We start from the raw sequence: 60948 nt of genomic DNA, 5'->3' as shown, positions 1-60948 counted from the left end.
AACGTGGCCAAAAAGGCGAGGCGATACTTCACACCGGGACAGTTGCTTCAGCTGTACCAAGCACAAGTCCGATCGTGTATGGAGTACTGCTGCCACTTATGGGATGGCTCTGCTAAATACCAACTAGCCACCTTGGATTCAATAGACAAGTGTGCTAAGAGACTTATAGGTGACTCGGAACTAGTAGAGGCGAAGCTACAGAGTCTTGAACACCGCCGTAGTGTTGCTAGTTTATCGGTATTCTACAGGATATATCACCGCTTTCCCCTTTCCATCATTGGGAGACTAGACGTGGGCGGCGGTTCCACCCCTATGTTGTGGATATTCCACGAACGCGCACGAAGCGTTTCGTTTCCACATTTGTGTGGCGAGCAGTTAGGGAGTGGAATTCCCTGCCTGCAGACTTGTTCCCCGAACGCTATAACTTGGACCATTTCAAGAAGAGAGTGAATAGGCATTATTTAGGTTATATGGAGGTTAAATGCGCACTTATTTTTTATAAAAAAAAAAACCAGTAGACCGTTTTGATAAGTGGGGGTCAAACACTAAATTAATGTTTACTTTGAACAAGGAATTTTAAATTTTGAGTGAATAATAACAATGATTGCAATTCAACTTTTAACATGTATTTCTTATTACATACATACGTCTTCTCTTATTAAATTTTAACATTTATATTAATTTCTGGGCCTTTTCATGGAACTCCTGCAAAAGCATTTTCATGTCACTGTAACCTGCTATTTCTTGTGCCTGTTGTAATGGCAACCACTTCAAGTCTTGATGTTCTTCAGATAAATAAACTTTATGGTCTGGGTTTTTCAGCTTAGCTAACCAGTAGACCACAGTTTTGGGTTTTCCATTTACTTCATAGTTAAGGGTTTTTGATATATCTTTGTATATCTGCAAAACAAAATAATATAATAAATATAGTAGTAGAAATTGATACCGTCACTGAACAAACGCTATTGGTGAATGGCCATTAAACTAAAATTAAGTTTATAATTGAAAACCGAGTTTCGTCTAGAGACGGTTAAAATGGGACAGTTAAAAATAATCTTAATGAAATGGAATTTAATAATTATTACAACCTCCATTTCGTGTTCTGATAAACCTGCCTCTTCTTGGGTTTCTCTTAACGCTGTAACCCAATCTGATTCACCAGGGTCAACATGGCCTGAAAAAAATTGGTGCTTCAAAAAGGGTTGGAATAGTAATATGCACTTTGATTTAGGTTGGGTTTAAACATCAGTTAAGTCCCTGAATTCAAAAAACAAATTATATTGGAGGTACATGTTACCTTTGGGAGGAGTCCAGTGGTTTTCACCATATGATGTTTGAAGCATAAGAAACTGTACCACTTGATTTACGTTTCTGAATATTACTAAGCCGGCTGCTCGAGTTGGTGACATATTATTATAGTGAAATTCACAAAATAACAGAGACCAGTAATGGTCATTAAAATGTTCTATCGTTCTATCAAATAACAATATATAATACAATAAAAATTAATATGAAATTAAATTAGATTAGATTCAGAAATATTATGATAAACGTCAAAATCTCAAGATGATCTTTAAGTTTATAAAATGTCAAACTGTCGAAGTCATGAAGAAGTAATATGTCATATTTCAAATCATTCATTTGATTCATGTCATCGCCATTCATTCAATCTCAAACGAAAAAGCTGCGAGTTTTTATGGTATCTAAAGTGAGTGACATTTGTGATCGTTGAAAAAAAAAGTTAAGAATTCAAACAGCAACGGCGAATAACAACGTTTTGTCTTTTACAAAAATTGTTTGTTTTCAGTACTAATGACTAGGATTCATTTACAATAAAATAGTAGCCGAGGGATCCGCGAGTGTGGACATTGCTTATACTTACAAACATGTTACAGAAATGGAAACTCATATTAACAAACTGGGTAAGTGTAAATCGCATTTTGTAGGACAAAACTATTACCTACCGAAGTAACCGTTTTCTTACCATAACGTATAATTAACACATCTTTATACAATGTTTGTAAGTACTTTCAGAAGCAATTCTTTACTGAATCAAGGTAAAATTATCATAATTGTATTGTGTTTTTGTTTGCACTGTCACTTGTTTGTTTTCAAAAAACTGTCTTTGTGATTGAAAAGCGCGTAAATTACGTCACAACTGTATACGTCGTACCTGGTATGTAACTTAATATGTACCAAACTGCAATCACTTATTCATATCGCACATCTACAAATAGCCAGACCCTTCGCTTGCCTATTTTCCATGTACGCAGCTGTACAGTCAGCGCCAAAATTATGTGGCATACAGTCAATACTTTTAATTTTCTATAAACTTGGTGTATAACTGATGGCAATAGTTTCTCGTGTTTTAATTCCATAGCATTGTGGGGTCACACCCCACATCTCCTTTACAACAAACACTAAGGGACTATTTTTACAGAAATGATTTAATTACATGTTATATCTCTACATGGATCATAAAATCTAAACTATGTAAAGTGTTTGAACTTGCATCCATTACCGCCAAAGTGGACAATATGTCTGAATGTTACAATGACATTTATACATGCAGTTTAAACTGGGTGTATTTTTACATTTAAAAAATTAAAATATAAGTTCTCTGTGGATTAAAACTTGTCTGATACAAAATGATTTTATGTGGTAAATTGAGTATATATACAAGACGGTGTTGTAGCTTCCTGTATTGAAAATACAAAGTAAATTACCATTAAACTGGCACCAATGTTCTGTGTAAGTTAATTTTTAAAAAAAAGTTATTTTTGTAATAGTCTGTGTATGTATTCTGTAGCTGTAGATTCTCTCCTCAGTGAACTTTTTCGGAATTTGCCGGTCATTCTTTGAGTTAAAAATGCGTGCGTTCCTCAACTTGGCATTGGCGGGTTTACCGATATGGTATCAATGGTGTTGTAACATTATAAGTAGAAGTACCGCACATAGTCATTTTTACTTGACATTGGTGAAATCATTGTTTTGATGGAGCCATAGCATTTAAAAGAAAAAGAAACTGGCACCACAAAAATATTTGAAATACCAATTAATAATAATTATAATGATGCCCACACTCAACATAGCCCCACACTAAGAATACCTTGTGTTGCGGGTGCCATGGATACATACATAGACAACCACAAATTACACGCAAACTTATGAGAGAAATAAATGTAGGCTGTACACCTATTTCTCCCGGCCCGGGAATGTACCTGGGACTTCTGAGTGGCAGTCTGATATGATAACGGATCGGCCACCGAGGCAGTTAGTTCGTACTTACAACACGTTGTAAGCGTTACTTTACTTTATTTCTACATTAATAACTACCAGTTCATTGTAATTTTAACGGCCACGGAGGCAGTTAAAATTACAATTTACATTTTTAATTGAAAAACTAAATATATTTCTGTATGTCAAATACTTACCTTCGTTTTTTATTTACAATTAATTCATGTAATAATATTGTCTAGCCCAGGCTGTACCTAACAGTTTTTTCATTTGTAATGATCAAGCAATAGCAATGTTTACATCTGATGGAATTATACTGTTTGTCATATTCCAATTAGAACATTATGTGTAATGTTTGAAGAAATACATTAATAAGTCTGTGAAATTAAATGCACGTAACTAGTTTGTTTCTATTATACACAATGTTTTTTTTTATCACTAGCCAAATTTTAATATGATCGTAGATGAAAATATAACATACGTGTTTTTTTTTTATTTTAGTATCACCCAGTACTAAAATGTTGAGACATGACTTCACAACTTATCCAAAATACGGCCACGATTTTACGCACACTACACTCCGGCCGATGCAATTGTAATATTTCCGCGCGACTCAGCTACGCCAATCACCCGCCGGTCACTCGCTATCTTACTCAAGTCAGTGCGGCGATGGATCAGTGGCGCGGGCTAAGTAGGCTTAATTAAAAACCTTTATCGTAAAATAACACCCATAATTGTTTAAATAAAAAAATACATAAATAACATCTGCATTACGTATTTGTTTTTCTCGACCTAGGAAAGAAACGAAAATAACCAATTTGACTTATTGTAATTTCTACACCACAGCAATGAGAACTTATTTTGGACCTTTAATTAGTAAGTAGTTATGTACCGCTCGCCGCCGCATACCGTTATTGACAAGAAACATAAGTTGCAAATTTTCCCTTCATACTTTTACGAGCTTAGGTCCGTCATATAGTTTTGAATATGACGACTAACAGAACAGGACAGGGACAGGCTTGTGCTTTTCTTTTGGAATGTAACCCATTATTAACCGAGTATAAGTCAAGGATGGACAAGTTACCTGGTTTTGAGCGTGTGAAGGTGTTATAAATTGGGTATAGCCTAGTCATTGAACGACATTTAAAATCGTTTGAAGGTTAGATGTCCTTGCGTTTTCGACTCCCAAATTGCGACGGCGTGGAACACTTTCTACTCGGCTCTGGACTCCCCGTAGACTTCACCACTTAAGAAATATCTCCTCACCATTTCGTAGCACTCGCGGTTTGAGTAGGTACATTGAACACGTGAGACGGTCGGTAGTAGGAGAGAGGATGCGTGACATCTTTTCGAGACGAACGTGCGCTAGCGACTGAAAATGAATGCGGTTCCGCCGTGCGGGAATCTCTCCCTGGTGAAACGGGGGGGTGTATTTCCATTCATGGACCTGACTAGCGTGTTGTATTGACATTATCGATTATTATTTTGGACAAATAATTTTAATATGACAACTTTACCTATCAATTTTTAAAAACGGAGACTTTGATACTTAATGCGTATAAAAAATTTGGCTACTGATAAAAATTTCACCCTGTTTGTCAGACATAAAGAAGACATGATAAAAACTAATAAAAATTGTGTATTGATATCGAGTTCTTAGGTTTTCGCGATTGTTACACATAGGAAATGAAACTATTTTTCCGGATTTAAATCGCGTATATTTGTTTTTCAACCACCAAGTCGACCGTTACCATGGGACCTGTAAAGGGCCCGAAACGTCGGTTTGTTTGAAAAAACAAATATACGCGATTTAAATCCGGAAATATAGTTTCATTTCCTATTGTGTACTGAATTGTGTATTTTCACTAATTGAAGGGAAGATTTGAAAATAACGCCTGTATCCTATTGATAGAGTCACAAATAGACTAAAGTTTGTATTAAGATCTTTGTATTAATAATTATAACAAACTAGTGGAGTAATTTCACAAAAAATAATTGAATATCAATTCAATAAAAAATTGATTACCATTAGCTTTTTAGTGAAAGAGAACATCGAACTAAACACATCTCTTATTCACTTTGGAAGAATGAGCCTTAGATTGAGTTTACCATGTTTGAATTTTATTATTTTCTGGATTCTTGGTATACCAACCATACGGGAATAGACCATTAATCTCCTTTTTTTCTCCAGGTTATTTAAATTCATTCCAAGGTTGTTTTCCAAAAATAAATTTCCAATTAATTTACAGATAAATTGTTATTTCAATGAAAGCACTGAAAAGGAAGAAAATGTGACTTTAGAGGCTATTGTCACAATAATATCTCATTTACGAGAAAATTTAAATCTTGACGAGTCCAAATCGTCTTTACTAGAAGCCCATACCATTGAAGAGTTCATTACAGAGAAATATCCGGAATTCAAATTCGAAAATGAAACAGTTGAAGCTGTCACTGATGAGAACCTGTACATCGCTGCTTCGTTGCTCCTTTTCTTTGTTTGTGTTATTTCTAAAGATGTAGATATAAAGACCGCTATGTGTAGTAAACTGAGTGCCGAGGACCAGGAAACCATTTTGAAGTTCAGCAAGAGTCTGATGGAGTGTTCTCCTGTTACTTTAACAGATGTGCAGGCAGCTATTACAGGTAAATAATAAAATGTATGAAATATTTGATTTCCAAAGAACTTTTGGTCATCCTAAACTTATTTACGTTCCTAAATATAATTATGCCCATTAAAAATATTAAGCAATAAAATGTTCAAGAGTGAAAACAAAGTCAATAATATGTATTTAATTTTTCAACTTGGCACCTGGTAACAGTTCCTAAATCCATTAACACAAAGGTCCATACAATTAAAGGTCATGAAAAGGTCTCTTATTATACTTATCCTTTAAGTTGAATGCGTACTTGTAAGCATTATAAGTATGCACTGTATTAAATCGTATCCTACTTTTTTTGCATACTTACCATTGGAAAAACCTTCAATATAATTTTATTTTAATAAATGAATGGTAAGTAATGAATTATTATAGAATATTTCAATTCCTCCTACGTAATCTATCGTAAGTAACAAAATTGAGTACAGTAAGTCACTTTCTTTTTATGCAGGTCTATTATATTCAGCAGTAAAATTGGAAAACATGAAAATAATGGATCTGTTCCCAATTTTATTACAATACTTCGAAAATAGCAGGTATGCTCATTTTAACCTTTTTGATACATTAAAACATTCCTCTGTAAATTCTTACATTTGGGCTTACGATTCTTTGGGTAGGAGGATTTGATTTATTACTACAGAAAAATGTATAAGTACTTAGATTGCTACACCCTAACATGGTTCATATTTGCTTGAAATGCCTTTCTCTGTACTATTCATAATGCCGCAAATAAATAATTGTAAAATACTGGTGCTATTTGTTTTCTTTTTGATAACATTAAGTGACGGGACCAACAACTGACCATAACAGTTGCAGTGCCACTCAGAGCTTTGAAAGATCTGAGGGGCACCGCTACTGCGTCCGACACCCTGAGACATAAGTTGACAAGTCTCATGTGCCTGTAATTTCGCCAGAACACGTACCCTTCAAAACCGGAACGCAATAATGCTCACATTACTGCTTGGCGGCAGAAATAGGTAAGGTGGCAGTACTTTCCTGGATGAACTCTGACAAGGCTGTGAAGTAAACTGAACTATTAACGGAAATAGTTTAGAATAAATCTTATTGTTTTATTTGTTACTTATTTCGCAGAGGCATGTGGCCAAGAAATCGTAGCAACAGATGGGAAGCCAGAGACTATGGAGGTGGCAGAAACTCCACCTCCATTACGTTCGTTGCATGGCGAAGTGCGGCGATTGCAGGCTGCGCTGGATGCTGAGCGATTCGATCGCAATTACTTGCAAGAGGAGCTTTCACGCACTAATTTAGGGATGAATAAGCTATGTAAGTTGCATAGTATAAAGAGACGACACCAGCTCCTTGTATCGAGGTATACTATAGAAGCATACTGATATCGTAAATCCTTAGACTCTCACTGTCGTCCCTGGGCAGGACGTTTTGAAAAACATTTCTGTACCTTTTAAACACATTATTCTTTCTCTCGTCTCATATAATTTTCATTACTATATTATGTTGACGAATTTTAATTCTCATGCAGTAAAAGACCAAGAACAATACAAGTTGGAGATAGTGAATCTGAAGGCTAAGATATCCATGTGCTGTGGTGAAGACGCGGAAGTGCGGGCCACGGAAGGTGTTGATGAAAATACTGCTAAGCTGACTCGGCAGCTGCAAGACATGGAGGAGCGACTAGTTGCTACACAGGAGAAGTTAGACGACTTACAGTATGAGAGAGACACATATAAAGCAAAGGTATACCATGATGCCTCTTTACCGATTTTTGGATTCGCATTTACGGTGATTCACCTCTCCCAATAGTTAACGGAGCGTGCGCATTTTATTATACAGTCTTACGCGCGTGACGTGGATCGTTCTTGAATCGCTGCATAAAACTACTGGTTCACCATAGCACCACCTCTTATTTTTGGTACAACTGTATAGGGAATGCGAAATAAAGTATTACTTAATTTATATTGTGCTTTTTGCTTTCATAGTTCGACGAACTTAAACAAGAACGTGATAAATGGCTCTCTGTCAATCAAGAAGAGGCAATTAGGTCAGCTCAACTGGCTGAAGAGTTGGAATCAGAGAAACGTAACATCCAGTCTCTAAAAGATCTTTTAACTGAGCTTCAACAGCACAATCGTAAGAACAATGGGTTGGATTCCAGTCAATTGGAGTGCGATGATCCTGATGCCAGCATGTCGCTTCACAATATTTGTAAGTACTTGAGTAGCACCTAAAGATCTGTGTGATTATCTCCAAGTCAATAAAATTGTAACTGCATTTTTTTGTTTTAGCTGTCTGCAGCGAAGCATGCGCCAATGTTATCGAAGTTCAATTAGTGGAGGAAAGAGCTAAAATTGTTATCCTCAATCAAGAAATCCAAACTTTACAGGTGTCTTATAAGTTTTCAACAATAACAGCTATTCCTTGTTTTCTCGCTTTTAAATCCATCTAGTTAGTTTAAATACTAATTCTAACTCTTCACTTTCAGAAGCGAATGACTGAGTTTGACCAGACCACCAAAAATGAGAAGCTCACATATGAGGCGCTTATATCAGAAAAAGACGAAGAAATATCTACTTTGAAACATCGTGTAAATGAGGAGATTGAGGAGAAAAACAAACTAAATACACTGTATAATGACCTACTCACTAAGTTTAACAATGATCTTAATGAATTAGACCAACAATTTAAAGACCACAAACAGACATCGGCAGCTACAATAGAAGAAAAGATTCGAGAAATTCAAATACTCCAGGAACATAAATTGTCCTTAATGCAAAGCCTATCGGACGAAACTACAAAACTAGAAAACATTATTAAAGACCTAAAAATAGATATTGATAAAGAGAAGTGTCTAAAGATAAAAATGGAAGAGGATTACGAAAATCAACTAATGAAGTTGAGCGAAAAAGTGTTAAACAGAAACAATGAATTAGTAGAGCTGCAAAACAATGTGTTTGAAAAAAGTGAATTTATAGAAAAGTTGCATTTGGAGATTCGTAATGACAAAGAAGAAATTGGAAAATTAAAAGAAAAAATAAGTGTTCTTGAGACAAATTTGCAACAAAAAACTGATGAAGCGAAAGCATTACAAAGGCGCTTGGTGCAAAATGTGGAAGTTTTTGCAGAATTGAACAGAGAAATTGACGAATTGAAGGATGCAAATGTTGGTCTTTATGAGAGCAATAGGTCTCTGGAAGATGCTAAAGGGTATCTCATGGCGGAGTTAGAATCTCGAGACAATTATAATGTAGAAATTCGAAAAGAAATTGAGAATATCACAAACATATTTAGCGAAGAGAAGGCTAGACTGACGCGCAATATTGATGAACGTAATTCCGTGATTTCGTCACTTGAAACGCAGGTACAAGTTGAAGTCCAATCTAAAGCTGACTTAGAAAGTAAGATTGAAACTTTGAATCAGGCAAAATCGGCTTTATCCGAGGAAGTAAGTAAATTAAAGGCAGAGTTAGCCAGTTTGAAAATAGAATTTCAAGAGAAAGTAAGAATGATATACGCTTTGAACCTATACTTGAAGGATGAGAGATACACGAATAATCATTTGAAAACTGAATATGACGCCCTAAGCCAAGAATATAACAAACTTGTGACGCTGAATGGTGAAAAAGATGATCAAATCAAAACTCTACAAAATGATAAAAAAATGTATGAAGAAGAGGTACGGAATAAAACTGACGAGGTACAGAAGAAAATCGGGGAAGTACAGGCCATAACTGAAGAAATACAGATGATAAAGGAAGAATTACAAATAATGGACGAGAAGTTACAAATGAAGAATGAAGAATTAGAGAAAATACATGAAGAATTAGTGAAATGTGATCAGGAATTGTTAGAAAAAGAAGCGGAATTGCTGAAAAAAGATGAAGAATTATTGCAAAAAGATGGTGAAGTTATGTCCTTGAATGATAAGATTTTCGCAGACGGTGAAGAGCGGCGTGCTCTACTACAAAATTTAGCCTTTTTGAATGATGATAAGAATAATTTGGAGAGACAAGTAATGGAACGATATGATGAAATGTTACGTTTGCAGCAGGATCATGAAAAATTATGTAAAAACACAGAGAATAATAATATTAGTAAGTACACTTTGCACACTGCCATTTTCAGTTTCACACGTTATTATAAAAATTAGGTAATGGAAATAAAGTTTGGTAAACTCCGCAATACGTTTGGCTTGTTTTCTCTAGTGCTATTTAAATAGTTTTATGAATAGAACAGATTTTTTTATTTCACATTTGTCGAAAAGAAAATATTTTTCTTGTTCCGATAAAAACTTTTTAATTTACGAGTATATTTAAACAAAAACTTGTCTTCTATTATCTACATTTTATTACTCCTATACTACTACCAATCGTCATATTAATATTATCGTGCTAAGAAATCTATTCTCTACACTCACGAACGAGTTGCAGTTATGTTCTTGTATTATTTATGCGTTAGCATTAAAAAAAATCAAAATGGGGTTTTGTTATAGTGATCGAAATGCTAGAGAAAAAGGTCGAAGTCGAAAACCGAAAATATGTTGAACTAGAAAGAGATTTCGACGTACAAACTACGAACCTTCTTTCAAAACTGAAAGACACCGAGAAATCAATAAGTGAACACACAATGAAATCTAAACACGCCATTCAAGAAAAAGAACTAAGAATACAAATAATGCAACATGAAGTAGAAAAGTTGCAAAAGACCTTAGACAAGGAAAGAGAAAATGTGAGTAAAGTTATTAAAGAAAGGGAGGCATTAATTCAAAAACTCAGCGGTGAGACCTCGTATAGAAACAAATTACAAGAAGAGTATCAAAATTTGTGTCTGTCTTTGGACAAAGTAACTAAGGAGCTGTCTAATAAGATTGTCGCAAAAAATGAAGAAATAGGTGCTTTGAAAGCTCAACAACAGGTTGAATTAGAATGTTTGACTAAGACAGCGGAAGAAAAAGATGAAGGTAAGTAGTGTCAGTGTGAAACTTACACTAAATATTGGACAATTACAGTTGTCAGTTATGTGTTACAAATAGAAACTTTCCAGGTTGCACAGGATAGTGATAACCTAACAATCCGGGATTGCAATACTTTTACATTGACAAGAATGTATTGCTTTATGCGTTTTTATTTCATTTTATTAATTTTGTTTAACAGAAATCAAAATGCTAGAAGCTAAATTAACTCAGGAATTGGAATCTGCTCGGGTTTTAAAAAATCGAAAGGATCAGGAAATCAAAGCAATGAAGAACAAAATTGGGGAGTTAAACTCTCTGAATGATGAATTGGAAATTGAATTAAAAAAAGAGACGAATAGCAAGGCACAAGCGATTGAAGCATTGCAAAGAGAAAATGAACAATTGCATTTTGCTATTGAAGAAGATAATAGCAATCATGAGGTTCTGGTTAAAGAAAAAGATACCATGATAGAAAGATTAGAGGAGCATCTTAAAGTTACAACAATACAGTTGGAATCCATTAGAAAAGATTATGAAGATGGCATTTTAATGTGGGAAAAATCAAAGATAGAAATGCGCGAAAACCTTGAGGTAAAAGAAAATGAAATAGCAAAATTGACGCAACACATTACTGAGCTGACTCAAACTTTAGACTTGAGAGTTTATGAATCGGCAGAAACCATGATTGCTGCAGAGAAAGCTAAAGAAGATCTTAAACGTCAAATCGATGCAATTGTTAAAGAGAGCAACGAAAACGATTTAAAAAGAAAAAACGAAATTATTGGTTACGTAAAAGAGGTTGGGGATCTGGAAACCTATCTGCGCAACGCCGAACGCGAAATCTGTACAATGAAAGAACAGCTAGATTGCGAGAAATCTGCCCGAGATATTCTTGAATCTGAAAAGGCGAAACTTTTGAAAGAAAACGAAGGAGTAATTGAGGATTTATTTAGTGAACGAATGTTACGCAAAGCTCTTCAGGAGGAACATGCGGGAGTATTACGTGAGAAGAATTTGTTAAACCAAAAAGTAATGGAAGCGAATTCGATAATGCAAATTGTAGAAGAAGAAAAAAAAAGATTGTTGGTCGACAAAGAGCGATTGGAACGAATCCTAAAGGTTGAGATCAAATGTAAGGATGAGTTGAAGGAAGAAAATGAGAATCTTACACGAAAATTATGCGATGAGATGAAATCTTTAAAAGTGACATTGGAGAAAGAGAAAGATGTATTGCAAGATGACAAAAAAGCACTTGAAGAGAAAATGATGGAACTATACAATATAAAACAAAATCTTGAACAAGAAAAAGAGTGTTTGTTGCTCGAAAAAGAAGAATTAACCATGGAAGTAGAACATTTACAGGCGATGTTTGAGCAAAACGCTGCTCAAACTCTCACTATGAATGAAATTAAGCAGATTCTTGAGCTTTTGGACTCGGAGGAAAACATGAAACAAATATTTCACAAAGAAAAATTAAGTTTCATGAAACAAAACAACAACCTTCTAAAGAATATCGAAGAACTTACGTCAGTTCAAGAACGGCTTGTGCGTGATAAGGAAATTTTGATGGTTGAAAAAGACGATTTGGCTATGCGTTTGAGCAAGAAAACAGCTCTTGATGAAGTTGAATTTGAAAAATCTGCAGTGTCTGTCAGTTTAAGCGCAATGAACGACAAGTTAGCTGCCGAATTGCATAGCAATCAAGAAGAATTGAACTCTTTGTGTGCAGAGTTAAAAACTTTAAAAACTGATTATGAGAGTATGTTTTAATTTTTTGTTCCTTTAGGATTTGGGTTGTATATAGCTAATTGTTTGTTATAATATTCATTTCAGAACATGAAGATTTAATTGTACATATGGCTTCGTTGCTAAGTAGTGGTTTAGATAAACTTTTCCTGAGTATTAAGAATGGAGATATATCTAACGAGGTGTTATTGAAGCTTACAAATTGCGACAGAGGTGGTATGCAAGTATTAGAGCAGTGTGATCTTTTGATTAACATTGCTGACACGATGACAGTCGATTTGTCCTTGAAGGGGAAATTGATGGAAACATTAGAACATGAAAATCATACGGTTAGTGAATTGAAAGAGATGTTCAATCAGAAGGAACTTCAGGTTTTGGAGTTGCAAAGTGAAGTAAAGAGACTACAGCAAGTTAATTATGAAAACAAAATTGGTAAGTGTGTATATAAAATTTCTAATAAGCTTTTTTATTTTTACAATGTTTCATATAGTTTTATAGCCAACATTTTAACACGTGGCTTCTAAAGTTCTTAGGCGCAAGTTAAGCATTTTTTGACCAACTGTGGTTGAACTTTTTTTGTAAAGGAATATTTGCTTACAGAACTATCAAAGCAATATGAATCATGCTATACACAAGGGCGGGACATTCAGAAACTACAACTGGAAAACAAAACTTTGATGAATGAACTGAATGATGTTAAAGTTCAATTGGAAGTAAAGGTCCATTCTTTGAAAGAAAAGTTAGTCGACAACGAAAATCTGACTGATAAACTAAAAAAAACCTATGAGTGTCAAATAGAGAATTTGAACGTAATGATAAATAAATTAACAAGCTATTTGAAGGATAAAACTGTTGAATTAGAGACCGTTAGGAAGGAAAGGGATAGACTGCAGCAAATTATTGATGAAAAGAATAAAGGTAATGTAGAGTTTACATTGAAACATGACGCCTAGCTTAATATAGAACACAAGAATGATTCGTTAACATAAATGCCAAGCATGCTTTACAGCCTATGCCAATTACAAAAATATTTAAATACGGCAGGCTTTGGTTTCACTTGGGGTTACTTAACACCTGATTCTGATGTTGAATTGATTTAACATAGAATTTGATGCATGAGACCGCTCGCATGATGCAATGGCATATTCTGTAACGTTCTCAAAGTATTTGATTGTGTGCACCATGTTGCATTGGTCAGGCAACTTCACCATTATTACGAGGTCGTCAGAGTTTGCAGTAATCGTTGTTGTTCCTCCATGTTAAATTTTAGGTCCATTTCTGTTTATTAGCTCATATTAATGATTTATGTATTTTGTTATAGAGATATGATGTATTATTGTTCACTGGTAGTATTTCCTTATTATATAATGTTGCACCAATGTCTTACAGTCAATGGCCTGTTTCTTAAAGAGAAAAAAAAACAAGTTGTATAAAGCTTGAATTATCCTAATCTGTTTTACAGTAATAAAGACGTTAGACGATGAAGTTAGGACTCAGAAGTTGAACCAAGAGAAACTGATTAGTGATTTTGAATCCGAACGTCTCGTGCTTAAGAACATGGTGACTGTTACGGAATCTGTTATGGAAGACACTAAAATTGGACTAAATAAAGTTATTTCTGACCATGTCAAAGCTAATGAGGCATTCCAAGAAGAAATAAAGGTTATGCAAGAGAAATTAGAGAACGACAAACGAGACGCCGAAGTAAAGCTCCTAGACAAAGAAGTTACTCTCGAGGCAGCATTAAAAGAACTATTTGAATTGAAGTCGCAGAAAGAATTATTAGACATTGAAATTGAAGGTCTAAAGGAGCATTCTAATAAAGAAATCGCGATTATCACACGTGAATTATCGACTGCAAGGTCGTATATAGAAGGATTGGAAAGCCAGAATAAGGTTTTGAACGATATCCAAGATCAGCTGAAGAAGGATATGGATGCCCAGAAAGAGAACTGGGAAAAAGAGATTGCTGCATTGACTGAAGAAATCGCGCAAAAGGTGTCTTTGATTGAGGCCTTGCAGTCACGAAATAAAGACTTGGACGACACTTTGCAGATAATGAAAAATGGTAAATATTACTTTTGCTTCAAACTGCTGCTTAAGGCTGACAAGTTGCTTGTGGGCCATGAATTGGAGCGATATCGGTATTGACTTTTAACATTAATATTCGTAATTTTTAATTTAATTGAATGTTACGATATTTTACTACCGTCATATTCAATTATTTTTTGTGAAATTACTCCATTAGTTTGTTATATTTGTTGATATACGAGTTGTTAGCCTCGCACTAGGGAAAACCCTGTGTCGCGGGTCCCATGGACCATGGACACATAGACAACCACAAATTACACGTTCGGCCACAGAGGCAGTTTTTATCTTCGGAAGAAGCCTATGTTCAGCGGTGGACGTCTTCCGGCTGGTGATGATGATGATGAATCTTAGGAACAATTTGTGCAATACCGAGCTGATTTTTTCTATATACCCTGATAACTTATATTCTTGTGTAGTCTTGGGTACTTATGAAGTTGATTGATTCAGGGAAAAAAACTAGGATATTTTTTCTTGTATGAAAAATACACATTTATTTTTTTATCTCGAAATGCATGAAAGTGTATGTGTGTGTGCGTGTGCGTCTGCTTGTGCGTGTGCTTGTGTGTGTGTGTGTGTGTAAGAAATCTGACTTGCACATTTACGAGTAAAGAAGCGCAAATATTTCTGCTTTTTGATGTGTATTATTTTTAACATAATATACTACTTTTACTGAATTTTTTTTGTGGCTATTACAAAGTTTAATTTATACTTAAATTAATATTTTTTATGTGGATTATTTAACATTATCATTCAGAACTCTATGGTATCCTTGTGTTAGTGCTTAAGTGGTCACTTAAGACAATGTCTTACTCAAATTTCAAGGTTCAAATTTTCGTAATAAAATTCAATTAAATTGCGTTACTGCAACTATGTAAACAAAATACAGGTATAGTCAAACGTAATAGAAATAACATAAAGTAAGTATTTTTCGCAGACTTAACATCTTTAGAGGAACAGGACAATAAATTGAAAACCAACAAGGATTCCCTTGAAATCGAATTGCTAGCTCAAATAGACCGCCTGACCAACGTTATTAACGGTGACACAGATAAGAATGACAAATTCAAATCAACGCTTAAAGAAAAACTGCAAATGAAAGCTGAAATATTGGATAAAGTAAAAATTTTAAGTGAGGAAATAATTTATTTGATTAAAGAAAAAAACCAATACATTTCTAAATTAGACGAGGTAAAGGCAGAATTTGAGACAAATGAATTGAGGGCTAAGGAAGAATTGGAGTATTTGAAACAACAGAATTCCGAGTTGCTTAACACCATTGAACAGACCCAGAAACGTAAGTACTGAGTATTACAATAAGTGACAATACAAAAATAGTCAAGTAAAATGCGTAATTGTTTTCATTTAATATATTTCACTATCTATTGTAATCTAGGACTTTGTCGCATCTTCCATTGAAATACGTTCAAACTTTATGATAGTTTAATGCAGCATGAAACATCCAAACTTTCGCCTATTCGAGTTAAGAGACAAGTTGAGTTACTACGATCAACATTTTTTGCAGGAATTTTGGAGTTAGAACATATTATAAAAGAGCACGATTCTGTTAAAAAGCTCCAAGAAGATGCAATAAGTGACAAATTAAACCTAGATAACAAATACTCCCTGTTACAAGAGTGTCAAGCAAATGCTGAAAAATATCTTGAAGAACGTGAAATTGAAATATGTGCATTAAGAGATAAGCTGGAACGTCTGAGATCTAATTTCAACAGTGAACAGTCAAGAGCATTATGTTTGGAAGATAAAATTAAGGAGTATAAAACCAAATTGCATAAATACGAGCAGGATTTGTATAACAAGGATAAAATTATAACCAATATGGCTCAAGAGAAAGATACAGTGATAAGTACGATCAGTAAAGAATTGGTGGAAGAGCGTGTGGCAAGAGAAAGGTGTCAGAAGGAATTACAAGTAAAAGCCACAAGTTTATACGAGTTACGGCAAAAATTAGAAGAGATTAGGAGTGAAACTAAAGTGCTTGACAGATTAAATACTGAGAATGATAAGATCATCAAAGAGAGTGCACAAAAGGAGACATGTAAGTTAATTCGGGAACTTTATTCTTTGATATTGTGGGTTTCGAAGTTCAAGGTGTAATTGTACTTTTAAAGTAAATTATGTTGCAAAAAACGAGCACTTGATACATTGTAATATCAATTAAATTATTTCTTAATTATTCATTTTTTGTCCTGAGTGTTGTTCCATGTTCTATATTAGGAATGCTCAATATTAGCGGCCAGCAAGCGTAATTGAACTTGGAACAACATTCATAAGAAAATATGGATAAATAAGAAATAATTAAATTGATATTACAATTATCTTAAAGTGCTTGTTTTTTTTTGCACCACAGTGTATTAGTATTTTAACCAAACTTGGAGTCAATGCAATGTAAAATTTAACGCGTTCAGTCTTTTGTATGTTTCTATCCGATAATAATTTTATGAAATGGACTGACTTTTCGAATTTGAGAGTCTAACTAATAAATAAAGTCTAAATAAAAACCGTATATTCAAGATAGTCGATAATAAGACCATGGGTAGGTGGAGGGTTAATTAAAATCCAAACAATAAGAAGCCTAAGAAACCTCGACACTTTTTTTCTTTTACGTTTCATGAGAAAAATTGTAATATTATTTAACATTAATGCAATATTCTCTTGGTATTTAATATTTTTTTGCAGTCGCTATGGCCAACCACGAAAAGGCATCGAGCAAAATGTCGGCCCACGACGAGCGCGAGCGCGATAGACACCAGGTTAGCACACCAACATCCGATCTCACACACTCCTCCTTGGAGAGCACCAAAACCATCAACGATTTAGAAAAGATAATACATGATAAGAACAGAACAATCACCACATTACAAACCGATATTACCTACATGAAATCACTTATGGCCGAGTCGGAAAACAAACTACTGGACGTCACCAAGGAGTTGGAAATTTCAAAGGAGAATTACCAACATATATCCAGCCAGTTAAAGAAGATAGTCCAACAAAAGAACGAAGAGATTGGCGAACTTAAGAAACAAATCTCAAAAATGAACTTGACTGAAACACAATCGAAACAAATAATCAAAGTATCCACAAAGTACCAGTCGATCATATTGAAAAGGATTGCTGATATAAAGTCAAATACTATATTGAAGGAATTGACAAATTTTGGTAATACTGCAAACAGTGAATGCGAATCCAAACGAAGCTTAGCTGCCGGTATAATTACTATGGAGGACTTGGAGTATTTCCTTGAGACCACAGATAAACATATGAAGCGTTGCTCCGAAAAGCAACTTGCCTTGCAAAAAGAGAGAGATCGGCTTTATGAAGTAAACAAAATCAACGAGTCCGAAATTATTAATTCGAAGAAATTTTTGACCGAACTCTCTGTGAGCTTCAAGACGTTTAGTTCGGTTAGAGATATATACGCTCAAAAGTTAAGCAGAGTTGTATCTGTGCAGAGAACTGTAAGACGTGAGATTTTGAACATGGAAGGACAACTAACAGATGCAATGATGTGTAAGTTAGAGAGAGGGTATGCAGCCATTATGCAGGACCTATCCGAATGTACAATGAACTTAGAAAGATGGATGGAGAGATGTATTTGGCGGACGATTTCGCCTGAGAAAATAAAACAGGCTTTTACTAGTGACTTGGAACGAATGTCGCTTGCATCGACGATGTTCCAAAATGCTAGTATAGAAGTACAGTTGGAGGAATTGGAGAATTCCTTCCAGAAGCTTTTAGAAGAAGTCATGAGGGCGCCGAAAGGGGAGGGAGCGAAAGAACCGCAAGCAGTCACAGTGATGGAAGTTAGAGCTGAATATGAGGACAAACTCAACAGAATGAAGGCTAAAATGGTCAGTATCGCTCCCGTTCTGTTATTGATATTATTATATCAGGCTGTGTGGTGGTGCTATCTCAAAATGGATCACTGAATGGTGTGGCTTTATTTATTCGCATATTTTTATTTTTCCTTCTTTTATTTTGTTATAAACAATAATAAAACTATGAAGTTTGAGTTACGACTTGTGAAATCATTTTTATTTACAAAATAAAGTATGTTTTAATGGATACTTTTTGTTTTATTTCTTGTATTTAGTTTTCAGTTGCTTTAAGTGTTCATTAAAACATAAAAGGTGTAGTGTAGTTTTAGCTTAGATAAAAAAGGTAATTTATTTTTCTGTTTAATTATTTATGCATTGGACGCTTTTTATTCTTGCACGACAGACTTACACGCACGCAATATAAGTATGTATATTCACCTAGAACATTTAAATTTATAAAAATTTCCAGAAACAACTTTACCAAGAACAAATAGCGAAGTACAAGGAAAAGCAGGTGGAAGAGGTAGCGACATTGGAGAGAGAACTTCAAAGAGCGAGAGATAAGCTAGCGGAGACGAGTCGGGCTTATGAGGATCATATCAGAACATTGACCACAGAACTATGGACTGTTGGAGAAAAGTTTCTCATGAAGAAAGACGAAGCTGAGTGGCTGAGAAGGAAGAACAAATCCGGATCGCTTATGTCTTTGCAACATGTGCATTCGGTTAGTTGTGTTATTGTAAACACTAGAATAATCAATGTGAAACATGTCTATTGAAAACCATCAGCCATTGCAGATACTGGAAAATATTCAATCATGGACAACTATACTTTTAATTGGTTACTTTTATAAGTAGGCACGTTATAAGTAAACAATAAGGTTTGACAGCTTCGTTACGAGTTCCCATCAATGAATTGCGGTGCACGGATAAACCTAAACGGGTTTTTGTGGCGCCACCATATTTAAATTAATAAGTATGTTTGAAAAATTTGTAATAAAAAAAAAACTTGATTGAAGGAGACTCATAGGCAATTCAATGCAGGAGTGAACTCTTTAGTGATTTTAGTTTTGTTTTTGTCTATAGACAGCAACTTATGTTTACGTGTTTTCCTTGCAGTCTGGTCTCGTGCCATCGCATCACGAGAGCGGTCGTCGCTCGGACACCTGCTCACTGCGATCCTTGCCAGTTTCGAATCCCCGAGAAAAGCGTGGTACAATTTAATTACAAATACAATTTTATTGGTCGTTCAGGAAGGACCTTCTTTCCGAATAACTCAAAAATATCGCTTACAAAATACCCATTTTGTAGAGAACCTTCTCTATTCTCTTCGCACCACCAAAGACGTTGGTTATCTAAATGCCATTATTGTATGTTTTGCAGAGGGCCGTGGCCTCCACATGTCTGACGAAGAAGGGGAAGTTTTCGACAATAGATGTTTAAAAGAGTTATCAGAGACGCCGCGTCAAAACCGACGCGAATCCCACACCCTTCCGCCTGGCCAGCGCTTATCTGAACTGCGCTGGCGCAACTCTCTCTGCCCCCCGCACCTCAAGAGCTCGTATCCCGCCGAGATGCAGTTTAGAGACACCTTTGATGAGGATGATATCAAGGTACAACAATAACATATTTGTCGCGATTAGGTTTAATGAATGAGAATTAATGATATTAGATTTCATGTAAGTGATTTTCTGAGTCAATGTTTTTAATATTGTGATCAGCCAGTGATCAGCTTAAAAACAAATGTCTTTTCACGTAAGAATGATGCCACACGATGCGTTGCGTCGTGACGCTGCGTTGTACTCTATATAAATCAGAACGACATGCCACACGGTACGCTGAAACGGCGCGCCACCGCACCGCAACCAACACCCGTGTGGCATTGTAGTATCTACTTAGAAGTAGAAAAAAAATGTGAGTTTGTTATTCTAGAGGACAGCTGTTAACTACGTAGTTCAACATTGTACCGATAGATGACGCTTAATAATGTCCTTTGAATGTGCAATCATTTTTTGCGTGTTTACAGTGCACAGGCAAAACGTCGACGGTGAACAAACAACCTCGCAAGGAAGTGGGCATCACTGCGTACAAGAAACCTGGTCCTCCTACGCCTAGCAAGCAGGCAGGACGATTATCTGCTACGGTAATTACTTTCGTACATCCAGGCCATTTCGCTTACTCATCGAGCCGTGGAGGAATAATTTTGATGAGCTTTTAAAAGTACAAATAAAACTATGTGTAAAATGAAATGTGCCTCTTTTTGTAGCATATACTTTTATTTTCAACATTTTTGTGAAATTGTTTTTAAAATATTAACACTATTTATTCCTACACAACCTCCGGTTTGCCGCTTCAATTTTTACTTATTTTCGTAAATATAATTTTTTCGATCGTTACTAAACAATCGCGTGGGCAACAAACAGACAGCAGCAGTGTTACTGCATGAAGTTTTTTAACAATCTTAGAATATAAAATGGGTAATTTTCAGGGGCCTTACCATGAACTCTTATTACGATTCAGTTTAGGACCTAAAATGAATCGTTGTGAGACAGCGTTACATGAAGTGTATATCACCATCCCGCTTTTTTGTCGTTACGAACCTATACGGAACTGTAATAAGAGTTCATGGTAAGGCCCCAGGTTACTTTTCTCTACCTTATTTCGGGGGCAATTTTTATTATTTAAGTAAAGTATATTATCATGAAATATTAAATAATACTTCAGGATACTGCACTCGATTTTTAAATAATGCCTCATGATAATGTTCTGGATTATTTAAATAATACAAATAGCCACCGAAATTAGGTAGATAAAACTAACCTGAAAATTACCCAAACAGAACATTTCGTCGCTTAGCAAATACCACGGCTTAAGTAATATAGCCGTTATTTTTTAATTGTTATTTTTTTAATTAACCTATTACTAATATAATAATAATATAATAATAAAATAATAAAAATCTTTATTTCAGACCATAAGTCCATAAGTGTTATTTAATAATAGTTAATTTCTAATATAATAATATAATATATAAATAGTAATATATAAATAGTTAAATTCTAATAATAGGTAATTTTTTTTTATAAAAATCTTTATACAATAATATGTGCAGGTTTATCACGCCCCTATGAAATTACTTGAAATGACTTAAGCGGTGTTGTATGCTAAGCGACGATTTATGAAACGTTTTAAACGAACGTTGAAAAAAAGTGCAAAATATAAAAAATTGCTCGGAGAAATGTTTGCAAACGATTGCTATCACTCTCACGCATCCGCGCTCACGCAGCGGCCGATAGAGACAGCAGCAAGTTGTCAACTTGACCTGGGAAGACTATCCTCTTAATTCACTTGTTACGTGTGGTCAGGACGCTGAACTGCGCGAGTCGCTACGCGTCGACGCAGAGCCAGGCGCGGGCGCAGGCACCAGCGTCGATCTGTCGCGCAAGACATCTACGCCCTCTCGCATCCGCACGTTCTTTCGCTCCGTAAGGAATGAAACTGAAGTAAGTGCATTTCACCAAAACAAAGAGGTCAATCTTTCGGCTTAGGTCTTGTGGTCATGTCCGCCATTATGATTGTATTATTAAATGGATTAAATTTTTATTAAAAAAAATCCTGAAATCTAAGTGCTGGCATTAATGCGAATAAGAAACATTTAAAAAAAATCTAGATTTGTTTCAAGATTTTATTTAATAACTAGAGTAATGCGTAGGTACTTTGTAAGTCAGACTTAAGCCTGCAAGGACATCTTGTCAGCTCACTTTCAAACTTCACTTTGACTATAACTCTCCATATGGTTCATTCCCAGTAGTTCCATGTACTGAATTCCACGTGGAACAATTGTAACCCAAAATGGCATGGCGGAAATTCAGGAAACAGATTTCAAAATAAAATAACGTACGAATTAAAATTCTTGATCATATCAAATATTTTCGATCCGGTTTTGAAGGGTTACGGGTACTGGTGAAATTACAGGCACATGGGACTTGTCAACTTACGTTATATGAGACATTATATATAATAAATAAATATATTATAAAATACACAAATTCAGCGCCCGCGCTGTGGCAGTGCCCTTAGATCTTTGCGATTTAAAGCTCTCAGTGGCACTACAACTGTTATGGACAGTCGTTTAGCTTACCATCAGGCACACGACTTGTTCGTCCCGTCATTTGATATTAAAAAAAAAATACAAATTATTATGTTAGTTTCTCAAAAATGTTAATTACGGATTTCATCATTTTGATTCTAACATAGTATAATAAGACAAGAAGTGTAACTTCTTACAAACGTAACAGTGCGACATGTTTGTGCATGTGCGCTGGCCGCACACATTCGCATAAAGTCGCGGTGCACACGAGTTGCACAGCGCCTTCATTATAGAAACAGGCGTTATATGTCAAATATTATTATATCAAATAGTGGACATGTTTTATGTTGTGTTTGTGGTTATTTGAATAAGTGTGCCTCAAATTCAAAATAGTACAGCGTTTCATTTCTATGTCATCTATTACGTAGTATCACAATCGAAATACTAAATCCGCGATGGTATAAAATTTCAATACGTTAGTACTGCATTCAAAAAAGGTTATTTAAATTATAGCACGAGATTTCTGTGTTGAACACCCTTTACAACCTGTAGCTACAATTCAAATAATCATGTGAGAACCCTGCGCTCCGAGAGACGTGTAGGCAATGACGAGCTAAATGGGCGGGGTTGCACTACTTGATTTATTATACTATGACTCTAAGTTCCGAAAGTCTTTACACAAGGATGATGAACATTTATCAAAAATTTTATATTGTCTACAGGTAACCCCTCGGAGCAAACGACTCAAAATCTTCCGAAAGAAATGATATCATTAAGTATTTGTTAAACTTAAATTATGATTGGGATTCCGTGAGTGAAAAAATTGTTGATTTTTTTCTCACTCTTTATATTTTAATAATTTTGTTAATTCATGTCTATTAATAATAACGCTACTGGTGACTGCTATCTTGCCTTGTTATTTATCCATTCATTTTAGTGACGTAATCACGTGATGTTATCATAGTAGTTCCCATTCTATTGCAGTATTAAAGCAGTAAATTACTGTCGCACACAAAAGTTGTTTTAAGAAATAATTTTTATTAGATTATTATGTACAGCGCACAACGATTTTACAATAGTGTTATTACACAATGACTTTCTCACTAATATTCTGTTTTCTTTTAAAACACTTTCATCCTAGTTTAATAAAAAAAATCTTTTTGGAAAGATAATATTTTTCAAAAATATATTTATATATTTCATGTATATTTCTGTCAATATTTTTCCTATATTTTCCTACATTTAATGGTTGACACCTGTCAAAAGTTGAAGATACTGAACGAAAATGATGGAGCCATTATAGTTTTTCTTTTACCTTACGTAGGTACGATTCTTGTTTTTCGTTGTTCATTAATTAAAATCGCGTTTTGCTCATGCTTTTAGCTATACAATTTTATTTTATTTATAAATTCATGCCAAATAAAACTTTAAAAGATATATCAAACGTACAACATAACATGAACCTTGGAATTATATTTTCCAATTTTTCAGTAATTTTTCCGGAAAAATATCTACTATTTGAAATTAAAATTAGTTCTTGACTGTCAGCACTGTAAAGCTTTATTATATTTTATAAGTGAAGTGTGCGGAAATATTACACTATGGGCTGTCAGACTTCTTTTAGTAACTGAACTTATAGCAAGAATTTGCCTAGTAGTCATTAATTTAAGGCTTAATTTCCATTGCCGCGGATTTTTGTAACCATGGCAATATGAACTTTATCGCCAATTGTGTAACACAAACTAGATTCGAACCAAATAAAAAAACGTCGCGCGTCTTTCGGAGAATTCTCGCGCAGTCTCGGGATTTCCCGCAGCTATAGTATCTAGTTTGTACGTTACACAATCGACATACAGTTCATTATGCTATGTACAATTTCGTTACGAAACTTCGCATTTGCATACAAGCTAAATTGAGCCTAATGTTCACAAACGGTTCAAGTATTCATATACTAAATTATTTGTTCCACCTAAATACATTTATACGGATTTTCCGAACACCATCGTGGGAATATGGGTCCGGCGCGAATGCCTCTCGCTACTAGCCGAGATCTATGAACGTCAAGTCTTAATTTGACAGATTCATTTGCGTATAATTTCGGGTGCGTCCACATTTTCTCTCCGAACGCCGCTCCTCTTGGCCACAATCGTCCATCTAAATCCGTAGGTCCAACTTGTTCACTCCACAAGCAAGCCTCTCCGCCTACAATATGCAATGTATTTGGCGTATAAGGAGGATTATTATATATATCTTGCCATTTTACATAATTACCACAATGGCTTTCGCCATCGCTGCGCCAACTGCCAAAACCACAGTCCAAATACAAAGGATACGCATGAGATAATACCAAACGAAATCCTTTCATCAGAAGCATTAACATGTCTTGTGAATCCATTAAATCCCAGAACTGTATTGCGAACTTTCTCTGCGTTTTCAAATATGGCCATTTAGTTAGTCGTGATGACCATACCATCGTCAGGTTAGGCGCTTTTCCTCCGTTAGCTCGCTCCAGTGCCTTATAAGCTTTATGCACGAAATCGATCCAAGCATCATCGGTTGCACATAACGGCTTATTTACGCACTCTGGTAAGTGTTCTGTCCAACAGCGTTGAGTCACTTCATCACCGCCTAAATGAAATACGTCGTCGACACCAGTTAGTTGTATTATTTCTGTGTAAATATTTTCTAGAATATTCAATACGTGTGGATTATGCGGATTGAGTTGACCGCAGGGTGGCTCTCCACAGTATTTCCACCATGGCTCATTTTCGATACAATAAGCTAAATCTCCGAGACCTTCTTTCGGACCCCAATTCCAAGCACTGCCAACATGGCCAGGCGCATCAATTTCTATCACTACGCGAATGCCACGTAGTCTTGCGTGACTCACAATCGTTTGAACATCGTCTCTCGTGTATACTGAACTTGATCCATAAGCCCCATACTTAGCAAGTTTCATTGTACTGTTCAATTTTAACGGAAACGACTGAGTATCAACGGCATGCCAATGAAAGGTATTCAACTTCGTTGCTGCCATTGCATCGATGGTCCTTAAGATGTCACTCACAGGAAAGTAGTTTCTTGCAGTGTCTAATAACAATCCGCGGTAATGAAAGCTAGGTTTATCTTTGACAACCGCTGTGTCTATCATGAGTAACGAGTCGTTATAAGGGTCGAACCAAATTAGTTGTGATAATGTTTCGAACCCGTGTCTTGCGCCACAGAAAGATTTTGCTGATACAGTAACTTCTATAACGTCACCTCTTTTTGATGGTGCGACGTATATTTCGTAGCTCTCATCAGTATTCAGTCTTAAACGGGGGTCTTTGTCCCCTTTTACTGATACACTAATTAATAAAGAGTACACAGCATACATACTGTCCGGTTGCTTTTGAACTTTTTTATATTTACTTAAATCTTGCTCAAAAAGAAAAAAAGCTTTTTGGAGATGTTCGGAAACTTCTTTTGACGGTGATGTTGATATTTCGAGAGTGAAATGGAAATTTAACGGTAAGACTGTATTGCTTAGTTTTAATTGTCCGGTTGGTTTTGGCCATATTACGGCTGAGGAGCAAAGTGCATTACATGTAGGAAGAGACACTAGGTCTAAGTTTTCCTTAGCTGTAGTGCGCTCGCATTTCTCGTTACTGCAAATCCAAGTCCATTGCGGCTTCGCTTCGTCTGTAAAATGAAAATAAAGACTTATCACGTTCCAAATACTAGTAAAAAAATCAAAAAACAGTGTTTACTGTCGGACTGGTTCATAAACCTACGAATGATTCATGAAATGGACTGGTCATGACCAGTCCGAGTAGCGGTAGAGCTCCTTGTGAAAGAGTTCGCCCAGGGAGTACTGCCACCTTATCTATTTCTGCCACCAAGTAGTAATGTCAGCATTTTGTTATCGTAACGGATTCAAGAAGCTCACTTCAACACTTGGCTCGGTGTATCTCGAGTTTTCGAGGAACACCGAAAGCCTACACTGTATTAGACTCCATCAGTAAATTAACACGCGCTAATAAATTAGTCGTTCTGCAATGGATCCCAGCCCATGTTAGGTTGAAGTAGATCGAAAAAGTAGATCTTTAGGTTACACAGGCCAGTGTCGATGGGGATTATTATGGATGCTTACGATATTTTTCGGATCTATTTCACCTGTCTAAAAAAGAGAGTGAGAAACTTTGGAATGAAAACTTCGACGAGAGATCTGTTACAAAGTGTACCTGGTATAAAACAATACAGCCTAGCCTCCCCAACTACCTTTGGATTGATGCAGCAGACATGAGTAGAAATGAAATCATAACAGCTTTCCGTCTTCGCTCGGGCCATATCTCACTAAACAGTTTCGCCCACTTGATGGCTAAGACAACGTCTCCCAACTGCTCTATTTTTAACAACCCCCCTCTTGTTACAAATAGAGCAGTTGGGAGACGTACACCACGTCCTCGTGGAATGTGTCCGGAGCGAGACTGAGAGGCTTTTCAGTTGGGCATGAAATTCAACTTGCTAGTACTAAGTGTGGGTACGTGTAACAGCTTACTGGCTAACCCTACATCCAAAGTCGCCAGAGCGTTGTACCGCATGGTACAAAAACGTATAAAATGTAGATAATTATCAGTATTTAGTACGTAGTGTGTTTAAGTGGTGCCATGTTCCTATGGGGGTGGATAAACCCTCTAAAAAATAAAGAAAAAAAGTCAGCATTACTGTGCTCCGGTTTTGAAGGGTGCTGGTGAAATTACAGGCACATAAGACTTGTCAACTTATGTGTCAGGGTGACGGGCGCAGAAGTAGTGCGCCTCAGATCTTTGCGACTTAAAGCTCTGAGTGGCACTGCACCTGTTATGGGCAGGCGTGTAGCTTACCATGAGGCGCACGATTTGTTCGTCTCGTAACTTGATATTATAAAGAAAAAATCATACATAGTATCGCAACTGGTGATCGTAGTCCTATTAACCAATAATATTATCATTAGAAAATTTATATTCCCAGATTTTTTATCCTTCCTTCTACAAATTTCGTACAATCACCAAATAAAATATAATTGGTCTAGCTTTTTATACAATTTATATATTTTTTCTGTTGATGTTGAGCGGTTTCAGGAGGTCCAGTCTCCATGCGACATCCGTCCGAAACAATTGCTCTCAAATAAGTAATACTCGAGCAAATCAAGACAATGTCAAGTTTGAAGCTTCATTCACATCATGCACTGACCACATAAATACTAGTAGCGTCCTTTAATTTGGTCGAGTATTATTACTTTTAGTAATTGTTTCGGACGGATATCGGTCAGAGAACGGGAGTAAAGCCCCTGTATATGCCATCCCAACACGCTACTCTCGTGCAGTCCTGCATTCGTCCCCGCTTCACCAGGCTTGCCAGTTTCTTACGTTGTTAGAATAGTCTAACAACATCGAGTATATAACCAGAAATGGAGATGAAATGTCATTTAATTTGTTTAAAAACTATTCGGCCATATCATTACGGTGACAACTGCGCTCCGATTGGCCAGCTCGAATTCGAAACAATTGATGGGTGTTCTCAATTGTTTCTTTTCAAATCGACCAGTTTAACTTGAGCTTTGCTATAATGGACGAGAATTGAAAAATGACATATTTAATATTTACCGATGAAATGTAGTTCCGTTTGTTTGTTATTATACGTTTTGCTGTTTTTCCCACACCACCGAATGTAACAGCCTCCCTCCTACAATAAATACAGAATATTTTTGGAATATACGGAAACGTACAAAGGTTAGTTGTTGGCGCTGTATGTACTATTTCACCTTTCTAATTTGTGATTTCAGTGCAAACGAGAGTTGATATTTAAAAGTGATATAAGGCCCATTTACCTCCTTAATTCGTCTCTAGTTCTGGTGGTATATACTCGACGTCTGACAAAAAATGTGAGATTTCTAAAAATTTGAATTCACGTATTTTCCTTCATCTGGGGGCTAAAACCTTGGTTGGTAAGTATGGAAAATCTTCAAATAATAATTTGCTAAACAATTACACAAATAACACTTTGAGTACCAGAATAACAAAATGAAATCCGGGACGCTTCTTCCAACACCCAGACCAGACTGCCAGAACTTATTGAGAAAAGTTGTTTTCCTCATCAAGGTCTTGAAAGTTCTAATCGGTCGGTAGCTAAAATTAGAAAAGTTCAATGCCGTGAATATAGAAGCTTTGAGTTCAAGTCGATACTACGAATTAGAGATGAAACGGACAGTGATTTGACCGGATACTGGATATCCGGCGAGCACAGAGCCTGGATAACCGGATATCCGGACGCCGGATATCTGACCCACTGCTTGAGTGATTGATTAGTGAATGATTGCACTTTCACATTCACGATTTGATTTGTTGTGGTCACCTGGTTTTTATAAAAACGATTAATTTATTCAATAATACAAACAAATACATAACAGAAAAATGTAAACAGTGAAATTCAGCGCAAATTTGGCAATATTTTAATATCAGTGCTGTTTGTTTGTCGTGCCGAATGCAAATTTCTCGAGGTGGAGAAGGACAAAAAGCAATTACATCATTCTTTTGGCTATATTAAAATTTCTAGTTGTTGTAAGTATAAGCCTAGCATTGATACGCCCGTTATTATTTTATTTCAATATAGTTTTATTAATTTGTTTGTGCATATAATTCTAAACCTTGATTTTAGATTTCCAAAAAAAAAAAAATTAATCTACTTACCGTTTCATTATTGTGGGTACACATTATATTTAAAAACAGTTAAAATCGACAGTGATCGCGATTCTTTCATTTGGTCGTCTGGCAATAACATGTAGTACTTAGAATTTAACAAAGTTTGCAAGAGTTTATAGTGAAAAACTATCTTCTGAAGCTGGTTTTGTTTATGAAAATTAATAGAAACTTTTACCACTTACATAGAAAAAACTGGTGTTCATTCACCATAATTTGGCTATATTGAAATTTGAGTACTAAATTTACAGATAGCGTTATCTAACTTCATAGTTCATTCAGTTACAAGTAATAAACAGATTACTTAGAAACAATCGTTTCCTTTTATCGTATTACTATCATATTTAATCAATAAATCAATTTATTTGGCGTACTGGTTATAAATTTTTCTCCGTTTTAAACATCCGGCAACCGGCCGGATATTATCTACTATCTGGTATCCGGCCGGAAAGTAAAATTATACTGGATAGGCCGGATACCGGATAGTTACCGGATATCTGTTTTATCTCTACTACGAATACATTGATACTTGGTTTCAATGATTATTATACTTGTAAACAATTATGCTGACAGCTTGGTTTCGTTTAAATTATAAGATTTTCGAGTTCTTAGGTTTTCCCGATTATTACATATAGGAAATGAAACAATTTTCGGATTTAAATCGCGTATATTTATAAGATTTTCTACTAAAGAGACTGGATCAGTGGCGGATTTGCCCTAAGGCTCTGTAGGCCCGGGCCTAGGGCGGCCAATCGTGACAAAAAATTCACTGATGATAACTAGAAATAAGTCAAAGTACCTAAATATTGTAAAGGCTCACGCACATTATGGCGGGCCGCACTGCACCGCATCATATAACAATAATCTTCCTATATCACTTTCGTACATTTTATGTATCACTACATATTATCATTACCGCGTCAGTAATTTCACGAAAAATAATTGAATATTTCGCGTTTCAATCTTCGATTAAGGCACAATAGCACTATCCTATTTCACTTTAAACTAGATTTCACAAAATAATTGAAAGTCAAAATAAAAACGACACTTCCCTCCAAAAGGCCCAGAGCGAATGGCCCGCCACTGGACTGGATACCTTATGACTAGAGGTGGGCGTTTAAACGAAAAGCACTTAAAAAAGTCTGCTTTTTAAAATAAGCGCATAAGCACGCTTTTCATTTTAAGTGTAAGCGTTGGTCACTGGTCAGTTATATACCTATACAACTGACCAGTGGTTGAGTACCTACTCAACCGTATCATTTTTACAACGCGCCTAAGTTTCAAGTAGCACCATCTATGTTTACTAAAATTAATTCAACATAAGGTTGCAAGCTTTTTTAAACATAAAGTCTATGCGCTTAAACGTTTTTCTAAACGACTTTTTAAGCGTATAAGTGAAAATCGCTTTTACAAGCACGCTTTTTAAACGTACGTTTTAACGTTAAAAATATAAGCAGTTTTTTCCACTTCAACGGTTAACAACTACAAAAATTAAACAACTTATGTTTTTAAACGCTTTTAAACGCCAATAAACAAAATATTAATATAATAATATTATGTCATAAATAATATTTTATTTATATATATATTATTATATATTTTATATATTATTTCGTTTTTTTACAAAAAACTTACTTATCTTAAAACCTTTAGTGGTCTACTCTTGCGTTTCGCTATCAACACAACGTTGCTAGCTTTTTTTAACATAACAGTCTATGTGCGTTTCTTAGAGGATGGAAAAAAAAATGTGCGCTCAGACGTTTTCTAAACGATTTTGTTAGCTTCTAACTAAACAGCGTTTAAAAAGCACGCTTTTTTAAAAAAAGCATAATGTTTAAACGTTTAAAAAATAAGCAGTTTTCCCATCTCTACTTATGACGTCATTGAAGGTGAAAAGAAGTCCCCTTATTGTTACACGCCGGATCCCTTTTTCACTCTTTCTCCAACTTCCTATTCCCGTTACCAAATTTCATTATTCAATTGTATACGTTTCCCCGTTTTAAGAAGAAGTCAAAACCCTTTGTAAGTGGCTGAAACGCTAACCGCAAAAAGCCAGGATTAAAAAAAAAGCTCAATCTTTTACTTGAGTGTTTATGATAGAAAAAAAAAGAATATTGAAATGTTATTGGAATAGGGTAGAGAAGGAGCGCTTCTTGCCCGTGGACCATCTGGCTGATTGAAATGAAAGTAAAGATATAAGAAAAACAAAACTGTCTCTGGTATTTTTAGAGATCAACAATAATCTTTTCTAAACTTGTTATTATTGCCACCTATTCTCGGAAAAAAATTAAGTTCTTCACTGGTCATTTTATACTTTTTTAAATTTAATTTACTCGTATTTTAGTCCTTCAGGCATCAACTGCCATACATGAAAAATTCATCAAATTGTCAATTAATAGACAATAAAGTAGTCCTATATATCTTTGCAATCGAAATGTTAAAGGAGTTTTAATAACAAGGTGACTCAGAAAAGAAAAGTCCTAGGTGAACCACGGGAAGAAATAAGTGCCCATAGTCCACCCAAGTGGACATTGGTGAACCACGGGAAGGAATAATTGCCCGTGGGCCACCCAGGCGAATCAGCCATGTGGTCCACGGGCAAGAAGCGAGAAAAGGTATTCAATGATCTTATATACAAAAAAAGGGAGTTACGCTACTTGCTAATGGCGTTGTAATAGTTTATATTTTATTTTTGCAAAACTACCTTATTCATTTCGAAGAAGAAGGAGATATGTCTCCAAAGCAATGATCTTATTAGAAACGTACAATTTTTAACATACCGAATTCCATACATACCAGACAATGGTTTAGTTATTTTATTCCGTAGTCTATTGAATTCCAGTATATTTGGCGGGAAGACATTGCGGTTTCTGTAAGCAAAAAGGATGGTTATGTCTGACTCTATGTCTGTCTGTGGCATCAAGTAGAGTCAAATAATCTTTATTTCATAAGTAAGCAAATTACACTTGAAGTCGTCTTATTGATAAAACTCTACTCTAGAATGAGCAAGAACATTTATCATATTTACAGTATTTATTTCAAACTTACGGATCGAGACTAGGTACCTACAAAAGCTAAACACCTCTAAGGCTAAATGGGTCACTACCGCGGATTTTTGTCATCCAAGTACGCGGAAGCTGTTAAATAACGTTTAGTAAATGCTTTTGTTTCACTATAGTTTTAAACCTCGTGAATTGTGAAATTTGAATATCAACCGGAAATTATAAACGCGTATCATTAAATGAGTTTGTGGCTTTGTGGAAGCGATTTTCAAGGACAAGATGATTTTTACTCTTCTTATTGATATTATGTTTGTTTTTATTTTTCATAAAATAATTATTCCTAAAATAAAGTATCTCTCAAAGACACTCCAGGACCCAGATTGTAAATTGCTCTAACCGCACGTTTTTGTAGGACAAAGCGGCATTAACACAAAGCAAAACTCTATGTTATTAAATTGTGAAAGTAGCTGTAGTAAACCAATCTAGCGGTTTCGACGTCTGAAAGTTTTCGTATTTTTTAATCGCGTACACTGTTTGTGACTGTCTGTCTAACGTTAGTAACGGATAGTATAAATTTCACATAATTTGTTTTTTCTCATTAAGAAGCAGGTTATTAACTGGAGACCTATCTATTACCTTGGATAGAACATTGTTTACATCGTTATAGGAACATTGGTGCCTTTTAAGTTTAAATAATAAAGAAGTATCATCTGCAAACAATACTATCTCATGCTCTTCACGAGGCTAGGTAAGTAAGCCATTAATATAAACTAAAAACAAAAATGGACTTAGAATGGTACCTTGCGGGACGCCCATCGTCACTACCAAACAGATGGACTGACCTCAAAGAGCTTTTGTTTTTTTGTTAACGCTAATCAGTAGGGATGATTTGAACATCTCCTAGGTTGTAAAGATCATCAGTCTATTCCTAGTTATTAGACAATATTAGAAGCAAAGTTGACACGTTACCAAATTAAGGGTCATTTTTGCGTACATTTCACAGCGTTCAGAAGCAGCCACCAGCAGTCTGCTTGTTCTCATAAACAAGGCGTTTAAGGGCTAGGTCATATTTTTTTTATAAACAAAAGGTTTTTACAAAAAAGAGGCCGACTAAACAAAAGACAGGCCCAGCTAGAGGTACTTTCTCCACTTACAGACAAAACTGTTTTGGGATTGGGAAGGCTTTGACTTTGCTGGTAATCTGTACCTACATGCGATTCTCGCCCAATCTTCCTTGACTTAAATAAATATATTATAAATCTACCCTACTAAACTTTGGAGTCCCTCGTGTTCACGCCAGCGGACGCACCACATGGTTTCAGAATTTTGACAGAGCCAACAAATAATTGTACAATTTGCATACTTTCAGAGATAATTTACTAGACCACTGATGTATATAGGCGGTGTCGTTTTGTGTATTGCGAATTAGGCCCAAAAATTTTTATTGAAGTAGCAGTTTTGTAACTGTAGAGCACTTTGTGAAAGAGTTCCAGGGAAGTACTGCCACTTTACTTATTTCTGCCGCCAAGCAGTAATGTGAGTATTACTGCTTTCCGGTTTTGAAGGGTAAGGGTGCTGGTGGGATTACAGGCACATTAGACTTGTCAACTTGTCTCAGGGTGCTTTGGCAGTGCCCCACGGATCTTTGCGATTTAAAGCTCTGAGTGGCACTGCAACTGCCTGCCTGCCTGACTTGTTCGTCGCGTTATTTAGTATCATACAAAAAGCACTTCTAATTTGTAAAGGAAAAATACTATCAGAGCTCGCATTCACAAGAGGGATATATGTATACTATGGATAGAAAGTGAAAAAGTTAGGAAATAGTGTTAAGGGCTGGAGGAAATCCAAGCTAATCTGTACACGCAAAAACAGCACTAAAATGGTAAAAGTCCAGTCACATTTGTGTTAATAAAACTTGTTTGTTTCAATTTGAAATTGCTTTGGCTGTCGCTGCTAGACTTGGAAATTGTTATTATTTTGTAATTACTGCGTCAATTCACAAACACTTATGGTAATAATCTATAAAAAAATATAAATCGTATTTGGGCATTTACTTGATGTTATTTAAATTATTATACTTAATTTTTTTCTCACGATAACTTTTTTTACATCTGCATCAATGTTTTGGTACGTTGTGATGAGTCGACAGATGTGATGAACACCTCTCCCCACGAGGTTTGGTTTAAAGATTGCTTTAGTTAAATTATTTATTATTTACAGCATATCGTTGACTTTTAAGAACGGTGCCCAAGATTTGATTTATTTATTACGCAACAGTATTCAGGACCGTGCAAAATTTTATTGTAAATAAAACATAATGACGTAACTATATTAGCTGGTAGGTATACGATTTGCGCGCCTGACACGCATCATTTTTTTTTAAACAATCTGAAGGATTAGATATTCGTGATATGCAGATAGGCCGCTAATCTAAAAAACTCGATAAATATACAGCGTTATTGTCAAACACTAACAATCTCGCAGGACTGTATTACTAATAACATAAACAACAACTTCTGTTCCACGACTTTTAATAATATCACATTTTACTTTTGCACAACAACAAAAATGTTTAAATAGATCGCTCTAAACGGTGATAACTCTGTGCGGCAGCAAATGAAAGAACGCGGTAGGCGGAGGCGCGCCAGGTAGGTAAACAAGTTACCACCAAGTACAGACCTAAAAAGTGTCATTTAGAACAACAAAAACTCAAAAGGAAATTTTGGTAAGTCTATTATGTTTTCTAAAAAGTCATGGAACAAGAGTTGTTGATTTGTCCACTTCTCACATACGTATTGAAATGCCGGCTGATAGGGGAGAGTGGAAGAAAAACACACGTTGTGCCGACCTAGCGTGGGATAAGGCTGTCCTTATTTGTCTCCCTGTGGAGAAGAGATTGTTAATATTTTACAAATAACCTTGTATATAACCTTATTCGATATTCTGACATAATACTCACACTGGCAACCCTAAGTAATAAAAAATAGTTAAGGCTGATCCGACCACCGCTATCGCCGCAAGAGTTCGGTAGTTAATACACACTAACGCCGCCGGTAGATGTAGATGTTTTCTGTTCGTATAAGACATCTCCATGTACGACCTTGAAGACCTGCGTCAAAAGTCATTTTTAACATTAGGCTCAAAAGATGGATCTAGGTTTGAGGCTATTTAATGGGCCAATTTATAAAAAGTGAGTTATGTGTCATAAGCATTGATCGGAATTGAGGGAGTTAATTTAGCTAAAGTAAAGAATAACGCGGACATTCCCTTCCACAAATCCTGGTGCTTCTCGGACTTAAGTCGAGGGTGAAATGGGTTTCATGAACGAGTTATACACTCTGCTTTTCACTTCGATTGCGAGGAAATTAAACAGCAATATTACAAATAAACGAATATTTAATAATATTGAATGTAAAATTACAACAATTAGACATATTTAATGTGATGGTTTTTTATTTTGTGCACTAGAGCATAAAATCCTATTCTATGCACTAGAGCCATTGACTTACATATAATTGTAAGTCAATGACTTGAGCATAAAATCCTATTTCATGCAGCCTTCACCCAGCATAAATACGAACTTTAAGAGTATGAGACGTGAAAATTATTTTTTCCTACCTACCTATTTGCTAAAAATTATTATGTCAAACAATACCAAACTACATTGGTTGTTTACGTATTTAAATACTTTAGCCATTTAAAAAATAAACATGAGTCTACCTATATTTTGGAATGTTCAGAAAATAAACAGTAAAAAAAGAAGAATTTTATAACCATTGATGACGAAATAAGTAAATCCGTACTAAGAAAACGTTGATACTTTAAATAAATTAACTCAATTCCGATCACCATAAGATACAATAAATAAACAATAACATTGTTTTTCTAGTGTTTTGCGATACGGTTCATCAAATTGACGCTGGCGGAACTTTATACGATCACATAGTTTATCGAAATGTCTCAAACATGCATCCGTCTTAAGATCTTGTGTTATCATGATGGAACATGCGCCTCTCCCAAACTTGCTTCATGTTGGTCGGTCTCTTTTAGCCTTTACACTATGCGCCGAAAGTGCCTTATGCAAACTACTTTCAAGGTTAGGCTAGCCACTACTTTCGCATTTCTTTCCTGAGTAAGTCGGGGGTGTGCACCGAGTATATAACCAGAAATACAGACATGTCATTTAATTTGTTTGAAACTATTCTGCCAAATCATTACGGTGACAACGGCGCTCCAATTGGCCAGCCCGAATTGGAAACAACTAACAATTAATTAATGGACGAGAATTTAAAAATCACATATTTCATATTTGATTACCGATGAAATGTGATTCCGTTTGTTTTGTAATTAGATATTTTGCTGTTTACCCACATCACCGAATGGAACACCATAGTTAGAAATATTATCTTTATTACAATAAACACAGAATATTTTTGGAATATACGGAGACGAAAACACAGATGGATGGCCCTTATTTTGTCTCTATTTCTCTAGTTATATATATATTCTATAGTTATATCCTCGGTAAGGGTGTGAAAGAGTACGTGCAGGGAAATATTGCTACCTTTTCGTTTCACATGAAATTAAATTGTTACAAGGACATACTTTTAAATTACAATTGACAAAATGGCTTTTGACACATTGCTTCTGTAGTAATAAAGAATAATTGGAATTTTGAAATACAAATTTACATTAATTTGAAGTGCAATTAACGATACAGACCAAACATGAAATCCTATTAATATTTGCACATCTGCTTGCGGGTTGAATACAATGTAGGTACCTAATTTTACTTAAGACCTTTATTGTTACTGTATTCTGGAAAATAAACGTATTCCATTCTTCTTGGCTTTCCATACAAAAGATCTCAAAAATATCGTTAGGAACAAAATCATGTAAAAAATGGGTTTTTATTTCTTTGATTCAATTTAATTTGAACCTTTTTCAACTTACCGATAAATGTACATAAGATGACAAATGAGACAAAATTTTCGTTTCAAAACGTTAAAAATGTTAATTTTTTTGTTCCAAATATGACGTATCATTTTATGTTTGCGTGTGAAGGTACCTTACGTGCCTATTCTTAAAGGCTAATCATAATACATTTTTCGAATTAGTTTCACAGGTAAACATTTGATTTATTACATTACTGGGTTTTATTAATTTCATTCACACTTCAACAATTTCAAAATATCACATATGTAAGTAGGACTACACGTATCACGTATCTATAATGAAATGTACTGTGCATTACGGGCAGCTATTAAAAGATAATTGAAAAACTAGCGGTTACAGTGACCAATACACAAGAAATTCTCTGATTACTTATTGGATGTTCTGAGTCTGAGAAATAAAAAGTGACAGATTGTTTGAAAACATTTAGCAAAATGTGTAACAATGTGATATCACAACAAGCTAGAACGTATACAGTGTACGAAGGCGTACACGTACGACGTCGGTCATAGCGGAAACACATGTAATCGGCTGTTCCAGAGCAAAACCTAGTAAGGGACCAATTTTTGAAATAATTTGTTAACGGAATACTACTTCTATAATCAGTACTTACCTAACAGTAACAGCCGCATCAAAATTCTACAATTTATGAGACGTTTGGAAACCATAAAACCTAGTAAGGCGCATCTGTCTGGTTCGTGAACAGTCAAAAATCTTGTAGGTACTTTAACCAATTCAAAACAGCAAGTATTTGAGACTTGCTAGGTTTTAAAGTAGTTAAAGCGCTTTTACTGGGTATTTGAATTGGCAATTAGTTGATAATGTACTTTACTCATACTCAAAATATTAGTTGTTTTATTAATAAAAGTACTTAGTCAAACAAAATCAATCTTTATTCCAAAATTTTTAATGCAATATCTAAATGTATATAAATGTTCAAAGTCAATAAGTGTAAAATATGTAATATATAAGTTGGGATCATTACTGTGACATCGATTATATTGGTTGATTGGTACTCTACCTAATACTATTACTTTTTGTTAAAAGGAAAATTGTTTAAGAGCGACCTTGATTTGTGTTCGCGATTTTTAGTCTCTCCTGTAAAATTTTGTCTGAACTTGTCTGAACACTTACTAGCTTTTGTTATGGAGCAGCCGTAATAGCTACTGTTAATGGCTTTGAAAAATTACTCTGATTTCGACTGTATCTATTACAGGTACGAATAATGTCGATTAGCTTCTGCAACGTGTATAGAATCTTTGTATATTCATTTTTAATGGTAAGGTACCACAGATAATAGAAGACGGAATATGTAGAGCCACATTGAGCGGCCTGATGATTTCATGTAAAACAATGTTTGAAGGTAAGTGACACGTGTGTACATACACAATGTACGTCAATAGCAGTCAGATATAAGGTAAGTAACATGAAAAACAAATCAAGAAGAAGAGAAATGTGAACTCTACACCGACAAGAATTGAGCTTTAAATGCAATAAGTTAAAGGACCCCGAAACCATGATAATTTCATTAACGATAAAAAGATATGAAAATGCGCAGTACATTATAAAAGAGACACGAACTTTACCTTAGATAAAATCGGTTAAAAACATAACGTACCTAAACGTGGCATTCGACGTTCGGAGTTTTAAGAAAGCTGGTGTCTATTTCAAAAGTGAGACAAGTTAAAAGGCGCCCGCCGTTCCAGCTTTTAGGTCACTTCACTCAGTTTACGTTGTTTCTAGTCCTAGATACGTCTATCTGTTCTACGTATCTATGAAATGAAATTAGATGCAGTCTTACGTGCTATGAATAAACATTATGATTTGCAATTACTTTTGCCATTTTTTACTCTTAGACCAAACTTGTATCTTGTTTATTTTGGGTAACAATAAGGTATGTTAGGCATACATAAAAAATACATGGCGGTACTACAACATCCTTGTAACTAACGAGTCCGTGACTTTTCAAAGTTACAAGTCAGTAAAGACGATATACTTTTCTAAATGCGTGTACGTATAATCGGTATAGGTAAATAGGTACTTACGTATTTCTTTTTAAACTTGAAATGACGCCTTTTTCAATACATTATTTATTTATAAATATTATCAAGATTCACTAGTTTTCATTACAACTGACATCGCAACAATTGTAAACGGAAGAAGATAGAATATTTATCGCTTGTACTCGTATACTTGCTTTATTAGTACTGTATAGTTATACAGTAGTTAGTTACAACGTTTGTTTAAGGGTTCATCACTAGTTGTCAACAGCACGCTTTGGCACCGTGTCTAAAATAAACATATTTTTTAAATGCAAGAAGTTGACACTAAGACAAAATTTGTAAAAAGTTCGTTTATGTGAAAACGATTTTCATCGTTATTTTATGTGCGATATTTTTGTTACTTCTTTTTAAAGAAATATCTGTTAACGTAAGTATAATCCGCGACGACACTGTCCACCTAAATGACGCAGTACCTACATTTATTACCAATTTCAAATCATGTGCAGTGGTTTGTGTTATATTGTAGGCATTTCAGGAGAGGATTCTTTGAGACATTATGAGTATTTTAAACCACATTCATCATAGTCCTAAATCTTTTACTTTTAGGGCGCTGTACTCGACACGAATTTCATTATGTTCATCCCGCGCGGCCGTCGCGCGGTCGCCGAGCGGAGTTCGCGTTGCCGCCGCGCAGCAACCGCGTGCGTCTAACTGTCATGGCAAAATACGCTCTATTTATTTAAATAAGTGTTTTAACTTAAATGAGCATCCCGGACACGTGGGCGAGACCGGGTTGAATTGTTCAGAGGAATTTAAATGTTGTTGCCTAGTAAATAGAATTCAGATTCGCCATTAATGTACATGAAGGCGCGGTAACGGGGCGGTAGCCACGCGGCGAAAACTTTCTCCTCGTGTAACTGGGCGCTTAGAGTTATACCTATAAATAATTTCAATTAAAGTCACTATCTTGGCTATAAAGTAACATTGATAATAATTCTAGCTGAAATCGATTAAAATTTATGATTTTCATCGTCTAGATACTTTCAGTTAGATTTAAACGATTATTACAGTTAATTTATAAAAACATAAAAAAGGAAGAGAAATTTAAAAGAATTTAAAAAATATATTTTATGCACTTTTTACAGAGTGTAATATAAAAAGGAAGTTGTTTGTACAACATCGTTATCTTTTTATGGATTAGAATTAGCTATGGAATCTTTATATGTTATTTCTGCATCTCGGAAACTAGTGAGTTGCAAGCGTTGTGTATACAGAATGTTTGACAGATGGACTGACAAAAGTTTTTTAGGGGTTTGGGGGGTCATTTGCTAGCTTTTGCCCGCTAACCTCATAGTTACATGGTTACGTGGTGGATCGGAGAAAATGAGGTACTTATCTGAATTAGTGTTACCATTTTTAGAAGATGTGCCAATTTTATTTCAAAATGACGGCTTTCTGGCACATTACCAGCGAATGGTACGGCAGGACTTGAATTGGCAGAGACGGTCCTATTCCCTGGCCTGCACGGTCCCCAGACTTGACACCCTTGGATTTTTATGTCTGGGGACGTGCAAAGGAGCTAGGTTTATGCTACAGAGGTGCCATCAAAAGAAGTTCTGATAGAAAGAATTAGCGCCGCTTTTGATATCATGAAAGAAGAAATACAATTTGGTAAAGAATGTTGAAATAAGAAAAAATGTCTGGCATGAATGCAAAGTAGAGGCGGATAATTTGAGCAAAATTTGTAATAGTTAACAATAAAAAAATCCAACATTAAACGCCTTTTTTATTATCTCTTATTTTAATCACGTAATTCGTAATTTACTTCGCACGGAGCTTTTTTGTAATATCTTTATTTTGAACATGTGTCGAGTAGTTTTTAATTGACATGTAGCATATTTTAAAATAAAGCTAATTTCAAAATCATGTTTAGTTTTTGTTTAAATTAATTTAGAAGTTGACATTTATATTGCTTTATTTAATTTTTTTTAACTTTAAAAGCTCACAAGTAATTTATTTAAGAATATTTACAATGTCTTTACAATTATGATTTTATTTAGAATGGCAGTATCTATCGTACAGAATACAACAAAAATTATATGGTGCTATAAAAGCAAAAAACAAGAAGTTATTACGATGTAAAGACAATATTTCGTGTAATCAACAAAAAATTTAAAAAATCATATTTCTTTACCGTGATACTTAGAACATGGGGTCAGTGGGTAAAAGCTAGCAAATGACCCCCAAACTCCTGAAAATCTTTGTCGGTCCATCTGCCAAACACTCTGTGTACTACCTATATATTTCATCGTAGCATATGTCCCTTAATCGAACTTCGATTTGTGTTGTACAAACGTGTCTTAGGGTCGTATTCTAGAACGCTATTCAATGCTCAAGTCAGGATTGCACTGGCAACACAAGCACTGGAAATACGATTCTAATTGCAAGGACTTGAGTATGATTTCGAGTGCTTTAAACCATACTCAAATCCTGACTTGAGCGTTGAGTAGAGTTCTAGAATACGACCCTAAATGTGAATGTACACGTATCTTTATTTATTATTTATTTTTACATTTTAGGAAAATTCGCTATCTAATTCTACAATTATAATTGTTATATTTAAATATGAGTAATCAAATGCCATTTACGAATTTCCTCAAACGAAACGAACGAGTTCTTTCTAAATTTTAAGTTTTTAGTGTACAATAAATTGAGTAACTGTCCAGTTGAGGTGCAAACTGATATCACGCATTGCAGGTTGCCCCAACATGGTTAAAACGGTGTTTTGTACTACGCGGTGGTAGGATTATTCGACAAAGACGTCTGAGATACATTAAAAAAATTATTTTGGAGCTATAAATTCCATAAATCTAAGAAGATCCCAGAACGAATGACAGCTGAAAGTGGCGATTCACCCTAAACGCACTCAAAGGCATATACTAGAGTTGAAAAAACTGAAAAAAAGGAACGACTGTTTTTAAAATAAAGAACTATATATCTAAACAAGTGTCAGAGTTGTGATTCTCCTGAAAAAAAAAAAATTGGTGGCGTGAAAATAAGCTTATTACAACGTGACTTATAACATCCTTGTGCCTTTGAAACGGTGGATCAACTAACATTTAAATAAAATCGCGACTTTTTATAGGTACGTGTGATATCTAAGCTAGGTACAGTCAAGAGCACATCAAGCTTGACACTTTGTTCTTTGGACTGTTTTATCGTAAGCGGCATAGAGTTGCAAGCTTGACGTGCTCTTGACCCTGTTTTCTGTGTTTCTGATCCTGTGTTTCGAGATTGAAAATAAAAAACTTATGGAAAGCAAAACACCTGTCAAATTTCAAGTAAGTGCTTATAGTATGAATCTTAATTAGATGTCCATAATTTAAACAAAGAAATGTCATTGTCGAAGTATGAATGCTAAACCTTATGGGAAAAGGAGGAGGTTCTCACTTTCGACAATTTTAATTATCTATTACAAATTTAATTTAATCAATTACTCATTAATTTACTGATTTACGATTAAAGTAAATATTTTTTTTGTATTTAAATTATTAATTTAATTAGTTATTAACTAATAATTATTAATTTAATTAGTTATTAATCAAGAATTATTTTAATTATTTGCAATTAACTTAAATCAATTAAATTAACTAAATTAATTTAAATAAAATAATTACATTAACTTAAAATAGTTAAGTATATTAATTAAAATTAAGTTAAATTATTTAAATTAAAGTTTAATTAATTAATTAATATTTAATGTAGTTACTTAGTTACGAATTTAATTTAAATATTAGTAATTACTCAATTACTTGGTAGTTAGAGTATGAGGGTGTGCAAAAAATGTGATTAATATAAATAAGTTAGTAATTGAATTTAGTAATTAATAACTAATATAATTATTTGGTAATTAATTTAAATTAATAAAATTTATTAAGTTTTAATATATACCGTACTCGACTTTAAGAACCCGCATTAAGCAACGATTGCATAAAATAGTATTTTGATTTAGATTGTGTTTCCACTGTTACAAAATTTATGACCTTATACAATCTTTTATTGTAATCATTGATTATATCGATATTAAGTAAAAATATAGTTACATTGCGAAACATGCAACTGTTCAAAGTTTTATCAGATTGCAGCTTGAAAATATTTTTCACGTTTATAATCGTAAAAATAATAATAATATAATAATAATAATAAGAAACTACCATTTAAAATATTTTCTTTTTCGGTTATTTTTTGCCCTTTTACATTTTGGACAATTGATTATGATTCTTATTATAGTTATGCTTATGCTAGAGAAAGGCTCATTATTTTTTTCATTTACAATAGCATCAGCACTTTTAAGCAGGCTCGTATATTCCAGCAAATTTTCACATGACCTTTTTTAAATGCCTTGTTGTAGTGAGGAACATGCACTAGCAGCGGCCCTGACGTACTCGTATCTTTCGTTTTTCGTTTCTTTTTTTATACTCCTTATTGTGTTCTATCAAGTAAATGTTAAGGTAAATAAAATAACATTAATAATGAACATGCATGGTTTTTCCAGTTATTTATTTCTCATAGAAGTACACCACGAAGCCATGTAGCACCAAACATTACAAATGTACAAAATTGTGCCTGACCATCACTCCCCACATGGGGTTTACAAAAACCAATGAGTTTTTAATTGCAAATCACTGTCCATTTTTAATATTTAAAATAGCATGTGTTCCAAACATTTGGCTTATGATATACTTAGCGTATTCAGTGACAATAATTACAACGATTTTCAATTCTATACCTTAACCCACCCCGACTTGAACAATTTTTGTAAATTTTGCTTCCCAAATTGGTCCTACCAGAAATTAAATATTGGAAACTTATCTAACGCCCATAGTACTATCCTATAGAGGTCGACAACTGTGCTGGGAGTCAAATAATAAAAAAAAGCGAGTGAAAACGTAGGGTGTGGAGGAATCGTCTTTAGGAGTATGATGAATAATAGTGCCAGACAATCTATAACACCCAGACAGGTAGAGAGCGACATGAAGCACGAGATACTAACTAACCTAAAAACTAGTCTAACCTCGCAAAGAGAAATGCAATATCTCGTGCTTTATTCTGCTCTCGCGAAAGTCGCTCCTTGTCGTGCTAGCCTTATAGGACCAATTACGAAAAATTCGCTTCCAACCGACTCTTTAACCGCTGAGCCCTCAAGGTTGTCCAGGCGATTGGGTCCTATGTAGGAGAATCTAGGTTCTATTTTTACTGAAAGGTCTGCACTGAGATTTTCGAATAATGTGGTATTTAATGATTAATACATATCGAACATAGAAAAATTCATTCGATCCAGCTGGATTCGAACAAGCGCCTTCACTATACTGTGGTTGATGCTCTTCCAACTGCGTTACGGAACGAACCAGCATCAGCACGAGGAACGATAAGGTCTTACGAATTTTTCTACGTGCTTGTTGCGAATCTTTGTTCTTGGTTTTTAACGGCTTTTGTGCTGTAGCGCTGTTTGTGAGAAATCCATGAAAGTTATTCTGCACTCTGTTATTTGCTATTTAGTTTGATAACTTTCCCTTTTGAAAGTTGTGTATGACCATCCGTTAGTCCGTTACGATAAATTTGTAATTTTCAATCCTTTGTGTGCATTCTAGCTCCAAAATGGATGGACGGTTTTTTTATTATTTGTTTTTTTCCCACTTTTTATAACTAATTTTGTTATGATTATTAATACAAAGATTGAACACAGATTTTTTCTTTTTTTTCTTTGACGAATGCCGAAAGTCAGTACATGGATCTATAACAAAACACATAGGAGAATTTCGACAATACGGTTACTTGACTTGTGGGTTTGTTGGTAAGAGCAATTAATGCTACGGTGCAGTATGGTCGTGAGTTCATGTTTCACCAGCTCGTTTTTTTATTTACTTAAGACCTAATTTAATCGGGACTGTTCTTAGCTATATTTGATAACATTTGTTCAGCAGTTTAAAGATTATCAGCTCATTTCCCAGTTAGAACAGGAATTTCAGTCATAAAATTAGTATTACCATGGAAATCCGATGACATAATATGGTAACTTTGATCTGATTTGAACCAGAGTAGTCCACTCAAATGGCAGACTACTCCATCATTATCGTCATCATAAACCCATATGTCCCACTGCTGGGCACGGATCTCCTTCCAGGCGAGGTTTTAGGGCGTAGACCGCACGCTGGCCTAATGCTGGTTGGGCCTTCATGTTTTCCGATGGTTGTGGATCTTCTTCGACATGCAGGTTTCATCATGATGTTCTCCCTTACAGAAAAGTTCATACAAGATTTCGAATTAAATTTCGCCAATTTGTTCCGAGAAACTCAGAAGTGCGAGCTCAGATTCGACCTCACGGCCTCTGCTTGAGAGACGGTAGGTCAAACCATTACGCTACCTCGGCTTTCTAGACTACCCCATTCCTCACAAATTAAGAGTGGAATTACCGTGTTTGGGCTCAATAAATTGGTCTTGCCGAATCGTTAGCTTTGTTGAACTGTTTGTTTTAATTTAAGGCGAGAAATTTCAACAAGAATCTAAGGTTTAGGAGGCGAGAAAGGAGCGCAATCCGCGCGCTGTATATTAATTAATATGAATAAAATAAGAACAGGCGGAGAAAATTTGACACAGATCCGACGTCGACTAGCGCCCGATGGCGACTGACGGGGCAGCAGGCGGCGCGGCGTGTCGTTAAATCGCTGGGCGATTTGCAAATTTTGGGATCCATGTGAATTTAATAACTATAGAATAATAAGGCTTCAATTGAAAACTAAAATTTAGAACATTCTCAGTAGTACTTAAAGTGAAATATCGCCATATAAAAATTATGTCTACAAAGTTAGATATTTTATTCTTAAATAATTCATTTCGGCCTTTTATTAAGTATATTTATTAACCTGTTTTCAGGATTTTATGTGATCGGATAAAGTACATCCTATCATATAACACATTAGCACATTTTTTATTATCCCTAGGTGTATCGTATATTTTGTAAGACAGTTATTTAATAGTAAATACCTAAACCATTTGATCTAGCAAAACGGTTTTCCCGCTTCTTCTTAATATGTTTTTTTTATATACCTCATTAATGGCCCTTGTAAGACACGAACTAAAGTTGAAATTGGGAAGTGGTAAACGTAAATATGTTGTCCTGTTAAACATCCCGAAAGCCAACAGTCACATAAGTCGATTGAAAAAAAAACTTATAAATATTGTTGACAGTGATTTGCAATTAATTCCACAGTAAAGTATTTATGTTTTCAATAAATTCGCCTACTGTATAGTAACATTGATTTGGCATTTTGTGTTTGAAGTTGTACGAGATTTTTATTTTCCCTTTTTTCCACCAATATCAACTTGTTGAATCGCCAAACCAGCTATCTTATTCCATAATTTTCGCTTATATCGTAATAAAAATAATACATTTCTTGCTCCGGTGACATTGACAACTGAACCCGATTGTGGCTGAAAAATGCCATAGAAAAATGTGACAATAATAAAAAGATTCCGCCATCTAGACATAAAGCATCGACGCATTTCTAAATCTCAATCATTAACGTTAAAAAAAGGTTGCATTGTGATAATAACGTTCCTAAGAATCATTAACCACATGTACCAGAGTGTTCGAAAGAAATACGACTGAAGTCATTATTTTTTTAAATTATGTCTGGTAGGTATTCATATGTGGCCAGTAGTTCATTATGATCATTGTTATCATAATTCAAACTCTTTGAGCGTTCCCTTATACATAATAAATCAATCCCTAAGTGTAATATCAGGTTTTTCTGCTTCTTTACGGTAAATTGAATATGGAGACACGGTAAATTGAATATGTTCGATTGGAAATTCACCACATCCGAATGAATGTTCTAAACATAAAAAAGTAAAGTCAAAAGAAATCCTATTAGAACAGACTATGATAAACAGAGATCGGATTAGACTGAGTATATTAGCCTAAACTTCATATAATACACATAGAAGGGACAATACCTCCTTTGGAAATCTCAGAATAATTAAAAAATCAAAAACGAAAAATTGGATTTTGACTTTTTTTTGTAGCAATAGAGCTCCTTGTGAAAGAGTAGAGCTCCTCCTGCAGCCAAGTGGTAATGTGAGCATTACTGCGTTCCGGTTTTGAAGGCGAACTACCAGGCGAACGATTTGTTCATCCCGTCACTTGGTATCATAAAAAAAACTTATCATCTATCATCATTTTGCTTTTAAATTCGCTACCGAAGTAAGTAAACAATTGCCGATTACGCGCCAAAAATATAGAGCAAAGTACAAATTGTACTTATTTATTAATCCCTTGGAGTGTAGGTAAATGTACTTTGCTTATTTCAATCCCTGATATAATGTAGGAAAAATGAGTAGCATAAGGAGCAATCTGGTAGAGATCATATAAACCGAATCGGGTTTAGAAATGCGACGACTGAATAAAAAATTCACGCGACAACAATAAACCTGTGAAATTTTAACACATTATGCCGTTAACTACATAACTCACAATCATTAGAGTAAATTTAAAGAACAATAAATATATACTAAATAAATAATAATCTCGAAACATAGTAACACGTATAATTAAATAAATTGATTTAGTATGTAATCTGTTTCAATAAAAAAATAAAATTAATCTAAAAAGTTTGAAAATTAAATATAATTTAAAAAAATTATGATAACAAAATTTGATTTATAGATATTCAAAGTAGCCGTTACTTGTTTATGTAACAGTAAGCGAATAAATATGAATAAAGTTAGTTAAATAATTACGTAGAAATAAATTACGTTATGCCTGAATATTTCCATTTTTTTTATTAATTTTCACGGTTCTGGGAATTTCGGACTATTTGAGGCTTGTCAATAAATTCACAAAATAATATTTCAAGATGTTCTACAATCGTTAAAAAATAATAATGTTTAAAGAAATTATGTAAAATTATTACGGCTAAATTCAACAGAGTGATCGTAAACTTTTTAATTTTTTACATTACTACAAGTAATCAGTGCGTTCAATAAGAATAAATGTATATTTAAACTCTAAAGTTTTGTTTTATAACAATAAAAATACTAATATAATTATGAAGTGGTTGTAAGGGGAAGAACCTTTGCCTAACCAAAAAATTGGTGAAAATTAAATATGTTTTTATTCGCACATAATATATATTTTATACTGAAATTAAAATGAAATTATTCAGGCTATAATATTATGATTAGCAATCGTCATCCAATCCTTAAGTTGGGGGCCATTCTAAAAATCCCTGTGTCATATATTATGTTCATTTTACTATCCCAATTTTAAACATTGGGCTGTACGAAAACGATTTAAAGATTCGCCTAGTATTTGACGATATGTTATTTTATAGCGCTTAGAGTTGAAATTTCAGTCAGTAAGTGTACTGCTTACTAAATGTTAAATAGTATGAAGTGTATATTTAAGTGAAACAGAAGCACGCTTAAGGCGCGTTTACACTATGAACTTGGCCGTATGAATTCTACTGACAAAAATTTCAACAAATTGGTAAACAATTTGTGAATTGTGTTTCCATTTTTTTTAAATTTATGATTTGATTTCATTAACAATTATCATTTATATCTTGTCGTGGGATACATCAGTTACAATTTTGGCCTCATCTCATTTTCATTATACAACACAATAACTATGATTACTATACTATATTATTTTAAATACAACAGCATTAACTTTCACTTATTTACTTTCGTTTTTTGAGTTTACTACTTTGATTCTTTCACTTTTTACAAGTACAATCAGCTTAAGAATTATCTGAATGCTCAAAAATTGTATTTGATAAAAAATAATCTTATTCCAAGGAATTTAAGGTGCACTTGCATAACAGACGAATTTCAGTTTTAATCAAAAGTGCACGTTACATTCAAAGTTATAAGGCATATTTTTTCAAAAACTGCTGTTTTTTTAATATAAATTCCGAATTAAACTTACACATATCGATGGCTTTCTAGAATAGCGGCATATCTCAAAATCAACCTCATTCATCAGAAAGATAATTTAAAAACAACTGAGGCCTTAACGCGCACAGACGACGAATCATACGAAGGTCTATGTTTTCACGTGTTTATTTTAACCAATAAAAAGCTCAGTGTTTTTTTACACATTCAAATTTAGCACTTTCTAAAGTCAGCTGTGCCAAATTGTATTTGTCTTTATATATAAAGACAAATATGTAAACAGCTTTATATATATAAAGACAAATTCTGTATAATTTGACTTTGAGGCACTATTCTTGAAAAGCAGCGATATGTGTACTAACTACATAATACGTCGGAGGTAATAAAACATTCCATTTCATTTCTACTCATTAAACAACACAAATATTAGTTACACTATGTATCACTATGTCACAGTTCCGCAGTCAGTAGCTAATACAGTGATTTTTAAAATCGTGGAACTGAACGTGCTTATCATACAATTTTAATACCCAATAATTTTTTCGAAATTTGCTTTATAAAGTTTCGAATTACAAAAAAAAATATATGTATAATTAGAATAAAATTAAATGTGTTATTTTTCAATGTAGCCTAACACTGGAAGTGAAGCTGCTTGAATTAAACGATTCATCATCACGAGCCGTATTTTATTCGTTCATTCGTCCACTGACTAATGACCAATCAGTGCTCCCCAATAGAATTCCACTTCACGCCATTCGATTCCTTGAGTAGGTATGCAGTTACTTCAATCCACAATTTTAGAAAACACTAGGTATTACTGAATATATTATTATTTTGTACAATTTATAATACGCATTAGCTAGGTACCTACGATTATGTACACAATTAGATATATTATTATGTAATTTCACAAACCAAAGTTATATCAACCATAGGCTGTCTTGTACACCACATTGAATTACAGTGAATAAAACGATTCTGATGTACTTACATCATCGAGTATATAACCAGAAATAGAGACGAAATAAGGGACGTATGCTCCTGGTAGCACATTAGCGATACAGCTCTTATAAATATCAACTCCCGTTTGGACTGAAATATAGACATGCCAATACTGACCTGTGTGTACGTCTCCGTATATTCCAAAAAATATTCTGTTTTTATTGTAATAAAGATAATATCTCTAACAATGCCGTGCTGTTCTATTCATATTTTTTCGGTAATTAAATATGTGATTTTGCAATTTTCGTCCATTATAGCAAAACTCAAGTTTACTGGTCGATTTGAAGTGAAGCAGTTGATGATACCCATTGACGACACCCGTCAATTGTTTCGAACTCGGGCTAGCCAATTGGAGCGCAGTTGTCATAGTATTGATATATATCGTCTCTATTCCTGGTTATACACTCGATGACTTACATTGTACAATTATTAGTAAAATTGTTCGTCCTTCGGAACAGACTAGGGCGTCTAATTGTCCATACTGTCAGATTTTAGTTTGAAATATTTCTTTGATAATTGAAATTTCTGACATTTTTTCGCGGGAAATCGTTATATGTATCATTATGGTAGCCCTTTTGAAACTCTGTACAATTATTAATTTTATTAACATTATTTCTAAAAGGAGTTTAGAAAACGAGTGCTAGTTTGTTGCCTTAGTTATGTATTTGATGTTGCCATAAAACACTTTCTAAAATTTTATGACTGATGTACAAGAGAGAACCAATTGTTGGTTTCCATTCCACCTTCACGCTAATGGCAGTACTTACTGCAAGTATACAAAATTTCTTAAAGTAGACCTTTATGGCTATTAATTTAAAGATTCTATGAAAAGTTGTAGTATCAAATTTTTATAAAGGATTTATTTTTTATTTTTAAATGTTCACCTTTTTTTTTTCGGAATTATTACAAATTATACCCTCAATAATAACAAAAGTGTAGAACATTTATTGGAAACTGATAACGTAAGAATTAAAATTATAAAATTGTATTATTTTTCTTAATCAATTAGATATTTATTCCTATTTGGAAGTACGTTATTTTTTTTAAACACTTTTTATCAGTTTCTCAAAAATTTTATTGTTTTAAATGTTCGGTTCGAAAAAGTAAAAAACAGTACTTATGAATTCTTTTTTCAAAAACTTACGTGAGGTTTCTATAAACTTATTGTCATACTACAACTTTTCAAAAATATTGTAATGTATTCATATTATTTATTGAATTACTAGTGAAAAAGTGCATTCTTTATCTACATTCTCAGCTACTGATCACAAATTTAAGTAACACTACCTATCTAGTATTAGAAGCTGTACAAATTCTACATTGTATTCTATCTATTTAATTAAGACTCTGATTTATTATGTACATACGTGGATACTGACCCGCGTCACTTAATGAGTGGTAATTTTATTATATGTAATAATGTATTACAGATTAATGTAAAATGATTTCAATTGGGCTTACGCTCAGTATATGTTTTAGACATCGAGCGCTAACAGAGCTTTCAATCGTAGAAGTCAAATGAAAGCGGGTTTAGTGACTATAGGCAAGCGTGAGGGTTGTGCGAGCACCATTGAGGCCACAAAGGTGCCGCGCGGACGCCTTTTGCGACTAACCGAGCCCGCTGTGTGTCTAAGCGGAGATACACATCGGCAGCAGCGCCTTCTGATCGATCAGACCAAAGTCTCTCAGCCAGCGCAGCGGCTCGCGGCCACACACGCGAGTCCAATCCGCCCGGCCCTAGTTGCTCCGTCCATTGACAAGCTGCGCCCCCATCTATGCGCCAAGGATTCACATCAGCTGAACTCAAACTAGCTGGCTGCTCGTCTACCCACGGTCGATGCTCGTATACACGCTGCCAAGATCGGTACGGCCCACAGTGTCCATCCGAACTGTCCCGCCACGACCCGAATCCGCAATCTAAGTACCACGCGTCTACGTGGGAAATTATAGATCTAAACCCTGCATCTAACACAGCTCGAGATTCGGGCCAACTTGACGAACCCCAGATTTGTATACCTATATTTTTTACATCTAACTTTTCAAGGTAAGGCGAACGAGTGAGGCGGGATGACCACAGTAACGTCAACTCTGGCAAACGTCCGCCATTTGCGCGTTGTAAAGATTTTAAAGCTTGACGAGTAAAATCTAGCCACAGATTCATCGGATCCGTATCGTTAAAGTGTTGCTTCCAACATCGTTCTGAAACCTCGTCACCGCCGAGGTGGAAAATATCGTCAACATCCGTAAGCTTGATAATTTCGGCATAAATATGAGTTAGAAGATCATAAACGTGGGGATTTCTTGGATTGAGTTGGCCACAAGGTGGTTCTCCGCAATAGGAGTTCCACGGCGTTTGTTCTACACAATAGGCGAGATGACCGAGACCTGCTTCTGGGCCCCATGCCCAAGCGCGCCCTACGTGCGCCGGAGCGTCTACTTCTATGAGCACGCGAATGCCACGAAGTTTCGCACGACGAACTATTGTTTTCACATCTTCTTGTGTATAGATGGCGCCTGGACTATATGCTCCATGCTCTGCTAACCGCGGAGCGCTGTTCAATTTCAAAGGAAACGATTGGGAATCACTTGCGTGCCAATGAAACGTGTTTAATTTGCAAGCTGCCATAGCGTCGATAGTCCGTAAGATTTCTTTCACTGAGAAGTAATTCCTAGCAGTGTCGAGTAGTAGTCCTCGGTAATGGAAACGTGGTTTGTCTTGTACATTAGCTGCTTCCAAGGTAAGTAATGACCCCGCGTAAGGATCCAGCCAAATTAGTTGCGACATTGTTTCGAATCCGTGTCGAGCGCCGCAGAAGGACTGCGCTGAGATATCAACTAATATGATATTGCCATTAGGCCGCATATTGAGTGTGTAGCTTTCGTCAGTGTTGAGGCGTAACCGGGGGTCTGCGGTGCCATTGACAGACACGCGAACGATGACCTCACGGGGAGTCCCGACGTCCATGTGTCGGTTATCTCCGTGGCTGCGTTCGAGGTGACGTAGGTCATCTTTGAATAATCCGAATGCGTCGTTCAGGTGCTCGGTTACAGCCCTCGAGGGCGAGTAGATTATTTTGAGTGAGTACTGGTCTGCTCTTACTGGGACTGCAGCTGTTGCTAAACTCACTGGGCCGGTAGGTTGTGGCCACAGCTGCGTAGACGCGCAGAGCATGTTGCATGTTGGTAAAGACTGCAGTGGCACCGATTCGGATGCAAGAAGACGCTCGCAGCGATCGCTCCGACATATCCACGTCCACTGTGGCACGCTGAAAAATTTACAACAAAATATGTTAAAACGAGAAAATTCGTTCAGACACTGGGCATCGGGTCTACAACCGCATGCTTACAACTTGTCGTAAATACTCTTATTGGCAATTCAATAAAAATTGAAATCGTAACAAATAAATATACTTCTTTATAATACTGATAGTATAATTCTTTGTAAGATTTAGTGTGAACAAAGTGATAACGGTGAAATCAACAGTTAAAGTAATTGAGATTGAAGATTTATTTGTTTCTTTACTTATTTATTTGTATAATAGAAGAAAAAAAAAGCGAACAATGAGAAAGAATAACAAAACAAACAAACGAGTAAATTGACAACACATACAAAAATTAGAATTTAAGACAAAATTTCCATAAAACAAAATCGAAAACAAAACAAAAAACATTTGCAAAAACAAAGACACTTAAATAAAAGCACTCGTACAGTCAACAGCGCATCAAGCTACACATTGAAGTATCTTGTTCCGTTGCACTGGAGGCGATTTTCGAACAAAAATGTGTAGTCTGATGCGCTGTTGTCCGTACAAGTGACCTTTGAACATACCACTCAGCATTTCCATGGCAAACAAAGGACTAGAAACAAGGCTGCTGCTGCTTCAGCGGAGCTTTACTAGGATGAAATTTTTTGACGAAACCATTCATTGTATTGAAAACTTTGTATTAATGTGTGCAAATATTATTTGCATTAAAAAGTGTTATTTTGTTTAATTAAATTTTCCCTCAATTACAGTTGAGTGTAAACATGTTCTGCTAACATCCTTCAATACTCTTCCAAGTAAGGCCAAGATACCTTTAGCTGTCGAGCGGTCCGGCAGAGAGCTCGTTCGGCGGTGGTAACATCATTCCCTTTGCGCGTCTCACGACGTGTAAATACCCTTATTTTCTCTCGACCGTTCGTCTGCGGCCTTACGTCCTTGACCTATTCCTTGTCTATTTATATATTTATTTAATACACTTATAAGGGTAGGGCTACATTTTTAAAAGCTTTTAGGGTGCTGAGATTGATAACTCAAATTCAAATAATCTTGATTTCATAGGTACGCAAATTACTCTTGAAATCGTCACAAACGTAAAATATAAACTGTGTGTGTGTTTACAACGGATAATAAATATGTGTAAGTTGTAATAAATATATAGGTTGTATAAGTAAATATATATTAATAACTGATTAACTTATTCGATATGAGCAAATGCAAAGATACTGTTGTAAAATGCTGGAAAATGTAATGAGTGTTCCTTTTGATTTCCCAACAGTAAAGCCTTAAGTTTGCGCTTTAAAGCATTCCTACTAGAAATGTTACGAAAAGGAGGGCGTAAATCATTCCAGTACTTGGATGATGCAGCCCCTTAAACTGCCTCAGAAAGGTGCTATGCGGTGACCTGGAACGATAGCACGAATCTTGTTCTTGAATGGCGTTGGGGCGTTGAATAAGTTTGCAGCATTCAGATATGGAATGATTTGGGATCTAGGAGGCACCCAGAAGTAAAAGCATACGTTTTGTACACGTTGTATTGACGTAACTTCCTTGTAGACGTACCAAGGCAACAACCACTATAAACAACATCACAGTAGTCGATCAAAAACAGAAAATATGTATTTCCACCATTTTACCTTGGTATACTGTACCTACCTAATTATTGTAAAGTTAAGCGACGATGCGGCCGATGGTGTGGCCGAGGAGGATTTATTTTTATAGTACAGATTCGAGGTCATGATGGGAGATACTGACGAGTATACATGTAAGGGTCTTCGGTCGCTGGGATCAGTCTGCTGCCGCCAGTAGAGCAATGCGGCAGCAGTGCAGGCGGCGGCGGCGAGTAGAAGTAGCGCGCGGCGGAGGCGGCCCACGCGCGAGAAATGTGCGCCCGCGCCTCGTCCAAGCGCTTCGCCCCACGTCTTCATCTCACCACCTTTCGCGAACCTGGGAAAGAACAACATAACTTATAGCACATTTTAGTTTTCCAGATCATTGATTGGGTATAGCTTTATTGGATAGCAAAGTTAATTTGAACTGGTTTATGTGTTCAGTGTTTAAAAGCAATAATCAACTTTCTGGTAATGACAATTCAGTTAATCTGATTTATGCAAGAAATACTATCAGTGTTTTTTGTAACAATATTTATTTTGTTGAATATCATGTAATGTTTATAGTACCATTCATATATTTTTTGTGAAAATACTCTACTACTTTGTTATTATTATACTTTTTATATAAATAATAGACACGCGCTTGGCCATAATCTCGCCTGATGTTAAGCGATGATGTGACCGACGATGATACGCGTTTGCCTAAAAAATGCCTATTCACTCCAGCCTTGAATAGCCCCAAATTATACTTTTCGGGAAACACAGATGCCGTAGAATATTCATCATTCCTTTGCCGTAGGCATCAGAAAGCAAAGCGCTTAGTGCGAATGAACACAAAGATAAATTCTTTCGACCTAACTAGACTTGAAACAGCGTCTGGTGCCACACCGAGCCACCGCTCTTACCAACTGAAGCACAGACCGAGTCAACAGATCTTTGTATTATTGGGTTTAAATAGGTTTTTTTCCGTTGGCGCCATATTCGATAAATTTATGATATTGTTGGGTAACATTTTTGACTTTTACCCGCCTTTAAATACGTTAATTAAGCGCTTTTTGTAAATAAGGACCTCGATCAATCAGTGATGTGCTATGAATGTGAAAAAAGAATTTAAATTACATATGCCGTCGACTTCACTTAGTTTTATTCATATTTTTAATTCATTCGCCTCTGTTTATTACCTTATTGAGTATGAATAATATTCTACAAACTTTAAATGTTGTAGACGCTTACGTTACGTTACTGTACACAAAAGCTACGTAATTCGATTTCTGAATAAACTCTACATAAAAATATATGACTTGGTAACACTAATGTAATTTAGTTCGACTAAGTATTTATTAACTGCAAAGGGTTGTACATTAATCATGGTTGCTATTAGATTTGCGAAGATTCTAAGCGTTTAACATTAACTTTAAGCTACAGGTAAAGTTGAACTGTTTAAATTAATGAGCTCTTGATGTAGATACTCCATGATTCATACATTTAGTTACAGTAGTGTCAATGTATAAGTTTCAATTTGTAACTAAACATCCGTAGGTAAATGTCAAATGTTGTAACAAAAATACGTGGAAACGCGTCCACTTTTCATTGTAGATGCAATAACACATATTTTAATATTCCAAATTAAGTACAATAATATAAAAATAATGTGTCACATAACTATTGTTGGGTAAGTTTTAATTGAATAATTTGAAATAAAATTAAAAAAATATGATTATATAATACGAAGACTTTTTTGGTACTAAATTTATCAGAATTGACACTCTGAAATCGCACAATTACAGCTTCATATCTTAGAAACTAACCAGCAGATCGAGCTGGAGTTTCTTTTACTTTAGAGAAAACATAATTTTTTACAAATTTTTGGAATAACAAGTTGTTATAGCTATTAAATAAAAAATGATAATCTGAGGTACACCCGCCATATTCACTGTCAATGCGGCGGGTGTACCTTTGCCATATTGCTATATCTTCGTTCTGATGGAGGTACAAACTTTTTAAACAGAGGTACTAAATAGTACAAATAAGTACATTTTTTTGATACCAAATTTGTCAGGATCTGTTAAGGTACACCCGCCATTCTGACGCTTACCTAAAAGCAGGTTACAGAGAAACGAGATTTAAAATGAGTGGACAACAGCGAAAAAAGACAAATCATAAGTAAAAAAAAATCTTCATAATAGCTCCATCGTTTTCGGTCAGTATTTTCAACTTTTGACAGGTATCAAATGTGGAAAAATACAAGAAAAAAAGTAGGAAAAATATTCGGAAAATGTTTACTTTTCGGAAATTTTTTTCCATGACCCGACACTACACATAACTACATCAATTGCCTGGTCTCAAACTAAGGAATTCCTTGAACTATGAATACTAGAGTAACGGAATTTATTCCGAGGCACTGGAACACTCAAATTAGGACCAATGTACAAAATTTCATTTCCCAGTGTAAGTGTATGGAGTATACAAAAAACGATTCCCTGTACCGTAAGTACCAGAGCAACGGAGTTCATTTCGGAACACTAGAATAATTATATCAAGTCAATGTAGATTAATGTAGAATGTACAAGTGTACGGAGCATACAAAAAAACTAAATTATTATCCATACGTATCGCCCCTGTATGTAATAAAATAATATTTAAATAAAATTAAAAAGAAACACTATGTAAACTAGTGTACACAGAAAGTTAAAGTCACCATCCTTAAGCTATACGATAGTTCTACTGTAAGTAGTTGAAGAGTTGGGTACCTTGCAATTCTGATTGCAGCATCAGATCAACGTTACTGTAATTTAATTTGTAATAATCTCAGTACAGAGTACTAAAACAAACCGATCTCAAAAGTACGTGGAATTACGTCTATTTGCTAAGTTTGATTGAAATATCCCCTAGTTCGCCACTATACAGGACTTGATACTGGAGATAATAAAAATAGGTTCTCACTACGACACTACTCAAAGTATATCGAGGGAAAAACGCCTTGAATTGGAGAAATAGCAAAGTCAACAAAATAATTGCTAAAAGCAATTGCTCCTAAATTAAAGTTAGGCGCTATTTATAAAAATGAATCTTCATGCGTGAACAGTCACCCTTAGAGGTGGATGATTTCCTTCAAAATGAAATGGGACCACTATGTAAGTACCCCCTTTACAACAAAAAAAGAATCATGAAAATTGGTTCACAAATACCGGAGTTATCGCGTAACATACATACAAAAAAAACATACAGTCGAATTGAGAACCTCCTCCTTTTTTGAAGTCGGTTAAAAATAAGTATTCATTCTGACTGAAATTCCTAACGGAACGAACATGCGGACCTCACGAATTTTTCTGCGCTTGTTGTCGGATCTTTGTATCTGGTTTTTAGCTGTAGCGCCATCTACTAGAAATCTATGAAAGTATTTCGTCAATGATTGAGTGTCATGATGGTGAAACATCCTGACATTCCATGAAACACTTAATTACTTACAGTCAATAGTGACATCTCTAGCCAGGGCTGGTAGCTGTAAAGGTGCCTAACTGGGTGACGAAATACTTTCATAGATTTCTCCGAGATGGCGTTACGGCTAAAGTCGTTAAAAACCAGATACAAAGATCCAACAACAAGCACATAGTAAAGTTCCTGAGGTCCGCTTGTACGTTCCATGGCTTAGTTGGCATAGCGTCTGGCACGGCTTGCTAGAAGAAGTCGGTTCGAATCCGGCCGGTTCGAAGAATTTTTTCTAAGTGTTCGATCTTTATATATCTGGTCCGTCCCAAAAGTATCGAACATTTTTCAGGAAAAATACTTTTATTGAACTTATCGGTACCATACATTAGTACTCTTCAAAATAACACCCTTCAGCATCGATGCACTTTTGTAGGCGAGTTTTCCATGCCCGGAAGGCCCCCTGGAAGACGTCAACGGGTAGGTCCTTTAGCGCCCTCGTCGTAGCTTCTTGGATGTCCTTAATTGTGCCCCAATGCTTGCCTTTGAGCTTCGACTTGATGCTGGGAAACAAGAAGAAGTCTGCCGGGGCGACGTCAGGACTGTAGGGAGGCTGCGGGACCAGCGGGACTCCTGCTTTGGCCAGATACTTGCTAACAAAGAAGGCAATGTGCAACTCCTCGGTCACGATGCGATGCACGGTCGACTTGGCGATGTTGAGGGTCTGTGCTATCAACCGCACTCCTTGACGACGATCCTCGTTGAGAAGCTGACGCACACGGTCAACGTTCTCGTCGGTCCGCGATGTTGAAGGACGACCAGAGCGGGCTTCGTCGGTCACCTCTTCCCTTCCGTCACGGAACATCTTGTGCCACTTCCTGACCGAGGATTCGGACAAGGCTTTGTCCTTGAAGGCCTGTTTAATCATCTCGTTGGTTTCCACAGTATTTTTGCCGAGTAGAACACAAAATTTCACTGCGTACCTCTGTTCTAACGGATCCGTCATCGCGCTACTTTTAAAAACTTCGACGAGGTGTCGTTTACAGCTCTACGCGAACGCACGTCCTGCCGCTCCAGGTGCTCGGAGCCAACTGGGACCGGTCGCGCTGTATCGGCTAGATCCCCCCACCACTTTCTGTTGCCAAGCGGAGCGCTTCCCGCCGTTCGGCAACACTCCCAAAAAAAATGTTCGATACTTTTGGGACGGACCCTGTATGTATAGTCTCTATGCGAGAATAGCAGTATCTTGCCGCCGCCCGCTAACAAAAATGCGGTTACGTGACAAAATATTTTTTTGACAAAAAATATATATAAATAACCGTTTTAGAATTTTGAAATTCTTTAATGATGATTAGGTAAGTCCCGATAAGTCGGACACGTTAACTTTAACTGTTTTTGAACAGAGAATTTTGAGCTCTATCTTATGCTATTTAAAACGGATATAATGACCACTTGTCACTTAGCTGCGTTTTTTTAGTTAGTGGACGGCAGTTCGCATTTTATGTGGCTCTCGCGCCAGTCGCACCCGGCCGTGTTAGCCCTGCACCTCGATTAAATTAGCCTTCAAATAAAAAACCAATCGCTTTGAAATCAGTCCATCCATTTGGGTGCTACGACGACAGAGACAAAGGCTTCAAATTTATAACTTCTCTCTTTTTCATTAGGTTATGAATGAGATCGGATCATTTATAGTATTCAGTAGTTTGTAACTCTAAAGCTGGTGAAATTACAGGCATATGAGACTTGACAAGTTACGTCTCATCTAACCAAAGGCTCTGAGTGACACTGCAATGAACACGCGTGTCGCTTACCACCAGGCCTACGACTTGTTCGTTCCGTCACTTGGTATATTAAAAAAAGTCGTATTGACCAAAATAATAAAATTAAATTCCAAGTTTAGTTAAAACTTAGTTTAATTAATTAAGGAAATTTCTGAGTCAATCCTTTATCCAGTTTAAAATTAACTAGTGAAGGTCATTTATTGAACATTCATAAGGTTGTACAGAGCTCAGACTTAGTTACAGAACAGCTGCCTATTTTTGCATATTAGATTACGGCTTGCTTCCTACAAGGGCCTAAAATAGAAACTTAAATGTTAACCATAGCACTATGGTTAACATTTAAGTTAAACTGTTAAACTTTAATTAGATTCGTACACAGAACTACTCCTATACGCGGTTACATCTAATAAAAATTGACAACATTGCACGGTCAACCCGCAGTCGCAAGCTAACCGATCCGATAGTCTATGAAACTCTTTTGTAGAAAATACAAAAGAGTATCATAGACTATCGGACCTTTTAACAATGCACATATAATCAACCCATTTATACGTCCCACTTTTGGGCACGGGTCTCCTCTCAGGCGAGAGTTTAGGCCAACGTCCGCCACACTGGACTCATCTCATTACCATATTTGTTTAGAATAAAA

The 60948-nt window shown here is 35.3% G+C and overlaps 5 protein-coding genes across 7 annotated transcripts in view; 1 reads left to right on the top strand and 4 right to left on the bottom strand.

Annotated features, from left to right (window-relative positions):
• Positions 1 to 609: 609 nt before the first annotated feature.
• Positions 610 to 1425, bottom strand: LOC113231093 (bis(5'-nucleosyl)-tetraphosphatase [asymmetrical]). The gene is made up of 3 exons (XM_026465266.1): positions 1298 to 1425; positions 1089 to 1174; positions 610 to 900 (listed from the first exon to the last, which is right to left on the bottom strand). The coding sequence occupies exons 1-3, from the start codon at positions 1407 to 1409 to the stop codon at positions 673 to 675; spliced, it is 426 nt and encodes a 141-aa protein (XP_026321051.1). The 5' UTR covers positions 1410 to 1425; the 3' UTR covers positions 610 to 672.
• A 421-nt stretch (positions 1426 to 1846) lies between these two features.
• On the top strand, positions 1847 to 23635 carry LOC113230839 (golgin subfamily A member 4-like). The gene is made up of 22 exons (XM_026464938.1): positions 1847 to 1922; positions 5487 to 5880; positions 6987 to 7178; positions 7393 to 7607; positions 7850 to 8075; positions 8156 to 8253; positions 8353 to 9961; positions 10360 to 10827; positions 11021 to 12168; positions 12331 to 12580; positions 12655 to 12999; positions 13168 to 13485; positions 14030 to 14635; positions 15593 to 15952; positions 16181 to 16714; positions 17356 to 18530; positions 18967 to 19221; positions 19616 to 19709; positions 19880 to 20109; positions 20523 to 20639; positions 21862 to 21999; positions 23309 to 23635. Exons 1-22 carry the CDS (start codon positions 1887 to 1889, stop codon positions 23351 to 23353), a joined length of 8853 nt encoding a protein of 2950 aa, XP_026320723.1. The 5' UTR covers positions 1847 to 1886; the 3' UTR covers positions 23354 to 23635.
• Positions 23636 to 23864: 229 nt separating this feature from the next.
• On the bottom strand, positions 23865 to 35528 carry LOC113230999 (chitooligosaccharidolytic beta-N-acetylglucosaminidase-like). Its single transcript, XM_026465128.1, has 3 exons — positions 35267 to 35528; positions 32102 to 32175; positions 23865 to 26267 (listed from the first exon to the last, which is right to left on the bottom strand). The coding sequence occupies exons 1-3, from the start codon at positions 35398 to 35400 to the stop codon at positions 24556 to 24558; spliced, it is 1920 nt and encodes a 639-aa protein (XP_026320913.1). The 5' UTR covers positions 35401 to 35528; the 3' UTR covers positions 23865 to 24555.
• A 15825-nt stretch (positions 35529 to 51353) lies between these two features.
• The window catches only part of LOC113230662 (probable beta-hexosaminidase fdl), a 190870-nt gene continuing 181275 nt past the window's right edge, over positions 51354 to 60948 (bottom strand). For 2 of the 3 annotated variants that reach the window (XM_026464681.1, XM_026464682.1), the window contains 2 exons: positions 55136 to 55426; positions 51354 to 53485 (listed from right to left, as the gene is read on the bottom strand). In XM_026464681.1, coding sequence (XP_026320466.1) covers positions 51757 to 53485; positions 55136 to 55407 — 2001 coding nt within the window. In that variant the 5' untranslated portion in view covers positions 55408 to 55426 and the 3' untranslated portion in view covers positions 51354 to 51756. The remainder of the gene's footprint in view (positions 53486 to 55135; positions 55427 to 60948) is intronic. The other variant, XM_026464683.1, reaches the window with a different exon arrangement.
• Positions 58907 to 59524, bottom strand: LOC113230838 (protein GVQW3-like). Its single transcript, XM_026464937.1, has one exon. It carries the CDS (start codon positions 59522 to 59524, stop codon positions 58907 to 58909), a length of 618 nt encoding a protein of 205 aa, XP_026320722.1.

The sequence above is a fragment of the Hyposmocoma kahamanoa genome, unplaced genomic scaffold (genome assembly GCF_003589595.1).
Source record: "Hyposmocoma kahamanoa isolate Upper Pololo Valley unplaced genomic scaffold, ASM358959v1 64, whole genome shotgun sequence".
NCBI lineage: Eukaryota > Metazoa > Arthropoda > Insecta > Lepidoptera > Cosmopterigidae > Hyposmocoma > Hyposmocoma kahamanoa.
Note: the sequence above shows the minus strand (reverse complement) of the source record. Positions and strands in the feature narration are given on the sequence as shown.

Excerpts from the sequence above, each read along its gene's own strand:
- LOC113231093 (XM_026465266.1), bottom strand. The coding sequence starts at position 1,409 with ATGTCACCAACTCGAGCAGCCGGCTTAGTAATATTCAGAAACGTAAAT. Across the intron at positions 1,175-1,297 it reads CCACTGGACTCCTCCCAAAG|GCCATGTTGACCCTGGTGAA; the intron begins GTAACATGTACC and ends AATTTTTTTCAG. Across the intron at positions 901-1,088 it reads TATCAGAACACGAAATGGAG|ATATACAAAGATATATCAAA; the intron begins GTTGTAATAATT and ends TTTGTTTTGCAG.
- LOC113230839 (XM_026464938.1), top strand. The coding sequence starts at position 1,887 with ATGTTACAGAAATGGAAACTCATATTAACAAACTGG. Across the intron at positions 20,110-20,522 it reads TTGATGAGGATGATATCAAG|TGCACAGGCAAAACGTCGAC; the intron begins GTACAACAATAA and ends GCGTGTTTACAG. Across the intron at positions 20,640-21,861 it reads CAGGACGATTATCTGCTACG|GACGCTGAACTGCGCGAGTC; the intron begins GTAATTACTTTC and ends ACGTGTGGTCAG.
- LOC113230999 (XM_026465128.1), bottom strand. The coding sequence starts at position 35,400 with ATGGAGATGTCTTATACGAACAGAAAACATCTACATCTACCGGCGGCG. Across the intron at positions 32,176-35,266 it reads TATTACTTAGGGTTGCCAGT|AAACCGCAATGTCTTCCCGC; the intron begins GTGAGTATTATG and ends TTTTGCTTACAG. Across the intron at positions 26,268-32,101 it reads AATAACTAAACCATTGTCTG|ACGAAGCGAAGCCGCAATGG; the intron begins GTATGTATGGAA and ends TTCATTTTACAG.
- LOC113230838 (XM_026464937.1), bottom strand. The coding sequence starts at position 59,524 with ATGACGGATCCGTTAGAACAGAGGTACGCAGTGAAATTTTGTGTTCTA.